The 69,827-nt window shown below is 46.6% G+C and overlaps 2 protein-coding genes across 5 annotated transcripts; one reads left to right on the top strand and one right to left on the bottom strand.

The window, feature by feature from the left end:
• The first annotated feature begins 31,479 nt into the window (after window positions 1-31,479).
• Window positions 31,480-52,346, top strand: FFAR4 (free fatty acid receptor 4). Of its 2 annotated transcripts, XM_032136601.2 has the most exons (4): window positions 31,480-32,127; window positions 40,720-40,848; window positions 43,789-43,836; window positions 51,957-52,346. In XM_032136601.2, the coding sequence occupies exons 1-4, from the start codon at window positions 31,561-31,563 to the stop codon at window positions 52,344-52,346; spliced, it is 1,134 nt and encodes a 377-aa protein (XP_031992492.1). In that variant the 5' UTR covers window positions 31,480-31,560. The 2 variants fall into 2 exon arrangements, with proteins under 2 accessions (XP_031992492.1, XP_031992499.1); XM_032136608.2 differs by lacking the exon at window positions 43,789-43,836.
• Window positions 52,347-55,179: 2,833 nt separating this feature from the next.
• RBP4 (retinol binding protein 4) lies at window positions 55,180-66,553 on the bottom strand. 3 transcript variants are annotated; one of them, XM_032136591.2, is made up of 6 exons: window positions 66,349-66,553; window positions 65,913-66,041; window positions 65,661-65,797; window positions 65,387-65,493; window positions 58,823-59,035; window positions 55,180-57,110 (listed from the first exon to the last, which is right to left on the bottom strand). In XM_032136591.2, the coding sequence occupies exons 2-6, from the start codon at window positions 66,021-66,023 to the stop codon at window positions 57,073-57,075; spliced, it is 606 nt and encodes a 201-aa protein (XP_031992482.1). In that variant the 5' UTR covers window positions 66,024-66,041; window positions 66,349-66,553; the 3' UTR covers window positions 55,180-57,072. The 3 variants fall into 3 exon arrangements, with proteins under 3 accessions (XP_031992482.1, XP_031992474.1, XP_031992464.1); XM_032136583.2 differs by lacking the exon at window positions 66,349-66,553 and adding an exon at window positions 66,158-66,260; XM_032136573.2 differs by lacking the exon at window positions 66,349-66,553 and having other exon boundaries at window positions 65,913-66,141.
• Window positions 66,554-69,827: the final 3,274 nt, after the last annotated feature.

Genomic DNA, 69,827 nt, shown 5'->3' with positions numbered 1-69,827 from the left:
TGAAAACCACAGTACAAGAACTTTGTGAAGCATACACAAGCTTCAATAGCTGATTCAATCAAGCAGAAGAAAGGACATCAGTGATTGAAGATCAAATTAATGAGATAAAGCGAAAAGACAAGATCAGAGAAAATAGAGTGAAAAGAAACGAACAAAGCCTCCAAGAAACATGGGACTATGTGAAAAGACCAAATCTACGTTTGATTGGTGTACCTGAAAATGACGGGGAGAATGGAACCAATTTAGAAAACACTCCTCAGGATATTATCCAGGAGAACTTCCCCAATCTAGCAAGGCAGGCCAACAGTCAAATTCAGGAAATATGGAGAACACACAAAGATACTCCTTGAGAAGAGCAACCCCAAGACAAATAATTGTCAGATTCACCAAGGTTGAAATGAAGGAAAAAATGTTAAGGGCAGCCAGAGAGAAAGGTCGCGTTACCCACAAAGGGAAGCCCATCAGACTAACAGCAGATCTCTCCACAGAAACTCTAAAAGCCAGAAGAGAGTGGGGGCCAATATTCAACATTCTTAAAAGAATTTTCAACCCAGAATTTCATATCCAGCCAAACTAAGCTTCATAAGTGAAGGAGAAATAAAATCCTTTACAGACAAGCAAATGCTGAGAGATTTTGTCACCACCAGGCCTGCCTTACAAGAGCTCCCGAAGGAAGCACCAAACATGGAAAGGAACAACCGGTACCAGCCACTGCAAAAACATGCCAAATTGTAAAGACCATAGATGCTATGAAGAAACTGCATCAATTAATGGGTGAAATAACCAGCTAGCATCATAATGACAGGATCAAATTCAAACGTAACAATATTAACCTTAAATGTAGTTGAGCTAAATGCCCCTATGAAAAGGATAAACAACCAAGACCCAGCTGGGCGTGGTGGCTCATGCCTGTAATCCCAGCACTTTGGGAGGCCGAGGCGGGTGGATCACGAGGTCAGGAGATCGAGACCATCCTGGCCAACACGGAGAAACCCCATCTCAATAAAAAATTAGCCCAGTGTGGTGGTGGGTGCCTGTAGTCCCAGCTACTCAGGAGTCTGAGGCAGGAGAATGGCATGAACCCAACAGGTGGAGCTCACAGTGAGCCTAGATCATGCCACTGAACTCCAGCCTGGGTGACAGACAGAGTGAGACTCTGTCTCAAAAAAAAAAAGAGTCAAGACCCATCTGTGTGCTGTATTCAGGAGACCCATCTCACATGCAGAAACACACATAGGCTCAAAATAAAGGGATGGAGGAAGATCTACAAAACAAATGGAAGCAAAACAAAGTAGGGGCTGCAATCCTGGTCTCTGATAACACAGACTTTAAACCAACAAAGATCAAAAGAGACAAACAAGGTCATTACACAATGCTAAAGGGATCAATTCAACAAGAAGAGCTAACTATCCTAAATATATATGCACCCAATACAGGAGCACCCAGATTCATAAAGCAAGTTCTTAGAGACCTACAAAGAGACTTAGACTCCCACACGATAATAATGGGAGACTTTAACACTCCACTGTCAATATTAGACAGATCAATGAGACAGAAAGTTAACAAGGATACCCAGGAATTGAACTCAGCTCTGCACCAAGCGAACCTAATAGACATCTACAGAACTCTCCACCCCAAATCAACAGAAGATACATTCTTCTCAGCACCACACCACACTTATTCCAAAATCGACCACATAGTTGGAAGTAAAACACTCCTCAGCAAATGTAAAAGAACAGAAATTATAGCAAACTGTCTGTCAGACCACCGTGCAATCAAACTAGAACTCAGGATTAAGAAACTCACTCAAAACCGCTCAACTACATGGAAATTGAACAACCTGCTCCTGAATGACTACTGGGTACATAACGAAATGAAGGCAGAAATAAAGATGTTCTTTGAAACCAATAAGAACAAAGACACAACATACCAGAAGCTGTGGGACACATTCAAAGCAGTGTGTAGAGAGAAATTTATAGCACTAAATGCCCACAAGAGAAAGCAGAAAAGATCTAAAATTGACACCCTAACATCACAATTAAAATAACTCGAGAAACAAGAGCAAAAAAATTCAAAAGCTAGCAGAAGACAAGAAATAACTAAGATCAGAGCAGAACAGAAGGAGATAGAGACACAAAAAACCCTTCAAAAAATCAATGAATCCAGGAGCTTGTTTTTTGAAAAGATCAACAAAATTGATAGACCACTAGCAAGACTAGTAAAGAAGAAAAGAGAGAAGAATCAAATAGACACAATAATAAATGATAAAGAGGATATCACCACCGATCCCATGGAAATACAAACTACTATCAGAGAATACTAGAAACACCTCTACACAAATAAACTAGAAAATCCAGAAGAAATGGATATATTCCTGGACACATACACCCTCCCAAGACTAAACCAGGAAGAAGTTGAATCTCTGAATAGACCAATAACAGGTTCTGAAATTGAGGCAGTAATTAATAGCCTACCAACCAAAAAAAGTCCAGGACCAGATGGATTCACAGCCAAATTCTACCAGAGGTACAAAGAGGAGCTGGCACCATTCCTTCTGAAACTATTCCAATCAATAGAAAAAGAGGAAATCCTCCCTAACTCATTTTATGAGGCCAGCATCATCCTGATACCAAAGCCTGGCAGAGACACAACAAAAAAAAAAGAGAATTTTAGACCAATATCCCTGATGAACATTGATGCGAAAATCCTCAATAAAATATTGGCAAACCGAATCCAGCAGCACATCAAAAAGCTTATCCACTACGATCAAGTGGGCTTCATCCCTGGGATGCAAAGCTGGTTCAACATATGCAAATCAATAAATGTAATCCATCACATAAACAGAACCAATGACAAAAACTACATGATTATCTCAATAGATGCAGAAAAGGCCTTCAACAAAATTCAACAGCCTTTCACGTTAAAAACTCTCAATAAACTAGGTATTGATGGAATCTATCTCAAGCTAATAAGAGCTATTTATGACAAACCCACAGCCAATATCATACTGAATGGGCAAAAACTGGAAGCATTCCCTTAGAAAACCAGCACAAGACAAGGATGCCCTCTCTCACCACTCCTATTCAACATAGTATTGGCAGTTCTGGCCAGGACAATAAGGCAAGAGAAAGCAATAAAGGGTATTCAATTAGGAAAAGAGGAAGTCAAATTGTCTCTGTTTCCAGATGACATGATTGTATATTTAGAAAACCCCATCATCTCAGCCTAAAGTCTCCTTAAGCTGATAAGCAACTTCAGCAAAGTCTCAGGATACAAAATCAATGTGCAAAAATCACAAGCATTCCTATACCCCAAGAACAGACAAACAGAGAGCCAAATCACGAGTGAAGTCCCATTCACAATTGCCACTAAGAAAATAAAATACCTAGGAATACAACTTACAAGGGATGTGAAGGAACTCTTCAAAGAGAACTACAAACTTCTGCTCAAGGAAATAAGAGAGGACAAAAACAAATGGAAAAACATTCCGTGCTAATGGGTAGGAAGAATCAATATCGTGAAAATGGCCATACTGACCAAAATAATTTTTAGATTCAATGCTATCCCCATCAAGCTACCACTGACTTTCTTCACAGAATTGGAAAAAACGACTTTAAACTTCATATGGAACCAAAAAAGAGCCCGCATTGCCAAGACAATCCTGGGCAAGAAGAACAAAGCTGGAGGCATCATGCTACCTGACTTCAAACTTTACTACAAGGCTACAGTAACCAAAACAGCATGGTTCTGGTACCAAAACAGATATATAGACCAATGGAACAGAACTGAGGCCTCAGAAATAACACCACACATCTACCACCATCTGATCTTTGACAAACCTGACACACACAAGCAATGGAGGAAAAGATTCCCTATTTAATAAATAGTGTTGGGAAAACTGGCTAGCCATATGCAGAAAACTAAAACTTGACCCCTTTCTTACACCTTATACAAAAATCAACTCAAGATGGATCAAAGACTTAAACGTAAGACCTAGGACCATAAAAATCCTAGAAGAAAACGTAGGCAATACCATTCAGGACATAGGCGTGGGAAAAGACGTCATGTCTAAAATACCAAAAGCAATGGCAACAAAAGCCAAAATAGACAAATGGGATCTAATTAAACTAAAGAGCTTCTGCACAGTAAAAGAAACTATCATCAGAGTGAACAGGCAACCTACAGAATGGAAGAAAATTTTGAATCTATCCATCTGACAAAGGGCTAATATCCAGAATCTACAAAGAACTTAAACAAATTTACAAAAAAAAAGCAAACAACCCCATCAAAAAATGGGCAAAGGATATGAACAGACAATTCTCAAAAGAAGACATTTATGCAGCCAACAGACATATGAAAAAATGCTCATCATCACTTGTCATTAGAGAAATGCAAATCAAAACCACAATGAGATAGCATCTCACACCAGTTGGAATGGTGATCGTTAAAAAGTCAGGAAACAACAGATGCTGGTGAGGTTGTGCAAAAATAGGAACGCTTTTACACTGTTTGTGGGAGTGTAAATTAGTTCAACCATTGTGGAAGACAGTGTGGCGATTCCTCAAGGATCTAGAACTAGAAATACCATTTGACCCAGCAATCCCATTACTGGGCATGTACTCAAAGGATTATAAATCATTCTACGATAAAGACACATGCACACGTATGTTTACTGTGGCACTATTCACAATAGCAAAGACTTGGAACCAACCCAAATGTCCATCAATGATAGACTGGATTAAGAAAATGTGGCACATATACACCATGGAATACTATGCAGCCATTAAAAGGGATGAATTCATGTCCTTTGAAGGGACATAGATGAAGCTGGAAACCATCATTCTCAGCAAACTATCACAAGATCAGAAGGCCAAACACCGCATGTTCTCACTCATAAATGGGAGGTGAACAATGAGAACACACGGACACAGGGAGGGGAACATCACACACTGGGGCCTGTTGGGGGTGGGGTGGCTAGGGGAGGGATAGCATTAGGAGAAATACCTAATGTAGGTGACGGGTTGATGGCTGCAGCAAATCACCATGGCACGTGTATACCTATGTAACAAACCTGCACGTTCTGCACAGGTAACTCAGAACTTAAAGTACAAAAAAAAAAAAAGAAAAAGAAAAAAAAAGAAACCATCCTGTACACCATTTAGAGGACTTAAAAACACAACTGATCCTCAGAAGAAACATAACTCTAGCACTCTTGGTACTGAGACTAAAGAAATCCATTCCTCCACTGGGCCCCCACAGAGAAGCAACCATATAGTGTAGTGATTGATGTTCTCCACAGCAGTCCTGCCGTAAACACAGCAGTGAGTCCCATTCCACTGATTTTTTTTTTTTTTTCTTTTTGAGACGGAGTTTCACTCTTGTCGCCCAGGCTGGAGTGCAATGGTGTGATCTCAGCTCACTGCAACCTCCCCCTGCCGGGTTCAGGCCATTCTCCTGCCGCAGCCTCCCGAGTAGCTGGATTATAGGCACCTGCCACCACTCCCAGCTAATTTTTTGTATTTTCAGTAGAGACGGGGTTTCACTATGTTGGCCAGGCTGGTCTCTAACTCCTGACCTTGTGATCCACCCGCCTTGGCCTCCCAAAGTGCTGGAGATTACAGACGTGAGCCACCGCGCCCGACCGCACTGATTTCTTAATACGTTTCCACATAGGCAAGAAACCTCAGTACCAGAGGCTACTCCATAATTCTCAGAGGCAGGCAATGTCCAGTTACATCCAGCAGTTCTCTGCTGTTCTGGCTTATCCCAGAATAAATTTCAGGGTGAAGGGAGCCCCCTCTAACGCCCCCTCTGACGGGGGCCTGGCAGGTTAAGGACCATGAGTCAGGTGGGCCACTGACGATCGCAGAGGCTGGAAATGCATGCTTTCACCCAAAGGGGGCGCAGCTGCTCAGCGCCAGCTGATGTCCCAGGGCGCTCTGAGTCCAGTGTGACTGATCTTTTTAGATTTTCCAAGATAAATCTGGAATTTTATTTGTTTGTTGGAATTTTAAAACATGAAATCTAATAAAAGTTTTAACACTGTGGGACAAACTCATTTTTCGGTTTGTAACGTTTGTGTGGAGCATCTGAATGGGGCAAAAGAGTGATTCGCTCAGGCTGGGGTGGGAGGAAAACCAAGGAACGTTCTTGGTTCCCTCCCGGGTCTTACGCCGGAGGTCTCCCCACGTCCAGTTCAATTAAAGAGGTGCTGATGTCAATGACACCGTGAACACCGCCCTCTCTGACCCTCCCCTTCCACCTGCCATGTGGCTTCTTTCCTGGCTACACTTCTTGGACAGAGAGCTGGCTGGCTGCCAGCATTTCCTGGCTACCCTCTGCTCCCCTAACCAGACAACCGAGGGAGTGTCAGGGCTGGAAAGGAACCGTGAGATCATCTACTCCAGGGTCTTTTGTCCAGGAAATCCCTCATTCATGGAGCTTGTTGAAAACGGTGGTGCCTTGGCTTCCCCCAAATCTCGTAAATCAGAACATCTGGAAGAAGCTGCATTTTTAACAAGCTCTCCAAGGCATCTCCAAAACATCTGAGGCATTACTAAGATTGGAAACCTCTGATCTCATTTAACCCTGATGAAATGGAGTCCCAGAGAGGAAAGTGACTTTTCCAAGATCACAGAGCAGATTTGCAGGACAGCGAAAGAGGCCCAGGCTCCCGAAGGCAATGGTTGTTAGGGCCCCTACCATCTGGGCTTGTATGCCACAATTCCAGCAACTTTGTTCTTTCCAAGCCCCCCAGTGCTTCGTCTTCCTAAGGCAAACCTGGTGGTTTATTGGCTTGATTCCCTTCTTCTTTGTCCTCTGTGCTGTGCTCTCTGCTTTTGAATCTAATCATTTTTGGCTTTGATGGTTGAGTAGGAAATATTAGCAAGACATCCAAGGGTCGTCCTCTCTGCCATCCTGCCTGCCACTCTAGTGGTAACACCCAAATAAGGGTGAAAGATCAAGACCAAGCTAGGGGTTTTCATAGAGTGCCTAGACAGAATCCAGAGAGATGACAAAGAAAGGAGTAGAGAGGACTGAGACCTGGGGACTGTCCCATGGTCCAGAAGTAGATAGGTGCACTCAGAGAGAATCACGTTCATGTTGTGTCACCCAAATCAAGCAACCACAGAAAGAAGGAATGGTACGCACCGAGGAGAAAGAGCACCTCATCATGGCCTTCACCTCCTCGCCCGCCAGGTTCACTAGATTGATTTCACCCCAGGAGCAGCACATCTCCCACTAAAACGTTTTAATAGGTATTACAGGTGGCTGGGCGCAGTGGCTCACGCTTGTAATCCCAGCACTTTGGGAGGCCGAGGCGGGTGGATCACGAGGTCAGGAAATCGAGACAACGGCGAAACCCTGTCTCTACTAAAAATACAAAAAAATTAGCTGGGCGTGGTGGCGGGCGCCTGTAGTTCCAGCTACTCGGAGAGGCTGAGGCAGGAGAATGGCGTGAACTCGGGAGGTGGAGCTTGCAGTGAGCCGAGATTTGCGCCACTGCACTCCAGCCTGGGCGACAGAGCGAGACTCTGTCTCAAAAAAAAAAAAAAAAAAAAAAAAAAAATGTATCAAGCACTGATCTCGTCACCTGCTTCAACAAATATTTAACCCATTTGCAACAAGCAAGGTGCCGTGCAAGGCTCTAGAGATGGAGAGAAGAGTAAAGCAGAGATCGTCTTCAGCAGAGCCATGGCCAGGCAGATATCAATGCAGATCAATGGCAGCACAGTGAGGTAAATGCCCCATTAAAGTCACCCCAAGGATGAGAGGACAGGCTTTCCAAACAAGGCCATGACTGAGCTAGATTTAAGAAAACAAATGCTATTTCAGTACTAATAGTATTTGTTCCTGGACTTAGGTTGCAAGTGCGTCATTAGGCAGAGCTTAAAGAAAAATATGCCTTGTATTTTGTTGGTCACTTTTTGATGTCAAAGGATGAGGCTGTAGAGGAAGGGCAGTAGATCAATCCAGTTTCTGATACAGTGAAGGGCGTTCCTTCATATTCTACTAACGATGTTGAGAGTCACTTAGCTTCAAAAATACAGTAAGTAAACTATTTTGAATGCTGAACTATCAGAGGAGATAATAAACAAAGGTTTTTGTTTTTGTTTTTGTTTTTTTGTTTTTTTTGAGACATGGTCTCACTCTGCTGCCCAAACTGGAGTGCAGTGGTGCAATCTTAGCTCACTGCATCCTCAAACTCCTGGACACAAGTGATCCTCCCGCTCAGCCTCCTGAGTAGCTGGGACTACAAGCACGTGCCACTGTGTGCCCAGCTAATTTTTTTTTTGAAACGGAGTCTCGCTCTGTCACCCAGGCTGGAGTGCAATGGCGCCATCTTGGCTTCCTGAAACCTTCGCCTCCTGGGTTCAAGTGATTCTCCTGCCTCAGCCTCCTGAGTAGCTGGGATTACAGGTGCGCACCACCACGCCCAGCTAATTTTTGTATTTTTAGTAAAGATGGGGTTCACCATGTTGGTCAGGCTGGTCTCGAACTCCTGACCTCGTGATCTGCCCTCCTCAGCCTCCCAAAGTGCTGGTATTACAGGTGTGAGCCACCATGCCCGGCTGCTAATTTTATATTATTTGTAGAGACAAGGTCTGGTTTTGTTGCCCAAGCTGGTCTCAAACTCCTGGGTTCAAGCAATCCCCTGCCTCCCAAATGCTTGGATTACAGGCATGGCCTCTAAACTAAAGGTTTTAATGAAGGAGAATAAAAGTCTTGGGGGGGAAAGGCTATTATTCTGTTTGATTCACAAATTATGCATAATGGCACATGTGCTACCTTGCGTGGATTATGAAGGCATGCATTTTCACTTCACTTTTATAAGGTGGAGGTACGAGGCAGGAGAAGCTGATAATAGAGGATTAAGAAAAAACTTGTAGAGTATATTGTTATCAGCATAAACTTAATCTGTTAATTAAATTTTGATCTGTTAAATGAGTTTAACAATATGTTGCATATATGCCACAGTAGTAATTTCCTCCCTTGAAGGAGTGAACTTTATGGAAGTGATTCTGTTTATTGGCACTCAAAAGAGAAGCACCTCAAATTAAAAAAAATTTTTTCATAGAGACAAGGGCTCATTATGATGCCCAGTCTGGTCTTGAACTCGCGGGCTCATGCAATCCTCCCACCGCCTCAGCCTCCCGAAGTGTTAGGATTACAGGCATAAACCACCATGCCCAGCCCAATCAATTTAAAATTTTTCTTTTGTTTTACCTCTTTGTTTTACTACTTGTTTTATATCATGTTGCTGTGCAAAGAGCTTTGAAAAGGGAACTACCAGACCTGGAATCAAATTCTGGTTCTGACTTTGAGTCAGTCTCTTAAATTCTGTACAAATTTTAGTTTCCTCAACTCCAAAATGGGAATATTAATGCCTATCCCATAACATCCTAGGATGTTATCCAGGTTGGGCATGGTGACTTACGCCTGTAATCCCAACACTTTGGGAGGCTAAGGCAGGCGGATAACCTGAGATCAGGAGTTCAAGACCAGCCTGGCCAACATGGTGAAACCCAGTCTCTACAAAAATACAAAAATTAGCCAGGCATGGTGGCAGGTGCCTGTAATCCCAGCTACTCAGGAGGCTGAGGCAGGAGAATCATTTGAACGCAGGAGGTGGAGGTTGCAGTGAGTCAAGATTGCACCACTGTACTCCAGCCTGAGCGACAAAGTGAGATTCCATCTCAAAAAAGAAAAGTAAAGAAAATCAAAATCCAGTGTATTCCAGGAGCTCCTGTGTATTAAGTGTTTTTAGTATCCCGGGTGATATGTTAAACACTTCGTAAGTGTCATGTCATTTTATTCTCACAGTAACACTATATGGGAGTTTCTATAATGGTTCCATTATACAGATGAGAAAGCTATGTTTAGAGAGCTTGTCCAAGGTCAGACAGCAAAAAGGGTGGCAAGTCAGAATGTGAACCCAAGTGTGTCTGCCTCTAGACGCTGAGGTATCAACCCCTATGTTATGTGGCCACTCTTCTATCACCCTAAAGCCAGAAAATGTATGTGAAAGCACATTGCAGATGGCAAATACTGTCCCGGATTATTTTCATTTTTCAGCAATGACTCTAGTGTGGACGGAGCTGGAGAGAACGTGAGAGAAGAAAGTGACATGACCTGCCCCCAGAACTGCTGTTCGTTTTACTTGTCCATTATCACCATCTCTCATCCTCACTCCAAACTAGTATCGATGCAGATGCTTTCAAATGCCAATAACAGAAAAGACTCACACCATCAGGACATTTATTGTCTTTTTAAAAAGAAGTGTGGAATCAGATGCTCGCAGTTTAGATCAGCAATTTCACAAGGTTAGGGCTCTGGACTCTCATCTCTATCACTCCGCTCAAGTTCACATCTCTACTGCTGCAGTTCCAAGCCTCACATTCTAATGAGATTTTTCTTCAAAACCAAGAAGACAGCTTGCCAGGGTCATGAATGAGCACTCCTTATATGCTTCTTTTGTTTTATTGGAAAGTCCATTCTTTGGAAATGGAAATATTTATAAGGAAACTCCACAGCACATGTCCCTTACATGTCATTAACTAGAAATGGATATATAATGTATTAGGATGGGCCAGGCTAGGCTTCAGTAAGAAGTAAACCCTGAAATCTCAGTGGCTGAACACAACGGAGGTTTATTTCTTGCTTGCCTGACAATCTTTGTGTGCTGGTGGCCCCCTTTCATCTTATGTTGTACCGTCTGGAACATGTAGCCTCCACCATCACTGCAGCAGGGGAAGAGAGGGATGGAAATGGTGCACTGGTTTTTAGTGTTTTTTTTTTTTTTTTTTAGACGGAGTTTCGCTCTTACTGCCTAGGCTGGAGTGCAATGGCGCAATATCGGCTCACTGCAACCTCCACCTCCCAGGTTCAAACAATTCTCCTGTCTCAGCCTCCTGAGTAGCTGGGATTATAGGCACATGCCACCATGCCCAGCTAATTTTTTTTTTTTGTATTTTTAGTAGAGATGGGAGTTCATCATATTGGTCAGGCTGGTCTCGAACTCCTGATCTTAGGTGATCCACCTGCCTCTGCCTCCCAGAGTGCTGGGATTACGGACGTGAGCCACCACGCCCGGCCTTTGTGCACCGGTTTTTAACTGCCCCAGATGGGAAGTGCTGCATCTCTGCTCACATTCCTGTTAGTCAGGACTTGGCCCCATGGCCTCACCTACTGCAGAGGTGGCTGGGAAGGGCAATTGACCCAGGAAAGGAAACAGCAAGATGAACACATTGTACTGTGTGCCGCACTCAGCCACCCCCACCTGTCAGGGAAGGAGGGTCTTGGGAATGGCTGCTGGGTGGGTGACTGCCACTCCACCTCACTTCCACTTACTCCCCAACCAGGCCAGCAAGTCTGGTCACAGATGTGGCAGGGAAGGCTCTCCTTCTGTGGGTTTCCATGGTCTTGAAGGAAATAAAAACACTTCTCCCTAAAATATTGAGGATTGTTAAATTAAAGACCCTTAAAACACAGGGGAACACTCTGCCTCACCCTCTACTTGTCTGACGGCAGGACATAAATCCTTCCATGCTGGATGTGTGGGTGAATAGGCAGCTGGATGGATGAGTGGGTAGGTAGATAAGTGTGTGGATGGATGGGTGGGTGGATAATTGGGTGGATAGATGGGTGGGTAGGTGGATAGATGGGTGGAGGGTTCAATAGGTGGATGAATGGATGGGTTGGTGGGTGAATGTGTGGGTTGGTGAGTGGATGGATTGGTGGATGGATGGACGGATGGATGGGTAGATGGGCAGATGGATGGGCTGGTGGATGGACGGGTGGGTGGGTTAATGAAAGGGTTTGTGGGTGGATGGATGAATGAATCTTTCATACTACTTATGCACCCAGAGAAGGCACCAGCAGGTACCAGAGGAATCTGGAAGCAGATTTTACTATCTTTCCACATTTTCCCTATCTTTTAAAAAGGGAACTGCTCTCTCCCTTGTCTTGTCACTATGTAGGATTTATGGCTCTTTCTTAAAATACTATTTAAGAAGGCCACTGCCTTGAGAGAGAAATACTTCTTTTTTTTTTTTTTTTTTTTTTTTTTTTTTTTTTTTTTTTTTGAGACAGGGTCTCACTCTGTTGCCCAGGCTGGAGTGCAGTGACACAATCAAGGCTCACTGCAGCCTCAAGCTCCTGGACTCAAGTGATCCTCCCACCTCAGCCTCTCGAGTAGCTGGGACTACAGGTGTACACCACCACGCCTGGCTAATTTTTGTATTTTTTGTAGAGACAGGGTTTCGCCATGTTGCCTAGGCTGGTTTCAAACTCCCAGGCTCAAGGAATCCTACCTCCTCGGCTTCTCGAAGTGCTAGGATTACAGGCATGAGCGACTGTGCCTGGTGGAAAGGAATACTTTCAAAACTGAGGCTTCTTTCACATAATGGGTACATCACACATTAATAAATTTCTTCTTGTTTTTCTTTTGTTATTCTGACTTTGGTTTTCAGGAGAGTGACTCAACTAAGAAGCCAAAAAGAGAAATTTCCCTCTGCAGCCTCTTGTGCCTCCGTCTTCCCCAACCCTTCTCTCTCAGTATTAGTCTTTCACTGGCCTGCCACCCTCTCCCCAACCCTGACTCTAACACACTGTAGACTTCTTAAGGTCACAGGTTGTCTTCCCTTCCCATCTCTCACGCCTACCCTAGGATCTGGCCCATTGTAGGTGCTCAGCAGATGTTTTTAGAGCAAGTGAGAGGGTCTTTTTGAAACAATGGTTTTAATCATTTGTGTCTGAGAGCTGCCTGGCTTTTTATCTTTTGAATTTCTGGTAGAATCATTGAGGAACGAGAAGTATGATTCAACCCTTAAACAAACATGGATACACAAGATGCCATAATGCAGACCTCAAAAATGTGGCCATAAATAAAGTAAATATTTGGTCAGTGACATCAACCTATGTAAAACATTTCTTTAAGGAAACTGACTTAGAATCCCACTTAAAATACCTTAAAAGACCTGGCTTTACTCAAAACTACATCTCTCAGATTGAAAATGTTGAGCCAGGCACAGTGCCTCACGCCTGTAATCCCAGTACTTTGGGAGGGCGAGGCGGGCAGATCACCTGAGGTCGGGAGTTCGAGACCAGTCTGACCAACATAGAGAAACCTCATTTCTACTAAAAATACAAAAAATTAGCCAGACATGGTGGCACATGCCTGTAATCCCAGCTACTTGGGAGGCTGAGGCAGGAGAATCACTTGACCGGGAGGTGGAGGTTGCGGTGAGCTGAGCTCGCTCCACTGCACTCCAGCCTGGGCAATAAGAGCAAAACTCTGTCTCAAAAAAAAAAAAGTGTTGAGTGCCTTGCATGCCCAGGGAAGGTACCACAGGGATGGTGGCTGAGGCAATGGGTAAAAAATACAGGGTAGTTAGATATATACTCTTTAAGAAATTTAATTAAGGAAGCCAAATAAGAGAGATGCTTTATCAGCAGGGATTATCATCACTATTATAGTTGTTTGTTTGTTTGAGATGGAGTCTCACTCTGTCACCCAGGCTGGAGTGCAGTGGTGCCAGTACTTCGACAAAACCGTAATTACTTTTGTACCAACCTATAGCAGGTGTCTTGCTTATCCATCACTGTGTAACAACACACCCCAAAGCCTAGTGGCTTAAAGCAAAAATGTATGACTACCTCTCATGGTTCTGTGGATTGATGGGGCTCAGTTGGGTGGCTCCCTCTCAGAGTCTCTCAGCAATTTCATCAGATAGTCTTAAGGCCTAGTTTTAGAAGTCACACAGCACCACTTTGACTGCATTCTTTTATTTATTTATTTATTTATTTATTTATTTATTTATTTATTTATTTTTGAGATGGAGTCTCACTGTTGTTGCCCAGGCTGGAGTGCAATGGCACAGTCTCTGCTCACTGCAACCTCTGACTTCCGGGTTCAAGCGATTCTCCTGCCTTAGCCTCCTGAGTAGCTGGGATTACAGGCGCCCACCACCATGCCCGGCTAATTTTTTTTTTTTTTTTGTATTTTTAGTACAGACGGGGTTTCTCCATGTTGGTCAGGCTGGTCTTGAACTCCTGACTTTAGGTGATCCACGTGCCTCAGCCTCCCAAAGTGCTGGGATTACTGGTGTAAGCCACCATGCCCAGCCTTTATTTATTTATTTTTGAGACGGAGTTTCACTTTTGTTTCCCAGACTGGAGTGCAATGGCGCCATCTCGGCTCAGTGCAACCTCCGCCTCCCGGGTTATAGTGATTCTCCTGCTTCAGCCTCCCAAGTAGCTGGGATTACAGGTGCGCGCCATCATGCCTGGCTAAGTTTTGTATTTTTTGTAGAGACGGGGTTTCACCATATTGGCCAGGCTTATCTTGAACTACTGACCTCAGGTGATCCTCCCCCCCTCAGCCTCCCAAAGTGCTGGCCCAGGCACTGCATTCTGTTATTTAAAAACAGGGCACAGGACCAGCCTTGCTTGAAGTGGAGAGGACAACACACAAGGGCACGAATACCAGGAAACATCCTTCACTGGGAGCCATTGTGGAGACTGACTACCACAGTGCAGCAAGCTGAATGAACAAACACAAGGCATCCCTCGTGTGTGCTGAGGACCATGCCTCTTGAAAGGGCTTTCACATCCATTTTCATTTGATCACAGGTTTGTGAGCTAGGCAAGCCCGTGTCAGGACTAGATTTCCTTGTATTTTTTTTCAATTCTCAGAACATTCTGGATATAGATCTCTATTTTATACATACAGACGCTGTAGCTCAGCAAAATTGAGTGAATTACCAAAAGTCACACGGCTTCTAAATGTGGGTGTGGAATGTGAACTTTGGTCTTCTGATTTAGCCCTGCAAACTACAGAATTTTCCAAGCCGCCAACGCTCAGAACTTTTTGACACCTTGAACAAACCAGGAAGGAGACAAGAGTCTCCACCTGCAAAAAGTAATCAAGGGGAAGCAACCACAGATCTAAATTTGAAAAGAAAAAGGTTATCACAATTGTTAGAGTTTTACAACATGGTCATACCTACTATAATTGGTGATGGGGAATGGACACGTGGCCACTGCTCATGGGAGTGTGATTTGGTGCAAACTTTCCAGAAGTGCAATAGATATCAAAGCCTTAGTTTTGCAAAATTTGTAAACTAAGAGAAAGTTAGCCAGGCCTTAGAGCCTCCTTCCTGCATGGGTTTTAGAAAGACAGGACATGGGGCTTGTACTCAGAAGCTGCTCAGCTAAGGCTGGTTATTTGTCTAGGGAGTCAGGAATCTGATGAGGCCAGGCCAGGGGTCTCTGAGGCTGAACAAAACATTAGCACAGGAGGAGCAAAAGTTAGACACACACACACACACACACTGATGCACACACACACATATGCACATGAACCCAATCCAAAATTTCATATCTAGAAAATTTTCTAGATTGGGTAGACTTTTGCTAACAGGGAAAAATTACAAATAGTTAAATATCTAACAAGAAGTATTTTGTCAAACAATAAGAAACTATTCTGCCATTAAATTGAAGTTGTAGAAAACTATTTAGTGCCACATGAAAGATTGCAATATTATTGATGGGTAAAAAGCAGATTTTGAAAGAGCATTGTAATATTATCATTTTTTTTTCAAAAATATACATGTGGGCATATACACAGAAGAGATAAGAAAGAAAGAATACAAAAATGCTAATAACAGTTATTTAAGGATGGTGAGACTATGGGTGATTTTTTTCTTTTTCTTTATCTTTTTTTCGTTTTTTGAGACAGAGTCTTGCACTGTCGCCTGGGCTGGAGTGCAATGGCGCGATCTCGGCTCACTGCAATGTCTGCCTCCCAGGTTCAAGCGATTCTCCTGCCTCAGCCTCCCGAGTAGCTGGGATTACAGTAGCATGGGTGGCGCCCGCCACCATGCCTGGCTAATTTTTTGTATTTTTAGTAGAGACAGGATTTCACTATGTTGGCCAGCTGGTCTCGAACTCCTGACCTCGTGATCCACCCACCTCAGCCTCCCAAAGTGCTAGGATTACAGGCGTGAGCCACTGTGCCCGGCTTTTTCCTTTGCTTTCATTTCACTTTTTTTTCTTTTTCTTCTTTACATTTTCAAATTGCTTATAGGATGTGTTGCTTTCGTAATGAGTTTTTGAAAAAGAAGGCCGGGCACGGTGGCTCACGCTTGTAATCCCAGCACTTTGGGAGGCCGAGGCGGGCGGATCACGAGGTCAGGAGATCGAGACCACGGTGAAACCCCGTCTCTACTAAAAATACAAAAAATTAGCCGGGCGTGGTGGCGGGCTCCTGTAGTCCCAGCTACTCGGAGAGGCTGAGGCAGGAGAATGGCGTGAACCCAGGAGGCAGAGCTTGCAGTGAGCCGAGATAGCGCCACTGCACTCCAGCCTGGGCGACAGAGTGAGACTCTGCCTCAAAAAAAAAAAAAAAAAAGAAAAGAAAAAGAAAATAAGAACGGGAATTAGAAAAATATAGAGGATTTTAAGCTGACTTCAACCAACCAATGGAAAATATACAAATCAATAATATAGTACTGTGTATCTGACTTTTCAAAGTGCTTTCGAATTCAAGGTCTAATTTGATTTCTATAATAACTCAGTGACAGAGACTGGACAGGTATTATTATTTCTATTTTGCAAATGGGACAAGTGAGCCTCTAACTAGCCAATTAGTGACAAAACCAGGACGAGATCCAGATCTCCGGGGCCATTCATGGACCTCAGATGAAGTCACACCTGGCTTTGAATTTGGACAGCTTACTTTCTATGCAACTTAATCTGTTGGGGACCCCCTGTTTTGGCCCACCCAGAATCCCTTGCCCCATCTTTCGGTCTCAGCACCCTGACTTTTCTTATGAACCTGCCCTTCCTCAATCAGTCCACATTCCTGATGGGCACGAGACCCCCCACCCTGCCTACAAGAGCCACCTTTGGGAAGTCTGAGGACAGTGCTGGAAGAGTCTGCTGAGCTGGTAGGAAGTGGGCAAGAGCCTCTGTGGCCTCTTTGCCTCCACTAGGGGATGGATGGGCTTCCTGAAGCAAACCCAATTCAGAGAAAAGAGTCAGAGGTGACGACAGGTGCCCAAATAAGTTGTTTGCATCCCTGGATCCAGATGTGCCTAAAGCTAGAGTCACTGCCTGAACTTTTTGCTTACCCGGGCCGATGCATTTCTTTTTTTCTTTCTTTCTTTTTCTTTTCCTCCTCCTCTCCTTTATCCTCCTTCTCCCCTTTCTTCTCCTCCATTTCTGTTTGTTTCATTTGAGTGGGATTCCTGTTAGTTATAACCCAAAGTCTCCCGATCATTATATTCTTCTGCCTTAGTCTTCTCACCTATAAAATGGGAATAATAATAACAATGTTCATCTTCTGCACAGGATTGTTGTGAGACTTGGCTGAGTCACCACAAGTAAGGTGCTTGTTACATAGTGAGAGGTAGTAAATGTTACCTATTAAGGAGTTAGAAAAAGCTGAATTCAGAGAATTTTATCTCCCTGCTGGGGGCAGTGGCTCACACCTGTAATCTCAGCAATTTGGGAGACTGAGGCAGGTGGATCACCTGAGGTCAGGAGTTCGAGACCAGCCTGGTCAACATGGTGAAACCCCGTCTCTACTAAAAATACAAAAAATTAGCCAGGCATGGTGGCACGCGCCTGTAATCCCAGCTACTCGGGAGGCTGAGGCAGGAGAATCGCTTGAACCTAAGAGGCGGAGGTTGCAGTGAGCCAAGATTGCGCCATTGCATTCCAGCCTGGGCCACAGAGCAAGACTCTGTCTCAAAAAAAAAAAAAAAAAGAAGGAAAGAAAAAAGAAAGTTTTATTTCCCCCTTCCCCCCAAAAAAGAAAGAAAGAGATTTCTCCATGCATCAAAATATGAGGAATAGATTCCTATAATGCAAATTATGAGAAAAGAGAAAGCACTGTGTCAGTCAGTTCACCAGGGAGTCGTTATTCCAGAATTTATGGCCTAGGAGTCACTGACCTCACCTCACGCCTCTGTCTTTCTTTCTTTCTTTCTCTCACTCTCTTGCTCATGTGTGTGTGTGTGCGTGCGTGTGTGTGTGTGTGTTTCACAGGAATTGCGAGAGAGGAGGAGAAAGGGGAGATGAAGTGGTTGGCTGGACAGAAATGGCTGGTTTTGCAATGCAGTTTGGGGAGAGGAAAAGTAAACTGGGAGAAAGTTATCCAGGCCTTAGAGCCTCCTTCCTGCATGGGCTGTAGAAAGAGAGGACATGGGGCTTGCCATTTGGAAGCTGCTCAGCCAAGTCTGGTTATTTGTCTGGGGAGTCAGGAGTCTAATGAAGCCAGGCCAGAGGCCTCTGAGGCTGAACAAAACATTAGCAAAGGAGGAGCAAAAGTTACACACACACACACACACACACACACACACACACACACGCACATGAGCCCATTCTGGCTGGATTAAACAGAAAAAGGTATAATGTAATTCACAGGCTCTCTGATGGGAGGGCCAGAGAATTGACCGTGAAGACTTCCCAGCCTGGAATGATGTCACATGATGAAGGCTGCTCTAGTGGAACACTCAGTGTCACCACACTACAGCACAGACACCATGCCTGGCTTGCACCACTGGTTCTGGACATGGGATCCTAGAAGCCTCTTGACTGTGCCCTAAACTGTTGCCCATAAATGGATTCTGTGAAACCTTAGCTTGTCCTCTCCTGCGAAGCCAGGTCTCTCACGTTATGTCTGGTGGCCTAAGCTTAGGGTACATGCCTTGGTGCAAGGGAGGCTGGCATAGCCAGTATTGACCTTTCCCTTGGGGAGGCAGGACTCATACTGTGGGAAATTTCCAAGTCACCTGATAGAGTTCACAAGGGCAGCCATCAAGTCTGATATATATCCCCACAATAGCATTGCTATATTGGGTGTGTGTGTATGTGTGTGTGTGTGAAATAGACAAATGATCTATACCTCAAGGTCCACTTTCCAGGATGGTTTCATCCTTAAAAATCCAAAGAACCATCACTCAAGCTGCCACCAGGAGCAGGGAGCCCAGTTCCCTCATTGGGGTGTCACTCGACACCTCTGAGTCCAGACAACAGTTCCAAGCTCCAGGTACCATCTGGTCACCCCTTCTCCTTGTGGCTCTGCTTGTTCAGGTCAGCATTGACCCCATATGTGGGCCCAGGTCCCTTTCTCCCCTTACCCCCTGAAATGAAAAGCTGACACACTCTTCAGAGATGTACCAGGCTCATGGATGGATGGATGGGTGTATAGGTGGATGAGTGGGTGGGTGGATGGACACCGGAGGTTTGAGAGACAATGGTCACTGTAGCCAGTGACACCAGGGGGCAGTGCAGAGCAGCTTTTCAAGGCCTAACTCCTTACGCTCTTCCATCGGACCTGGCTGGCTGGGCTTGGAGAGCTCATTTTGTTCAACGTTTTCATTTGTGAGGAAGGAGTTGAGGCCCAAGACAGGAATGGCTGTGTCAGTAGCGCACAGCAGCTGTGCTGGCTCTTGATGCGGCTCCAGCACCCGCTGCATTACAGTATTTGCATAAGCCCACCTTCCCAGGCTTGGAGGGCCCCCACGCTGCCAAGCCTCCCTCAGCTCTCAGTGACTCTGGAGCCCTTCCTAGGAGGATCACCGGCTGCCGGCTGCTGAACTCAATCAGCATGGAGGAAACAGACAGAGTTCAGGGCATTGGCCAGGCTGAGTCATTGTCTTCAGCCCCTCCGAAAGGCTGTGTGTTAGGGCCCTCATTGGACACCCCTTCCCCAGTCATGTCTTTTCTCTCCTTTTGGAATCCAGATCAACTGGAGGTCATATTTCCCAGGAAAGGAAGGACCCCATGCTGAGAACACGTCTTACCATAGATGATCCCTCTCTTCTCAGAATTTACTTCTGTGTTACATCACCTCTAGCCCTGCTTTTTAATTTCCACTGCCTGTTTCTTCGGGGGCAGTGGGGGTGGAGTGGGGGAGTACCAGTGTGGTGATGGCCCCTCCCACCCCCACCCCCATCCTAATCCATCTTTACAGCAGGCTCCTGAGGACCACAACTTAGATAGCAGAGACATCGAGAGCCTCACTAAACCTCAAATTTCCGTTTTCATTCATTCATCTATTTAATTATTCAACTATTGAAAATATTTTAAGCCCCTACTCTGTGTCAGATGCTAAAAAAAATCACAGACTTACACTTATTAAGCCCTTACTACACTAAAGGTGTGATATTTAGTATATTATCTTACACAAGCCAATGAAGGAAGTATTTTATTTATTTATTTATTTATTTATTTATTTATTTATTTATTTTTATTTTTTTGAGACAGAGTCTTGCTCTGTCACCCAGGCTGAAGTGCAGTGGCGTGATCTCGGCTCACTGCAACCTCCACCTCCTGGGTTCAAACGATTCTCCTGCCTCAGCCTCCTGAGTAGCTGGGATTACAGGCACCTGCCACCCATATCATTCAATTCGGAAGTATTTTAATGACTGTGTAATATTCTACTGAAGACATACAACTTATTTACCTCCACCCCCACTGTTGACCTTATATCTATTTTAGGAGTGGTTCAGTGTTTCAGTGTTTAATATTTTCTCTCTTTCTTTTCTTTTCTTTTCTTTTCTTTTCTTTCTTTCTTTCTTTCTTTCTTTGTGCAGTGGCGCCATCTCAGCTCACTGCAACCTCCGCCTCCTGGGTTCAAGCTATTCTCCCTGCCTCAGCCTCCCAAGTAGCTGGGATTACAGGCGCCCACCACCACACCTGGATAATTTTTGTATTTTTAGTAGAGACGGGGTTTTGCCATGTTGGCCAGGCTGGTCTCGAATTCCTGACCTCGAGTGATCCACCTGCCTCAGCCTCCCAAAGTGCTGGGATTACAGGCGTGAGCCACCTTGCCCAGCCTTGAAGGATGCATTGTTATTTTCATTTTACAAATGAAGAAACAGAGATCTAGAGAAGTGATGTCACTTGCCCAAGGGTGCACAGCCAGTGAGCTACAGAACAGGAATCAAACCCAGGAGGCCACACCCAAGTATCAGACATTTCCTGCAAGTGTTCAATTGTGAGGCTTGTGGCTCAGGGCTCTCCCCCTTCAGCTGCACCCCACAGGCAGCACCAGAGTGCTGAAGCACGCAGCCCCAAGCAAGGGCCAACGGGTGAGCAGGAGTGGCAGAGATCCCAAGGCCTAGGTTCTGGCCACTGAAGTGTGTTGTAGCTTTGGGACTTTCGGAGTGGAATTCCAGAATGTTCCATCAGGTTCCATTCTTCAGTGATGCCTGGTTGCAAAGCTGTAGCTCAGGGAAGAGCCCCTCCAAAGTCACTGGGTTGAGAATCGAGAACCTGAGTCTCCTCCATTGGGGCTAATAAGCCATGTAAGCGGGACCATCTCCCTTTGCTGCACAGGGACCACCTGCTGCCTCCTCTGTGAAACGGGAGAGCATACCACCTGCCCTGGAGAGCTGTCCTCAAGATGAGATAAGAGCATGGACATAAAAGGGTCTGGAAATTCAGAGGTCTTTGCTTGTATGAATATGTGTCCTTATTATCGCCATGTGATGGGCTGGTGAGTCTTGACTGAGTTTCTCTGGGGATTGAAGCATTAGTCAAGTTTTTAACATAGGATTTTTTTTTGGTTGTGTTTGTTTTTGATGACTGCCACACATACTGTGTCCTAAAAGAAAGAGAAGTTTAACAACAACAGCAAAATATGCAGGACATAATCTTGCAAGTAAAAATGGATGTGGTTAGCCTTGGGGAAAACTACACAGTCGACACTTCGCATTTCACTTTAAACCAGCGGAGACTAAAGCAGAGCTTGGCCTCTGAGAGCCATTGCTGGAGCGTGAGTGTGGTGCATAGCTGTGTCCTTTCACCTTGCAGCCAAGCTGGGGGCTAAATATGGCACGGGACAGTTGTGTGCGTTGAGGAAACTGAGGGATAGAATAGAAAAATAATGTGACTGGACAAAAATTTTTTTTTTCTTTGAGACAGAGTCTCACTCTGTCGCCCAGGCTGGAGCGCAGTGGTGGGATCTCAGCCCACTGCAACCTTCACCTTCCGGGTTCAAGCGATTCTCCTGCCTCAGTCTCCTGAGTAGCTGGGACTACAGGCACGTGCCACCACGCGCAGCCAATTTTTGTATTTATAGTAGAGACAGAGTTTCACCATGGTGGCCAGACTGTTCTTGAATTCCTGACCTCAGGTGATCCACCCACCTCAGTCTCCCAAAGTGCTGGGATTACAGGTGTGAGCCACTGCGCCGGGTCCTGAAAACGATTTTTAAATGCATATTACAAAATAGTGTGTGCAACATAACTCCCATTTTATAAAATACATGTAGGTATACAGACAGCCCCGGATGTACAGAAAACACACTGGAAAGTTACACAGCACAATCTCACAGGGTTATTGCTGTGTGGAAGTATGATGGACAAACATATTTTTCTTGCATTTCATAATAGAAACATAGAACTAATAAAGAAGCCAAAAAAAAAAAAAAAAGAGAGAGATGCAAGAGGAATCATGCAACATTGCAATATCTTGGCCAATGGTCTCCTTGGGATGTGTGGAATTTCGGTGAAGCCACATCTTGTACTGCAGAAAGCTCTTCACGTCCCTCACCTGCTGTCTGGCCATTTCTAGGACTGGGCGTGATGCTGGCCATGCAGTACATGCTCCATCAGTGTGTGCTGAATGGACAGCCTGCCTTCCTCGGCTGGCCACTGTGGCTACTGGCCGAGAGAGGGCCACAGAGAAACACTACCACTTAAGTAGAAACAGACCATATCAAAATTTCTCTTCTCTCTGAGTTGAAAATTTTGTCTTTAGGGGCTTTAATTACATCTTTCCTTGGAAGAATGGGAAAAAGGTGATTACCAAGATCCCACTTATCCAGTTTGAGCTCCCGTATTGGGCAATCTGGCCTCATTAAAATAAAGACCATCTTTAAAACAAGGGGGGAGGGGAGGCATCAGATGTTGGATCTTCTATTGATTAGACTCATTGGTGACAAGCAACAGGAGTTAATAAATTCTGGCCAATTTAAGCTGGAAAGAAATGCACTGGGAAAGATCCTGGTAGCTACCAGTGTGGACAGGAAGGCTGCAGAGCCCAGGTGATAAAACGGGCAGGGCTGAGAGCGCTGAGTTGCAGGGACCACTGCTCGAGCCCCTGAGCTTTAGCTCCCAAACAGAACTCACTTGTCTTACTAATATTTATTTATTTATTTATCTGAGACAGAGTCTTGCTCTGTCGCCCAGGCTGGAGTGCAGTGGCACGATCTTGGCCCATTGCCACCTCCACCTCCCAGGTTCAAGCAATTCTCCTGCCTCAGCCTCCATCTCAAAAAAAAAAAACAAAAAAACAATAATAGTAGTAATAACAATGCTATTAATAGCACTCAAATACCTGTGTGATAATTACTATATTCCAGGTTACTTTAAACACTTACTTGCATTAACTCATTTATACTTCATTAAAATCCTGTGAGGTAGTGCGGTGGTTGTAAAATATGGCTGCAAATATTTTGATAATTCTTCCTTCAAAAGGTGGAGTCAGAGGCTGGCTGCGGTGGCTCAGGCCTGTAATCCCAGCACTTTGGGAGGCCGAGGCAGGTGGATCACTTGAGGTCAGGAGTTTCAAACCAGCCTGGCCAACATGGTGAAACCCCGTCTCTACTAAAAATACAAAAATTTTGAGGCAGTAGAGATACCCCAGTGTCTGAGGAGGCCTCTGTCACCAGGCTGGAGTGCAGTGACATGATCTCGACTCACTGCAACCTCCGCCTCCTGGATTCAAGTGATTCTCCTGCCTCAGCCTCCCGAGTAGCTGGGACTACAGGCGCGTGCCACCATGCCCATCTAATTTTTATATTTTTAGTAGAGATGGGGTTTCATCATGTTGGCCAGGATGGTCTCGATCTCTTGGCCTTGTGATCCACCTACTTTGGCCTCCCAAGTGCTGAGATTACAGGCGTGAGCCACAGTGCCTGGCCACTACTACTAATTTTTTTTTTTTTTTTTTTTTTTTGAGATACAGTCTCACTCTGTCACCCAGGCCAGAGTGCAGTGGTGCGATCTCAGCTCACTGCAACCTCTGCCCCCTGGGTTCAAGCGATTCTCCTGCCTTAGTGTCCCAAGTAGCTGGGACTACAGGCTTGTGCCACCACACCCAGGTAATTTTTGTACTTTTAGTAGAGATGGGGTTTCACTATGTTGGCCAGGCTGGTCTCGAACTCCTGACTTCGTGATCTGCCCACCTCAGCCTCCCAAAGTGCCGGGATTACAGGCATGAGCCACCGCACCTGGCCACTCCTACTATTATTGTTATTGTTCTTTCTATCCCCCTTGCCAATCCCCCTACTCCTCAGTGTTCCTTCTTCCCCAGTTACCTCAGCAGTGGGGGGCTGATCCTTCTGGACTATTGACTCCTAATGCCTCCTCAGGGCACTGGGGCTTCTTGAGGCATGGCTTCACCTCTTTTGTCTGCCTGGGAGGAACAGAGTTTAGTCACCCCAGGACTCCAGCTACAGTGGTCAGGCCTGGCCGTCCAATGTGAGGACATCCCCGCCCTCACAGTTGCTAAAGGGCTGGCCCTTGCTCTCCTTTCTTCATCTGCTCAGGCAAGATTGCAGAAATGAGCTTGAGGAAACTCCCAGGCAGGCAAAGTCGGCTCAGTGGGACTCACAGACGGGCCCTGCCCCATCGATGCCCCTGCTGTGATAGGGTGTGATAGGGTAAGTAACTGTCCAATGGGTTCACCTTGCCCGCTGCCTAAACAGAGCTGATTTATCAAGACAGGGGAATTGCAACAGAGAAAGAGTAATTCACTCAGAGCCAGCTGTGCAGGAGACTGCAGTTTTTTTATTGCTCAAATCAATCTCCGAGAGCATTTGTGGATTAGAACTTTTAAAGATAATTTGGCGGGTAGAGGCTTGGGAAATGGGGAGGGCTGATTGGTCAGGTTGGAGATAGAATCACAGAGGGTCGAAGTGAGTTTTTCTTGCTGTTTTCTATTCCTGGGTGTGATGGCAGAGCTGGTTGAACCAGACTACCGGTCTGGGTGGTGGTGGCTGATCCATCGAGTGCAGGGTCTGCAAAATATCTCAAGCACTGATCTTAGGTTTTGCAATAGTGATGTTACCCCAGGAGCAATTTGGGGAGGTTCAGACTCTTGGAGCCAGCATGACGTCTAAACTGTAATTTCTAATCTTGTAGCTAATTTGTTAGTCCTGCAAAGGCAGACTAGTCCCCAGGCAAGAAGAGGGTCTTTTCGGGAAACAGGATGCTATCAATTTTGTTTCAGAGTCAAACCATGAACTGAATTCCTTCCCAAAGTTAGTTCGGCCTATGCCCAGGAATGAACAAGGACAGCTTGCTTAAAGTTTAGAAGCAAGATGGAGTCACTTAGGTCTGATTTCATTCACTGTCGTAATTTCCTCAGTTCTAATCTTACAAAGGTGGTTTCAGGTATGGGGTGGGCTTTGAGGGCTTGAGCACAAACCGCAATCAAGTGGGCAGGAAGAGCCAGTGAGAAGGGCCATTGCTGCCCACAAGCCCACAAACCATGAGGCACAGCCACCTCTAACCACAGTGCAGGTTTTGGCCTGCCAAGGACTCCCACCTGAGGGGCGTGCACAGGGGCTTAGTCCCAGCCAGGCCCTGTTGGCCATGCCCGGAGCCTTGGCTGCATGCCCTGGGGAAGGAGCGCCTTCCAACTCATCTGTTCAGGGAAGTCCCTTTTTTTCTAACTTACGTAAAGCTTTGAGTGTGCTAGCTGTGGCCGGCCTCTATATCTTGTTTAAAGTAGACACGGTGTGATCCCTGCCCTGGGGCCCTAGTGTGTGAACAACTTATAAAGAGGCAGCTGATCACTTGAGTCTTGCTCTTATTTTCCAGCTTCTACTTGGGTTGCTTTCTTTTGGTGGATAGGTGTGCTATGGACAGTGGAGAAGATCACAGTGCTGGGCACGCCAGAGCACTTGCCTCTTGCCAGGCATGTGATGCTCTCTCGGGCCTTCCTACCTTTGCATTGCTGTTCCCTTGGTCTAACAGGCATTGCTGTGCCCTGTCTACCTGGGAACTCTTGGGCCTCCTTGAAGAAGGTGTCTTGCACCACCATCAGGGTGCAAGGTGGTCTTCCCCGTCACCCCACTCTGGCCTGGCTGAGGCGGTTACCCAGCTATGAATGCTCAGGGCAGTTGGGTCTGGGGATCTGGGAGGGGTCTCACCTTGACAGGATGGGAGGAACAGAGGCAGGAGAGAGACTTTAAATCTTTGCACGAGGGTCAGCAACCTTTGCATTCTGCTCTATAATATATCCTAATTTTGCAAGGAGATACCCTGAACCTGCAAAGGCATATGTCTCAGAACTGATAGGTATAGACAGACAGACAGATACATACATACATACACAGACAGATGGACAGACTCTCACAGAGAGATTTGGAGGTGGAGCAATGAACCAGTAAGCATTTTCACACTAATTTTATAACATTTTTCCAGAGGAAAAATAAGAAAACCGGCTCACACCTGTAATCCCAGCACTTTGGGAGGCTAAGGCAAGTGGATCACTTGAGGTCAGGAGTTCGAGACCAGCCTGGCCAACAGGGCAAAACCCCGTCCCTACTAAAAAGATGGGTCTCGAACCCAGCTACTCAGGAAGCTGAGGCAGGAGAACCACTTCAACCTGGGAGGCGGAGTTTGCAGTGAGCCAAGGTCACGTCACTGCATTCCAACCTGGGCAACAGAGAGAGACTCTGTCTCAAAAAAAAGCTAAAGGGGGGGGGAGAGAGAGACAGAAAGGGAGAGAGAGAGAAAAAAAGAAAGAAAGAAAGAGAAAGAAAGAAAGAAAAAGAAGAAAGAAAGAAGAAAGAAAGAAAGAAAGAAAGAAAGAAAGAAAGAAAGAAAGAAAGAGGGAGGGAGGAAGGGAGAGAGGGAGAGAGAGACAAGAAAAGAAAAGAAAAGCATACACAGAGAAAGTCCCCTGTGCACTTCTCCTCCCCTGTTTGGTTGGAAATGTAAAGAGGTACAGAAGCCGCCTGCAATGTTGGCTTTCTCTTTAGCTTAGAAACGAGACTGTCCAGATTTACGTTTGGTGGATCCTTGTCTCGGTTTCTATGGTTTTATCTGAGAGTGGAAGAGGTAAAGAACTAATACCATGGGCAATAAATATGACTTTCACAGTGATGGATCAGCCTATGGGTATCTGCTGTCCAGTCTCCAAGGAATATGTGAAGTCTGTCTACCCTGAGGATGCCACACCCAGCCCTGTGTATGAAAGGGATTTCATAGCTGTGCACATCTGGGGCCCAAACACGAAGCAGAGCCCAGTGGGTTGGTTAAAGGGGTCACAGAGGTTGTGGTGAAACCTCTATGAGAAAAAATGGTAACATTTGTGGCTTTTGCCACTAGATGTGACCCCATGACAGGGTTACAAATAAGAGATAAAGTCTTGTGAGGTCTCAAGAGCACAGGGTTTCTCAGCCTCAGCGCTATCAACATTTTGGGCTGGACAATTCTTTGTTGTGGGGAATGTCTTGTGCATTGTAGAATGTTAGCAGCAGCGTCCCTGGCCTCTACACACTGGATATCAGTAGCAATCTCCTAGTTGTGACAACTAAAAATGGCTCTAGACATGACAAAATGTCCAAGGGTGGGGGTTGCAGCAAAATCTCCCCCAGTTAAGATGCATCGCTCTAATGGATCAGAGCAAAGACTCTGGAGTCCAACTGTCTCAGTTCAAATCCCGATGTTTGCAACTTGTGGGGGAATTGAATGAGTTAACAAACGCAAAGGAAGGATGGCCATATACTTTATCCTCCAAACCAGGGCAATTTGAGAATGAAAAAGGTTCTACTAATAATTTCATAAACTGGGGCTGGCCATGGTGGCTCATGCCTATAATCACAGCACTTTGGGAGGTCAAGGTGGCAGGATTGCTTGAGACCAAGAGTTCAAGACCTGTCTGAGCAACATAGCGAGACCTCACCTCACAAAAAAATTATCTGGGCATGATGATGCGCACCTGTAGTCCCAACTACTCATGAGGCTGAGGCAGGAGGATCACTTGGGCCCAGGAGTTCAAGGCTGCAGTGAGCTATGCCCATGACACTGTACCCAACTTGGGTGACAGAGTGGGACCTTGTCTCCAATAATAATAATAATAATAATGATAATATCATAAACTGGGACTGTCAGCAAGCAGAGTTGTGTCCATAATCCATATAGTGTTGACCACAGAGCCTGACCCACAGTGTCCACTCAATGACCACTGTGCTAAATGCTTTACATAAAAGAACTTCATTTAATCCTCCCCAAACCCTACGAGGTCAGTACTATCACTATCCCCTTTCATATATGGGAAGACTGAAACTCTAAGAAGCTACAGTAACTTGCCTAAGGTCACACAGTGAGTTGTCCAGCCAGGGCTCTGGTCCCCAAAGGCTAGTGCCCACATGGGCTTGGATACTGCAGGGAAATGGCACTACTCGACACCCATCCGGCTCTGCATGAACTGCTAGCTCTACTAGGTAATTCACAGTTCCAGCATTAGACTCATGACATTGTACCTTTACAAAGCTGAGTGTTTAGGAGTTGCTGTGATAAAAAGCAGGGACTGCATGAAAATCAACATGGAGCAGCGCTCAATATGATTTTGTTTTGAAAAACTGTGCAGAGTGCAACAAGTGCACCCAGCCCATCAGGAAGCTATTGTTGTTGGTTTTTTAAAAAAAAAATTTGAGACAGGGTCTTGCTCTGTTGCCCACATTGGAGTACAATGACCATAGTTCACTGTAGCCTTGACCTCTCAGGCTCAAGCCATCCTCCCACTTCAGCCTTCCAGGAAGCTGGGACTATACAGGTACAAGCCCCCATGCCCAGCTATTTTTTTTGGCAGAGATGGGATCTGGTTATGTTGCCCAGGCTAGTTTTGAACTCCTGGGCTCAAGTGATCCTCCAGCCTCAGCCTCCCAAAGTGCTGGGATTACAGGGGTGAGCCATTTCACCTGGCCTCACTGTGGTTATTTAAGAATGAAACAACAGGCCAGGTGCGTGTAATCCCAGCATTTTGGGAGGCTGAGGTGGGTGGATCATTTGAGGTCAGGAGTTTGAGACCAGCCTGACCAACATGGTGAAACCCCATCTGTACTAAAATACAAAAATTAGCCGGGCGTGGTGGTGGGTGCCTGTAATCTCAGCTACTCGGGAGGCTGAGGCAGGAGAATCGCCTGAACCCAGGAGGCAGAGGTTGTAGTGAGCTGAGATGGCGCCACTGCACTCTAGCATGGGCGACAGAGCGAGATTCCCTCTCAAAAATAAAAATAAATGAAATAACAAAATTTTTACCCCAATTTATATGTATTATTATTTTCCAAGGTAGTTACTAAGTTGTTAGGACATAAAGTCTTATTAAGTTGTTTGGACCCAGCTACTTAATAAATGAAACTGTTTCTGTTTGGTTTTTCTTTTAGCCTAGGGGTGCCATGAAGGTGCTGTGAATGGAGAAAGTTTATGAGCCTCTGCACTCAACATTTTGCCATTGGTAGAACCCAGGAGGTTAATGTTGGAGAAGGCCTTTTAGTGCACAGAGCCCACCCTGGTTGTACATTCTGGTGAAACCTCTTTGTGTCTTTATCATCACATCAGCCTGTGATGTAATCATTCTCTCTCTGTCTTTCTCTGTGTTTTTCCCTCTTACTCTCTCTCTCTCTCTCTCTCTCTCTCACACACACACACACACACATATACATAGTTTCCTTTCCCTTACACAAACACTAATATCCCCTGACCCTAATCAGACAGTTGCCAAAACCCCATTTGTCTGAGTTCCCTTTATTTCAATTTTTTGCCCTTTTCCAACTCTTTCAGGAGGCAAACCAGTTCTGTTTTTCAACTTGAACCTAGCCAATGTTCAGTTGAGCATCTACTTCTCAGGTTAGAAGTCACATCATCAGCTCAGACCTGTTTAATACCATGAAAAGCAGACACACAAATGGACCCCCTCCCCAGGCAGTACTTCAGACTCTGGTGCAACCAGCCTGAAGTACTTAGGTTTCTTTCTTTCTTTCTTTTTGGTTTTTTTTGAGATGGTGTCTCGCTCTGTCGCCCAGGCTGGAGTGCAGCGGCGCCATCTCGGCTCACCGCAACCTCCACCTCCTGGTTTCAAGCAATTCTCCTGCCTCAGCCTTCCAAGTAGCTGGGATTACAGGTACACGCTACCACGCCCAACTAATTTTTGTATTTTTAGTAGAGACAGGGTTTCACCATGTTGGCCATGGCTGGTCTGGAGCTCCCAACCTCAAGTGATCCACCCGCCTTGGCCTCCCAAAGTGCTGAGATTACAGGCATGAGCCACTGCGCCCTGTCAGTACTTAGATTTCTTAAGACCCAACCTTAAGAAAGACAATTAGAAGACAGAATGGGCAACTGGGAGAGGCCTGGTAATATGGCAAAGGGGAGAGGAGGTGAAGGTGTGGGTGGCAGGAGGTGGCTGGTTGGGGAAGTGGCCACCGGATCTTAGGCCACAGGCATAGTTTTCCATCTACAGCTTCCTCATTTACAGAATACGACGAGACTGCAGTGGTGTGATGGAAATGTGTGGGACGGGGACAGGTGACTGGCTTTCATTACTAACCAGAGGACAGCTTAGACAAGTCACTCTGGCTGGGCCTCAGTTTCCTTATCTCTAACAGGACTGGATTGCCCAGTGCTCCTCAAACTGTGGCACCTGGGGCACATTCATAGCTTGTGTGTGAATCTGCCAGCCTTGAAATATCTGTCTTCCTGGGATGGCAAGTTTATTAAAAAATTTGGAAGGACTCACCCTTTTTATAAGAAAGCATTTTATGTCATTGTTCAGAATGCAAAATGTATATGCATTTTAGTTACAATAACTAACATTTGATAGCATTTAATGAGTAATTATTATGTGCCAAGTGTGCAAAACTCTAGGTGAGCCTCACAATAACCTAATGGGGTATTATTATTCCCATTTTATAAATTAAAAATCTGGGGTAGAGGGAGTAGATAATCCACCTAAAGACCTGTTATTAAGTAGTGATAAAAGATCTCCACTCCCTCTCTCCCCTACAAAAAATACAGACTCATTACAGGTTGCTTTAGGATCTACTTCCAGACCCATGGAGTTTCTTTTTAGTAAAGCCTGAACGACACAGGCCAAAATAATCTCCAAAGGCCAGCTCTGACCCTTTTAAATCAATTTTAGCTAAATCCGTTCACAAAAGGCTTCGCACGTCCAGTGTCCCTGAAGGATGAAGGAGGTTGGGCAGGCCCTGCGGGGGCTCCAGGAATTCGCTAAGTGAGTTTTCTGGCTTCTGGATACACTTTCAAATGGCCAGAGGGCGCGAGACTTCCGCCTTGGCCGCCACCTCGCCGTCCAGCTGTGGTGTTCGCGGCCAGTGTTGCCGGGCACTTCCTCGTTCCCGCGCGCCCCGGGCGCAGCTCCCTGCACCCAGTGCTGGCGCTCCTCAGAAGGGAGGGGGCCAGAGTCGAGATGTCGCAACCGCCTCCCTCCCTCTTTCCCCGCCTTGGCACTCAGTCGCCTCCCAGATGAGCACTCTCTCAGACTGCTGCTGGCCGCCAGGCGCCGGGAATGTCCCCTGAATGCGCGCGGGCAGCGGGCGACGCGCCCTTGGGCAGCCTGGAGCAAGCCAACCGCACCCGCTTTCCCTTCTTCTCCGACGTCAAGGGCGACCATCGGCTGGTGCTGGCCGCAGTGGAGACAACCGTGCTGGCGCTCATCTTTGCAGTGTCACTGCTGGGCAACGTGTGCGCCCTGGTGCTGGTGGCGCGCCGACGACGCCGCGGCGCGAGTGCCTGCCTGGTACTCAACCTCTTCTGCGCCGACCTGCTCTTCATCAGCGCGATCCCGCTGGTGCTGGCCGTGCGCTGGACTGAGGCCTGGCTGCTGGGCCCCGTTGCCTGCCACCTGCTCTTCTACGTGATGACCCTGAGCGGCAGCGTCACCATCCTCACGCTGGCCGCGGTCAGCCTGGAGCGCATGGTGTGCATCGTGCACCTGCAGCGCGGCGTGCGGGGTCCTGGGCGGCGGGCGCGGGCAGTGCTGCTGGCGCTCATCTGGTGCTACTCGGCGGTCGCTGCTCTGCCTCTCTGCGTCTTCTTCCGAGTCGTCCCGCAACGGCTCCCCGGCGCCGACCAGGTGAGCGCCCCTCTGTGCGTGCCGGGCAGGTGTCCTGCGCAGGCTGGGAAGCGGGGCCCCGATGGAAGCTGGGATGAGGATGATCAACAACAACAATAGCCATTTATTGCACTTAATCGTTGTGCCAAACCTTGTGCCCATCGCTGTGAAGTTTAATCTCTTAAATCTCACTACAACGCTGTGCACACGCCCTCCTAAATGATGTAAGTGGAGTCCCCCAAATTCTTGCAAAATGCAATGACTGTTGCGAGGTTAATCAACGAGTAGTTTAGGAGCGAGACGGAACTTTGGGGGTGCAGGGTGGCCAATCACTTTGTATTGTATCATGATTCCTCGCCAGGTGCTACAATACTGTTATTATCACACCCATTTCACAGATGAGAAGCAGAGGCACACCGAAGTGTATAATAACTTGCCCAGAGTATTTTATCCATAATTCGAGGAGGAGTGGGGCTCCTTCCAGAAGTTTACCCGTAATTCAAGGAGGAGTTGGGCTCTTGTCCACAGGCTGGGCCGACGAGCTCTGTTTTGCATAGCGGGTCAATAGTTGTCATTATTAGCTCATAGGGGTGGGAGTGACCATGATCTGAATAAGGTTCTGCGGATAGTGCAGGACAGTTGGCTCCGGTCCCCTCGAGTCCCGCGGTCCGGAATCCCGAGCTCGGGTCTTTTTCTCTTGCCGCTTTGCCCAGTGGTTGCAGGGTTCGTGCGCCGGGATCCACCTGGGAGAGCGGACCTAGACGCGGAGTCACGGAGGACAGTGGCCGCCGTCTGGCTGTCTTCCCAGTGTGTTTGGTTCTCCGTGCCTCGCGGAGAGAGATAGAGAAAGGACTTAGGTCTGTGCGCTGGGGGCTCAGCCTCTAGGAGCATCTGCCCGTGGCTGAGTTCTTGGCCTCCCCTTCCCTACCGGGGTCACTGGTTTTCCGGCACGGAACCCCCTACCCTTAAGCTCCCTCTCCACCTAGGGGTGAGTATGGGGTGCCCTGAGTAATCGTGGCACAAACAGGAATCACAGTCCCAAAGAGGGACCTTCTAAGTGGTCAGAGAGGGGAGTAGGGAGGGAGAAATGACATGTCGCCATGGGAAGGCTTGGTTATGGAGATGCACACAGTCCACCAGGGACACCCCCTGGCTGTGTGACCCTCCAGAGCCTGGGACGGAGAGGTGGAACTTCTCTGGGGGTTTTCCCAGACCAGTCTCTCACACAGCCCTTGTACTGGGGTTAGGATGGATGGAGTCTGCCTCCTGTATCCAGTGCCAGTTTTTGTTTTTTTTTTTAAAACATAAATCAAACTTAAACACTTGTTTCTAATGCTTGTGTGGAACACATTGTGGGGTGTTTGTTTGTTTATGGCCTTGAATGACTAATAAGCAGGAGCCCCATCAAGCCTGTGGCACTTGATCAAATAACATGCAAGTTTGTGGCCATGTCCACTCAAGTGGGGCCCAGAGAAGCCAGGATTAGCTGAGCTGGTGGGTGCCATTTACAGGCAGACCGAGGGCTCTGGCTTAGTGGGCAGGCTTGTTCTTAGCCCCCACACACCTGAGAATCCAGGTGGGCCACGCAGATGCCTCTAAAAGCATGGATCAGGTGGGGGCTGGGCTTCTGCCATCGTTTCTTTGATTTTTTAAAAAGTTATTCTCTCAATGAGTTACAGTACTTCTATATTCCTCACAGAACTTGAGGTATTTCACCTCATTTTCTTTCTTACAGGAGAAAATGATGTTTAGGGAATGAAAGACCAGGTAGAATGTATCTTGAATGTATCTTAAGTTTTCAGATGTGTATTTTGTGCCTCTCCCTTTTTTCAGTGATTTCAAGTATAACCCTAATTAATTGGCAAATGACATTAAAAAATAAGACTCTTGTCACTTCCCAGCCAAAGCCCAGACTACAATTCTGTGCTGACAGGGACACAGGTGACTGTTTGGGTGAGAAGGCCTTGGCATAGGCAGGGGCCTTCCATGTCTTGGCCACTTAGTACCATACCCCTGTTAGGGAATCTGGGTGTGGTTAGAGCCCTCTGTGGTGCTTCCAGAGTGGCCACAGTTGTGCTGTAAGGTACTTCTGTGGAGGTCTGTGTTGTGATGGCTGGGCACACAGACCTCCCATGTTTTAATGTTGAAACACTTCCTTGGTTTTAAGAGCCTTTGGAGAGGGATTTGGGCAAAGCCACTGGGAGAGAATGAGCCTGCAGTGTGCACTGGGGGCCAGGTGAGTTAGTTACCCACAGGAGCCCTACTCACTGAAATTAGTAGAGGTGAGGTGGGAAAGCTTGAAATTACAAAAAAAAAAAAAAAATCCCTGGGCACGGTGGCTCACACCTGTAATCCCAGCACTTTGGGAGGCTGAGGTGGGCAGATCACTTGAGGTCAGGAATTGGAGACAAGCCTAGCCAACGTGGTGAAACCCCATCTCTACTACAAATACAAAAATCAGCTGGGTGTGGCGGCATGCACCTGTAGTCCCAGCTAAAAGGGAGGCTGAGGCAGGAGAATTGCTTGAACCCAGGAGGTGGAGGTTGCAGTGAGCTGAGATGGTAGCACTGCACTCCAGCTTGGCCAGCAAAGCAAGACTCAATCTCAAAAAAAAAAATTAAAAAAATTAAAAAAAAAAATGGGACAATCCTTTCTGGCTCTCCATCTTCTTTGTCTTCTTTCCTACCAGTCTGCCACATCCACCTCATCTCTCTCTCTCTCTCTCTCTCACACACACACACACACTTTCACACCTACCTGCCCAGGAACCCAACAAACAGAAAAATCCCAATTTCTTAAGGGTTGTTGCCTGAACACATAGAAAACATCCAATATTATAGGTTCAGCAGTTGAAGAAATAAGTTGAAAAGAATGAGAGACAGAAAAAAACAAAGGGGGAGTGTAGTCATTAAAAAAAAAAAAGCAACAGGAGGATCTGGTCTAGACTGACTGAGTCTCGCATTTAAAATTAGCAAAGGCTTGTTTTCTCAATCCCCATATTCCCAGCTTTCTGCTTGTGGATTCTGTCTGCCCCATCCCACTTAGAGACTAAATATGGAGGTTTGGGATGGGGGATATTTTCCTAACCCAAACCACACACTGAGAGAATCAACCAAGCCTAAGCAGATGCTGGCTCCTTCCCCTCAAGGAGCGCTGGCCAAGGAAACTGCCCCTTAGAGCTTCTGCCTATCCGAGAGCCCTCCTGAAACAGAAATTCAATCTCTTGTCCATGTGGGCTGTGGTTGCCCAGTAGTTCATGGTAATCAGACTCTAAAACTTCACTGAAGAGAAGATGAGGTGATAAACATCCTAGAAATGCGAGACAACTTGGTATTTGGAGTGGGCTTTGAGTCAAACATTCTGTTTAAATCCCATCTCTGCCATTCGGGAGCTTCATGACAGAATCCAAGCTGTCTAACTTCTCAATACCTCACTTTCCTCTTCTGCAAAATGGGCATGATTACAGTATCAACCAACCTTACCGGATCGTCATGGGCACTCATGTTCAGTAAATGGGCCAACACCTGGCACATACACAGTTAAGCGCATAAGAATAGCTAGCTATTATTAGTTTCCTTATCTTTGAGCATAAACATTTTAAACATTCTTCAAACAGTATAATTCTTCTGATTGCTGTAAAATAACAGACTGCCATTTTAAGAGGGTGAACACATCCTAGCAACGTTGACATCTCAGCCAGGTCAGCTCACCCTGCTTCAACAGGATTCCAGCCTGTGTGTGCTGTGGCCCTGGCTGGGCGGTGACCCACATCGGCAGGTGGAGAAGACTGTCTATCCTGGCCAGAATGTGCTGCCCATTCATTCTGCAAACATTTACTAAGCACCCTTCCCCTCTTGCCCCTGCCACAAATCATGTAAATCCACCTCGGTCTCTTCAAGGAGAAGCACACAGATGGTCCTAGATTCTGGCCTAATTTGGTCCTCACAGTCTCCCCACCCCATATTCTTTTGTTTATTCTAAAAGAGGAAATCCCTAAAGTCACAGAATGGCAAAAGATGGAACCAGAATTTAGCCCCACTCTTTTGGGTCCCTCTGGATGCCGTCACCCTTGGGTTTATACTTCCCTGGGGCACTTGATCCCACTGCCCCACCCTACCCTAATTTAATACCAGGCTAGTCATGTGAACGTTCATGTGTCTCTGCTGAGTGTGGATCGTCTGAGGAAACAAACACAGTTTGCTTGCCTTTGTTATGATGAGAGAATACTTTTAAAACATAAGAAAGGAAGCATCTCTTGCATTAGTATTTTCTCTCTTTTTTGCTGGGAAGCTGATAGAAGACGAAATCTCCAACTAGGACTCCTAGGTTCTTAAAATGATCTTGAAGTCTTCCATGTTGATGGCAGAGGTGAGACACAGGAACAAGGATTTACCAAGGGTCTCCAGAGGTACTGCAGGAAGAATCATTAGAGAGACTGATAGGCAAACAGCTGGAACAAACAGCTAGAACTTATTTGCAAACAGGCAGTGTTTGCAAATAAGTCAGCCAGTGTGGGGAGGGTCAGCATTTCCGCAGTGCCTGTGGACAGACGTCCCCATTCTCAAGGGGAGTCTCCTTAGAAAATCTCGTTTGGCAATTTTGTCCTGAGCACCTAATGTGTATTAGGCAGAATTCTAGGTGCTGGGATGCTGGCTGGAAAAAGGCAGGCTTGGTCCCTAGCCTTAGTAACACACTTCAGTGGGGGCTCCAGACAGGGAAGGGGATGATTGCATAAGCTGTGGAGAGCCGTGGAAGGGTCTCTGCTGGGTGTGGGGAGTCCAGGAAGCTACTGGGAGATGGCAGTGTCCCCACTGAGTGTGAAGATGAGAGGAAGTAAGCCAGGCAAGGGGATGGAGATGAGGAGGGCACTGTAGGCAGAGGAGAGTCCACATGGAGGTCAAAGAAGCAGTGAGTGCTGTTCTGAAACTTGCAAGGGGTTCTCCACCATACATGTGTAGAGTGTGAGGTTCAGTGGGGTCAAAGGACGGTGCTGGAAGGGTTGGCAGAGGAGAGGGAGAAGGGCCAGAGTCATCCTGGTAGGAAGTTTAGACTTAATGGTGATGGCCTGGTTGGGGGCAGGCCAGTGAAAATGCAATAGGTTGATAAGTCAATAGCTATGAAGGAGGAACTTAGAGATCCCTTCTGAGTGGGGAGGAGGAGGTGGGCAGAAGGCCAGTGCTCGGGTTTCTGGCAGCTTGGAGAATGGTGGCCCTGTGCCCTGATTCAGGGAGTGCAGGAATCAGGTGGAACCATTTGGGGATGGGACCTTCAAAGCTTAATGTGCCTATGAGGCCTCCTGCTGAGATGTCCTCAGGGCTATTGGGCAAGTCTGGGGTTCAGGGAAACATGGAGCTGAAAAGAGTAGATTGGAGATTTACCTGCAAAAGGAGCCATGGAAATGAGTGCGATGGCCAGGGAGAAGTGGAGACTGGGATGAGGCAGAACACATTTGGGGGATCCAAGTCACACTTATCCCTTCACTGTGAGTGGCCTCCCAATTTCATCCCAGAATTCTGGTCTGACACCTGAGCTCCGGCCTCCCTATGCCCCTGGCCGCGGTCCTTCTGGGCATAGCAGAAACAACCCCCCCTGGGTGGCTCTACCCTCTCTGGTCCTCTGAAGCTCTCTGGGCACTTCCAGCTGCTTGTCCTGTCCTAAAGTGTCCTAGCGCTTCTCTGCCTGCCTCCCTCCTGGAGGATAGGGTCAGCGCCTTGCTCTTCCTCCCTGTGGCTTCGCTGTGGTCAGCCACCACGTCTGGAGTCGGGTGGTTGAGCAAATGAATTAAAGACTATTGTTGACTCTGCCAATTCCGCTCTGTAACTCAGTAAAAAGGCAGGCCTGCCACTTTTGTTTTCCAAGTTCCCTTTTTAAAATCAGGGGACATTTCACATGTGCAGAAAAAGTACAGAGAATATGATAGGACTCACATCCCCACCTTCCAGACTTGACATGCTGCCTCACTCCTCTACATGTCATGGCCTGCGGGAGAATACCTAGAATCAAAATGACTTAAGCCAAATGGATTTTCCCACAGAAACCAAGTTATGACAGCAACTTGGATCTCTGTGGGCATGGCACCTGTTATTTTATTTTTTAATGGACCAGACAGTGCATTTAGTCAACAATACCATATAAAACCTTCTAAAGAGCGTGTCAATCCATCATTCAGGCCCCCAAGCCAATTGCACTGCCTCTCAGTTCATGTGTGGGGGTGCTGGGCAGAGTTCTTATCTTTCTTCCTTATCACACTTCCTGCCCTGAGCAAGAGCCACAAATCAAAAGGAGAACAAGTGTCTTTATTAAAGTCACGGAATTTGGGAGCTTCCTGGGACAGGTTCATTGTCTCTGTTGAAAAATAGCTGGTAAAGTTGGCAGAACTATCATGATGGTCTGTGTTTCATGTTTGATCATCATTTCACTTATAAATGAACTTTTTTCTTTTATAAAAGTAATATAGGCACATCATGGAAAATTAGGAAATTCAGATAAGCCACAAGAATAAAAACAATTTGAGAGTCCCGCCTAGAAATAGACACTTCACTTTCTGCATTGTATCCTTCCATGTTTTTTTCTGTGCATGCGAGCATGTGAGTATATGTGAGAGAGAGACTGTGTGTGTGTGTGTGTGTGTTGGATGGCCATATACTCATTCACACATATACGTGCTCTTCAACACACTGGGATCATAGAAGCACATGGTTTAGGGGCCTGCTTTTTTTCTTTCACTCCTACTGTAGAGAGAACACCTTGCTCTATCATTATACCCGCTACAAAAGTCTTGCTAACCCTGGAGAGATTTTGGCAGACATTCTGGAAAAGGCTTTTGGAAAGAGTTGGGGGTCTTAAGAAAAGCTTCTGTGTGTCCTCTGTTTTTCTACTGTCCCTTAAAATTTTTCCATCACAAGAATAGGAATTAGAGACCAAGTCACATTCAGGGCTGGAATCTGTTTCTTCCGATTGGTGCTTCAGCATATCTGGTCATATGTATTGCTACTGCTGTCTTGGAATGAGGGGTCCATAGTGGGCAGAGGCCTGAGTACAAAAGGGGGTGGTGTGGGTTTTCTAGAGAGCAGTAGTAGCCTCACTGCCAGTAATCAGAAGATCCTTGAAAGAAACAGGTTTCTGGCCGGGCATGGTGGCTCACGCCTGTAATTGCATCACTTTGTGAGGCCAAGGTGGGTGGATCACAAGGTCAGGAGATCGAGACCATTCCGGCTAACATGGTGAAACCCCGTCTCTACTAAAAATACAAAAAAAAAAATTAGCTGGTCATGGTGGCGTGCTCCTGTGGTCCCAGCTACTCGGGAGGCTGAGGTGAGGCAGGAGAATCGCTTGAACCTGGGAGGCGGAGGTTGCAGTGAGCCGAGATCACGCCACTGCACTCCAGACTGGCAATAAAGTGAGACTCCGTCTCAAAGAAAAAACAAACAAACAAACAAAAAACAGGTTTCTTTCCAATCACCAAAATGTAGAAGGATTTAATAAACTTCCCCCCACCATGTGTTCACACCAGCCCAGTCTTGATTCACTGCTAAAAATTCTCTGCTTTTGCCTAGTAGAGCATTCAATGAATATTGGTCAAGTGAATGAATGAATGAATGGTACTTCGGATGATCATGCTGCTCCTAGACATTGGTTAAGATGCCTTGGCCCTTCAAAATCAATAATGTGGTCTTTTTACACAGCATGTGCTCTTAAAAATCTATTCTATATGCATGTGTTAGGGCCACTTGTTTTCTAAACAGTTTTGTTTCTGTAGTCAAGTGGGCATAGGAAGTTTATATGTGGGAAGTTAGCATATGCACACACACAGATATATATGTCTGTTTTCATTGGCCTGTTTATTCATTGGATGAAATTGTTGCAGAAGCTATTTGTAACTATTCAGTAAGGTCTCCATATGTTGCAGTTCTTGCAGTTAGTGTTAAACATTTGAATCAATACAACATAGTGATAGCAGCAAGATCACAAACCTTCACACTCTTCTACCATATTCCATTGGTTTTACATCTTGAACTGTCTGTGAGTGGAGGCTGATCTTTGCCTTTGGGGCTCTATATGGCCAGGTTGATGCAGCTCGACATGCTTTAGACACCTGAGCACCCCCAGCATGAACACTTAATGCTTTAGCAAAGACCCTGTGGCCTTCAGCTTACACAGTGTGACTACAGGGAAACCTCGTTCCTGTTTCAATATGTTTGTTTTGTAGCATGTCCTTTCTGATCTCTGTAACCTTTCAAGGGTCAGTTTTCTCCTTTGTAAAATGGCAGGCTTGGAAGAGAAGGCTCAAAAGCCCTTTGCATGTCAGCCCAGGCAAGTGGAAAGACCACACCTAGGAACCGACTCTAGCTCTTACCACCCTGTAAGCCTGAGGCTCAGTTGCTGTCCCTGGAGAACAGGAAACATAATCATGGCTATTCTGAGGGTCAGGGGCAAGTGCTTTGTAAGTGGGATTGTGGTGGGCAGTGGGAGGGATTCTGGGGTTCACTGTCATGCTAGCTGTGTAACTGGGAAATGCAACCATGTAAGTGTCAGGAAAACCTCAATAAGACTGAGCCAGAGGCCAATAAGAAGCCAGCATTTACATGATGTTCTTTTCCTTTGTGTAACTAGGAAATTTCGATTTGCACACTGATTTGGCCCACCATTGCTGGAGAGATCTCGTGGGATGTGTCTTTTGTTACTTTGAACTTCTTGGTGCCAGGACTGGTCATTGTGATCAGTTACTCCAAAATTTTACAGGTATGTTTGCTTCAAGTGCTGCCACTGAACTTCCCTCAGGCTTGAGGTTATTTCTGCTAGAATCTTAGAATTTGGGGTCGGAGAACACCTAAGAGTTCAGGCCAGCTCAATCTTGATTCACTCCCCAGGTCTACAACACTGAGGAAGGAGAGGGTTTGTTGTTGTTTTTTTTAAGTTATATCTTTGTGATTATGTTTTTGCTCATCACTAAAGTAATACCAGGTCATTACAAAAAATTAAATTAAAATGAAAGCAGACACATAAATGTAAATAACACAGATACTGAAAACTTACTCCACCTTCTTAACGACTCAAGATGTATTTTTTCAGGCTATTTTTCTTATAAGCTTATGTATATGTCATGTATACTGTGTGTGTATTTGATGAACCATATGAAATTGCAGGTTAAAATGGTCAAATGGTTATCTGACACTGTTCAATGTTCTTTGCAGATATGAGATAATACTCTGCTCTGTAACTCCTTTTTTCACTGAACATTATATCTTAACATCTTTCTACATCATTCCTATATCTCTAGCTCATTACTTTTAGTGGCTACAGATGTGACTTCATTTATTTTACGGTCTTTTGGGCTGCGTCCATTGTTTCCCCATCGCAAACACTGCAGTACTGGAGAATGTATACTTTTTAAAACATTTTATTGAAGTATTATCTACATATATAAAAAGCACACTGAGCATAGGTGTAGGCTCAAACTGAGTGCATTCATGAAAGCAGTTCCCAGGTCAAGAAATGGAATATTACCAGAAGTCTCTCCTATTATCTTCCAGTCGCTACTCCACCCACCCCCAGGGAATGTCCATTTCAAATGTGCACTGAAACAGGAAATGATCTCTACCTTCAAAACAAATATGTACAGGGACATAAAAAGGACGAGTCAGCCTGTTTTATATCTGGTAAGGTAGTCCATTTGTGAGTAAGTTGCCTGCCCAGGCAAACAGCATGGGTGCATCCATGTTTATGCCCATTTTAGAAGGTTTAATGCAAAGCCCTTGAATCCTCGTGGAGGTTTATAGTTGTTGAATCTTGGTTTTATAGCATCTCATGTGTGGGTCATATGGCAAGTAGGCACTTGAAGTGGTGCCCTGTAGGGCCTGCTCACCCTCTGGTCACTTTTATGGCCCTTTCTTTGCAGCTAAGGGTCTGTAACCTTCTTAGATGCACAGAACCCATAGCCAGGCCAACCTCCATCCAGGTCGGCTAATCCCTGGGTCCTGTGGGAGATGGCTCCTCCATGTCACTCATTAGACTCTTGCCCACCCAATGACCACTAAAGTGACACCCAGCCTGGGGCTTGTTCAATTGCAGGAGACAGATTCAGACCTGGAGTTAAGGTCTGGACAGTGCTTGCGACGGGACCAGGCATATGATAGTGCTGTATAAGTGTTAGCTATTATCATTAAGTTAAAAGGAAAGAGGTGAGAGAAAAAGGAAGATTAATGTGGAACTTATTTAACAAATATTTATGTAGTATTGACCATATGCCAGGAACTAACTCTTTAATTCTGATAAGAATTACAGATGAAGAAACCTAGGCACAGGGAGGTTAAGTAACTTACCCAAGGTAACACAGCTTGTAAGTGGCAATCAGGATTTAAATTCAGGCAGTCTGACCCTAGAGTCCCAATGCATTAATTCCTCAGACACGTGTTAAGGGCCTGCTCTGTGCAAAGTGCTTGGGGGAAAGGAGGTGGGCTAAAACCAAGCAAGACACATTCTCTATCCAGAAGGAGCTTTGACATAAAAGGGGAAGAGGGAGGAGACAGACAAGGGTGCTGATATCAAAAGGAGAGAAACTGAACACAAGGTGGAATGATACTGAGACTTTGCAAACACTTTGCAAACTGTTAAATGCTACACAAACGCAAGGGATGAATAAGGGGTATAAGAAAGAAGAGCAGGCCAGGTTTGGTAGCTCACGCCTGTAATCCCAGCACTTTGGGAGGGCGAGGCTGGTGGATCACCTGAGGTCAGGAATTCAAGGCCAGCCTCGCCAGCATGGTGAAAGCCCGTCTCCACTAATAATACAAAAATCAGCCGGGAGTAGTGGTGGGCGCCTGTAATCCCAGCTACTGTGGAGGCTGAGCCAGGAGAATCGCTTGAACCCAGGAGGAGGAGGTTGCAGTGAGCCAAGATCGCGCCACTGCACTCCAGCCTGGGCAACAAAGTGAGACTCCCTCTCAAAAAAAAAAAAAAAAAAAAAAAAATGCAAAAGGCCATGAAGACAGACACAGAGACTTGACAGTGTTATTTTAAAAATCTGGGTTTGAGTCTTGAATCTGCCACTTACTTGCTGTGTGGCCTTGGCCAGCTTAGTTACCATCTCTGGGCCTCGGTTTCCTCATCTGCAAAATAGCAAACATAATGCCAGCAGTGTAGAGTTGTTGTGAGGCGTGTAGGAGATGCTATTGATGGGACAGAGAGAGCCATGCCTGCCTGTAGCAGGTGATGAATAAATTACGACGGTCGTGATTTGTTAGGCAAGGCTGCTCTTCTGAACCTTGTCTCAGAGCATGCTGGGAAAAGGTGCTGCTAAGATTTGCAAGAAAATAAACAACAGCCCAGATTTGGAGCACATCAAGAACAAGGAATTGACGCTAGAGCAGGGCTGGCTGGAAGGGGCGGCAGCATTTGACCTCCTTCCTGGAGGTCTCACTCCTGAGTTCCTTAGGCTCCAAGAGGGCTCTGGTCTGCCCCTTTTCACTCATACCTCATGCTTCTCAGCTGCCTGCTGAGGGAGGAATGATTTTCCATCCACCCCCATCTTTTTCTCAAGGCCAGGGTCCACCTGGAAAAATTCTATGAGACCTGAGGAGTTGGGGCAGTTATCCTTTTAGCCACCCACCTCTAAACAGCAGTTTACTCTCGAAGCACCTTGTGTCTAAACCCACAGCCAGACTTCACTTCTCCCCATCACAGACCTCAGAACACCTCCTGGATGCAAGAGCTGTCATGACTCACAGTGAGGTAAAAGGGCACTCTGAGTAACAGAGTAATAGATCAAATATGTAATTTACATTCCATCACCACCCTCACCTTAAGGCCCTGTGTGGTCTGGCCCTGCTGCCTTTCTCACCTTCATATTTCACCCTCCCTTGTGTCCACATTGGCCTTGAGGCTGTACTGCACACTGGCCACCACACTTCTGCCCCAGGGCCTTTGCACCTGCCACTTGTTCCCCTGTATCTCTCTTCTCCAGATTTCTGCATGGGCCACTTCCCCACTTCATTTCGTCTTTACTCAAAAAGCTCTTCACTAAAAAGTCTTCCCATCAATCTCCAATTCCTTATCCTGATTTATTTGTCTTCAAACACTTACTACACCTGTCATATTCAATTTATGACAGTCATCTGTCTTGCCCACTACAATGCAAGCTCCATGGGAGCAGAGGTTTTGGTTTGTTCACTGCTATATTCCTATGTCTAGATCAGAGCCTGGCTCATTCATTGTAGGTGCTCAATAAATATTTGTTGAATGACTGAGGCATGAGCCTTGGATCACATTGAAAGGGTCTACAGGGTCATCTCTTCTTGGACAGTGGGAAAATCACTGGACAAAGAGTCCTAAGACAGGAGTTCTAATCCAGGCTTTATCACTGTGTGACCTTGGGCAAGTCACTTAAGTAATGTGAACCTCAGTTTCTGCAGGAGCCAAATATGCCTCAGTGGATTAACACAATAAAATGAAAGAGCAGATATGATAATGTTTTAAAAATCACAATTTTAATCCAAATATCACTTAAAAATTACTTTCCACCTTATTAGCAAAATTCACTGTTGCCCATTTCCCAGGAGGACTATGACATTTGTCCTTACTTGGTACCATGAGTTTGCCAGGCTGATAATTTGGAAGCAGGCAAGCTATACCAGGTGGATGGAGTGTGTGAGCAGGGCCTCAGTTTGTGTCTCCTCCCCTGTGAAGATATACGTAACTCAGAGATACTGAGTCAGCTTTTCTGTCCAAGCTTTTTCTGTGAAGCTTGGTTTTACATAACTCTGTAAAATCAATTGAACATCAATGTTAATTAGGCATAATAACAGACAATTCACAAATTGTTTGAAGCCATGGCATACATAACTACAGCACTACCAGTCCCACTTCTCACCTGTCACTAGTTCCTGTAACCCAGGTCTCAGCTCCAGGCTTGAGAAGTATCTCTTTTTCACATCACCCTGGTCTTCTATTGCTCTAAAGCAGTATGTCTCCTAGAATGTTCTGTAGAGTGCCATGGCAATGTTAGGTGTTAGAAAGGGTTTGGGAAGTGCTGGGATAGGCTAGATTGGATTCTTTGCTGCAGGACTTCTCAGGACTTTTATTATGCCAATATACTTTGACGATCTCCCACACAGTAACAGAATAGGTATCATTGCTAAATGTGACTACAGAACCCCCTTTTCTCCACAGAGCATCTCTCTGCACTCGTGCTCCAAGAAATGCCTTTTTGGAAACCCTGCTCTAAAGTCTCCACCCTCCTTCCTGGTTCTGACCTGGGCAAGAATTCAGAGCAGGCTTCGCCCTGGCTCTCCCTACCGCCCACCCTTCAGGGGCTGCTTCATGTGCTTGGAGCAGTGGCCTTATTCACCCTTCTGCCCTCCCTGCTTCCTCTTTCCTTGTGACTCAAACATGCCATACATCTTCAGTATTTTTTCCAATCAACAGTTTTCCCAGGGAATAACCTCCCAGCGACTTCTAAGTGCCTTTGGATCAGGCTGTCACCACTGTTTGGGGCTTGCTTGACGTCATCGCCCAGCAACTGTTGCCGTGGCAACTGAGATGCCTCTACCCTTTTGTAACAGTGGATGTTTATTGATCCCCCTCTCATTGCCCACATATGCGCCAGAATGGAAGAGCAGCGTGGGTGGAGCTGCCTTGCTTATTGCTGTGTGTCCAGCACCTATGAGTGCTTAGCACATAGCAGGGGCTTATAAATATTTGTCGAATAAGTGAGTCTATGGCTTGCAGATGGAAAACCCTCAGCCTGTCTCAGGGCTAAACTGAGAAACAAAATCTGTTTCCACTGGACATGAGGGTGTTAGACAGTGAACACAAAGCCCTTTCTCCACGCCTGACCTGCATTCCCCAGCTTTGGGGGCCTGCATGCTGGTCGTGGAAAGGGAGGTGGAATCTCTGGAAAGATGGAATCTTCTGTCCAGTGATTCTAGATGGGAGGGTGTTGATTGACCAAGCAGCCCCCAGAGGAAACTCAACCTTCAGGGTTGAGTCCCAACTTTGTCAGTGGGAACATCCTCTACCCATCCCCCCATGTTGGCAGCAGCAGTCTGCTGGCATGGAGTGGCAGAGGGGTGTGAGGTAGGGTGGAGGCTCCCCCACGGTCTTCAGAAGCTCATGTGGGTGTGGAGGCAATGAGCCTCAAAAAGGTCTGTCTTCAAAGGACTGAGGGAAATTCCAGACTGAGCCTATTGTCCTGGATGAGCAGCTGCGACACTTTAGTGGGCAAGAATCACCCGGGGAGTTTAGGAAACTTGCAGATTTCTGGGCCTCACCCAGCCCCACACAATCTGAATGTCTGAAGGGGCCCCCCAGCATTTGCATGTCATCATGTACCCGGTGGCCGTGGACCACATTCCCCAGATGCTGTCCACCTCTGCTGAGGTGCTGTGCCTCAGCAGAGAAGAGCACTGGCACCTGGCATGGGGTACACTCCCCTACTCGACTGTGAGCCTCAAGCAAATCACTTCTCTTCTCAGGGCCTCTTAGTTCCAAAACTGCGGCAACCACAGAACCTACCCCAGAGGCTTGTTCTGAGGATTAGGATTAATCCTCAAAAGTTAATTGAGCATTTAGTTTAATCTAAAAGCACATCAAGCATTCTGCCCAGTGCAGAAGACATTTGAAATCCTGGATCAATGTTAACTATCCTTGACATCTAGCATGAGGAGAGGAGGAGGAGAGGAGCCACATTTGATTATAAAGCACCATTTTCTTCCTCACACCCTACCAGTGGTGGGAACTGTGGAGAAAAGGAGATAGTAGCACCTCTCAGTGCTAAAAAAGATCCAGGCGGGGTGCGGTGGCTCATGCCTGTAATTCCAGTACTTTGGGAGGCCGAGGGAAGCGGATCACCTGAGGTCGGGAGGTCAAGACCAGCCTGGCCAACATGGAGAAACCCTGTCTCTACTAAAAATACACAATTAGCCGGGTGTGGTGGTGCATGCCTGTAATCCCAGCTACTCAGGAGGCTGAGGCAGGAGAATTGCTTAAACCTGGGAGGTGGAGGTTGCAGTGAGCCAATATCGCACTGTTGCACTCCAGCCTGGGCAATAAGAGCGAAACTCCATCTCAAAAAAAAAAAAAAAAAAGTCCATCCACTTATGCACTTGGCCCATGAGTGAGCCCACTTTGTCTGTCACCCACAGCCATTGTCAGGTACTTGCTAGGGCTCTGGGCCACAGAAGACACAGCATGCCTTGCTTCAGCCCCCATCCCCCAAGGAACCCATAGTCTGGTGGGGGTCTGTGTTAGTCTGTTCTCACACTGCTTTAAAGAACTGCCTGAGACTGGGTAATTTATACAGAAAAGAGCTTTAGTTGACTCAGTTCCACATGGCTGGGGAGGCCTCAGGAAACTTGCAATCATGGCAGAAGGAGAAGCAAGGACCTTTTTTCATGGTGGCAGGAGAGAGAAGCGAGTGAGCAGGAGCAGGGAAAACTGTCTTATAAAACCATCAGATCTCATGAGAACTCATTCACTATCACAAGAACAGCGTGGGGGAAACTGCCCCCATGATCCAAACACCTCCCACCTGGTTCTTCCCTCCACACGTGGGGATTACGGGAATTACAATTCGAGATGAGATTTGGGTGGGGATACAGATCCAAACCATATCCGGGTCAGAGGTAAGAAGGACGCCTGGGCTGGGCGCGGTGGCTCAAGCCTGTAATCCTAGCACTTTGGGAGCCCGAGGTGGGCGGATCACAAGGTCAGGAGTTCGAGAACATCCTGGCTAACACGGTGAAACCCCGTCTCTACTTAAAATACAAAAAAAAAAAAAAAATTAGCCGGGCGTGGTGGCGGGCGCCTGTAGTCCCAGCTACTCAGGAGGCTGAGGCAGGAGAATGGGGTGAACCTGGAAGGCAGAACTTGCAGTGAGCTGAGATGGCGCGCCACTGCACTCCAGCCTGGGTGACAGAGAGAGATTCCGTCTCAAAAAAAAAAAAGAAGGACGCCTGGACATCTACCACACAATGTATGTGGCAACTGTCACATGAGTGCCTGAAACAATGCTGCAGGATGCCAAGCGGGAGATGAACTAGGAATCCTTCTCAGAGTTGCTGGCATTAGAGTTTGGAGTTAAAGGCTGGGCAGAAGGATTCCCATGGGCAGAGATAGTAGAGAGTGGGAAAGAACTAGTTTATGATAAAGACAATGGGCTGGCGTCAGGCTGCCAAGTTGCCAGTCCACCTCGGCAACTTCTTAGCTGAGTACTGGTGGGCAAGTTTTTTAAGCTCTTTGAGCCTCAGCTTCCTCATCTGTAAAATGGGGATCATCACAGTACATATGTCACAGAATTGTTGGGAGAATTTAAAAAGGTAAACTAAGTGATAGGTAAGGGCCTGGCACATAGTAGGTGCTCCATAAATGTGAGCCTTCATCAACATCACTCATCAAAAAGTATTTTTACAACACTACACCAGGGACCCTGGGTACATCGTCGCCCTTCTTAGGATGGTGTGGGCAGCAAGAGGGATGAAGCTGCTGTCAGAATCAGCCCTTGTGGGTCCCCCAGCCTGTGCTTAGGCCTAGAGCGGTATCCTTACTCAGAGGCGGTGCCAATTCCTCTGCAGCCCACCCACCTGACACCCTGCCCAGCTGATATTCTCCTAGATCTAACAGCCAAGGCAGGTTCCTTAGATTAACCAGGTTTCACCTGAACACAAATTCTAATTTTGATTCTACTTAGTGACTTCCAGACTTGGATGTGCCAATATGGCGTCTGGCATTTGAGCCCAAGGTGGTGCCCTTTGTCTCCTGAGCAACCTTCACCCTGCAGAGCCATCGAGGGGAGAGGAGGGCTGAATAGTGTGGCCATCCCTTTTGAGACTTTTGTGATTTGTCTCATCTTTAATCCCACTGAGCTAGATTTTCAGAGATGGGGTCTCTGACCCTGTATTATCAGTGGAGTGACCTTCAACAAGTTTCTTAAATTTCTTGATATTCAATTTCCTCATCTGGGAAGTGGGAACAATGATAGTGCAAATCTAAAGAGTAGGTATGAAGATTAAATGTGATGATTGAGAAGTAAATGTGCGGCACAGTGCCAGCCACACGCAAGCCCTCAGTAAAGCTAGAGATCTGTATGACTGTGAGGTTGGTTGTTCACTCAGCATCTGTTGCACTGGTCTCCACCATCAACAGGTGCACCTAAACTCCTGCACAGAGCAAGCAGCCACACTGAATCATAAAACAAACAACTCTCCTTTAATTAGCTAGTTACAAGATTTTTTTTTTTTGAGACAGGGCCTCACTCTATCAATGGCTACTTGACAATGGCTGTGGGTGACAGACAAAGTGGGCTCACTCATGGGCCAAGTGCATAAGTGGATGGACTTCTTTTTTTTTTTTTGAGATGGATTTTTGCCCTTATTGCCCAGGCTGGAGTGCAACAGTGCGATATTGGCTCACTGCAACCTCCACCTCCTGGGTTCAAGCGATTCTCATGCCTCAGCCCCCTGAGTAGTTGGGATTACAGGTGCCCACCACCACACCCTGCTCATTTTTTTGTATTTTTAGTAGAGACAGGGTTTCACCATGTTGCCAGGGTTGTCTCGAACCCCTGACCTCAGGTGATCTGCCCGCCTCGGCCTCCCAAATTGCTGGGATTCCAGGCATAAGCCACCGCGCCCAGCCTAGTTACAAGTATTCTAACGGGAATATTTTCAGCCATTCTGATCTTGCAGTTAAATTTACCTGAACTGTGAATGATGTTAATTACCTTCCAATTACTCCCCCTCTTGAGATTCAGGAGTCTTGGGGGACACCTGTAGGATCTCCTGAAAGAAGAGTCCAGAATCCCCTTCTAAGCCCACATAACCAGGGCTGCCTTCATTGCCTGCCACGCCTCTGCTTCACTGCCAGCCCTGCTCATTAATACAAAATATTAGAGGTCCCAGCAGCTCCACTGGTAGGAATTTATTCTACGGATATGCTCACCTAGGTGTGCAAGGATATGCATGAGGAGGCTCTTTCCCCCAGTTGCCACCTCTCAACAGGGGACATAATTATAAAATGGTCATTTTCCACAAATATCACCAGCAGTGCTCTGACAAGCTCCTCTTTCTTGCTGGGGCAGGGGCACCTTTAATGACACCTATGTCTGATTTACAGAGCTTTCCAGTCACTTTTTGGTTATTTTACAATGTCAATCTCATAGTCAGTTCAAAGCTTCCCCTGCCCAAGGCACAGGATGTGGGTTTGTGGTGCTGGAGCTGGGAGGAGGACAGAGAAGGAGGATGGGCTGCCCTGGCAGTGGTCTGGTCTCCCACAAGGACAAGGAACTTGCATGATTGCCCATATGAGGTGGTTGCCCCCTTCTGTCGGTCATTGCCTCTGATTTCCCTGTGTCTGGTGATGGTGCTAACAGGCCCTGTTGATGAGGGGATCATTCCCATGCAGCACCCACTCTAACCCATGGGCGGGCCCTTCCCACATCCACTGCCACCAGGTATGGGCAGACCCTTCCCAGACTCAGCTTCATTTTCAAGTTGGCTTTCAACAGCAGCTGCCCCAGCAAATAAGCAGCCTCTGATCACATCATCTTTCCTTAACCCCTGACTCAGGGGCCTATAGGCAAGACTAGGATCCATTTTCTCCTGCTCCTACAAAAGGAAAGGAACCTAGGGTGGGGTCCAGTGCTCCCTTCCGCCTGGCCTGCCACACTGGTATGCCATCTCCCACTCAACAACCTGTAGGGGATTGATATGGTTTGGCTATGTCCCCACCCAAATCTCATCTTGAATTGTAGTTCCCATAATCCCCATAATCTTGAATTGTAGTTCCTATAATGTCACGAGAGGAACCCGGTGGGAGTAACTGAATCATGGGGATGGTTTCCCCCAGGCTACTCTCATAATAGTAAGTTCTCATGAAATCTGATGGTTTTATAAGGGTCTCCCCCTTCGCTTGGTTCTCATTCTTCTCCTTCCAGCCGCCATGTGGAGAAGGACACATTTGCTTCCCCTTCTGCCATGATTGTAAGTTTCCTGAGGCCTTCCCAGCCCCGCAGAACTATGAGTCAATTAAACCTCTTTTCTTTATAAATTATCCAGTCTTGGGTATGTCCTTATAGCAGCATGAGAACGGAATAATATAGGGAGAGAGGGGAAGAGTATGCACACTGCTACTTCAGCTGCTACCTCCCCAAACACGGCCAAAGAAATAAAATACTCCTCAATGGGGGCTGGATAAATTGCAACCACCATTTATAGAAGATAACAAGAACGAAGTGCCTTCTCTGTGCAGATATGGCCCGAGCACCATGATATACTGCTAGGTGAAAAAGGAGCAAGGCCCAGAGTGTGGTGTGTGGTGTGGGCCCATCTGTGTACCAGGCAAAAGAGCAGATGCCTGCAATCCCACACCAGGAATATTGTGTGTGGCAATGGTGCATTTCCAGAAAGCCATATGGGAAAAAACTCACGTTAGTCACCTCTCGGGGTGGAAATAGAGGGTACAGAAGGCCAGAGACCTGATGTTCTTCATTTGCTCCCCATCAGTATAGCATTGTTTGAGTTTGAACCCTAAGCACATTGTGCTTGCGAACAATTAAAGAGTCACCTCTTTTAAAAAAATTACAGGGAAGACATCCCTCTTGTAGACCACCCAATTTAGCCTTTTCACTTCCCCTCATAACTCTGTTTACAAGGTAGGTGATTTTCTGCTTTATCTCTCAGGAGTCCAGCCAGGGGTCCTGTTTCTCCGGCACATCCTAAGCTCGGGCATGCAAAGTCCCAGAGGCACACAGCCTCGGTGCCTTGGGGATAGCAGATTCCAACTCTCGGGCCCCTAACTCAAAACCCCCAACAACCCTCAGTCACCTGTGGCTCCAGCCCTGTTTTGGTTTTCCACAGATCACAAAGGCATCAAGGAAGAGGCTCACGGTAAGCCTGGCCTACTCGGAGAGCCACCAGATCCGCGTGTCCCAGCAGGACTTCCGGCTCTTCCGCACCCTTTTCCTGCTCATGGTCTCCTTCTTCATCATGTGGAGCCCCATCATCATCACCATCCTCCTCATCCTGATCCAGAACTTCAAGCAAGACCTGGTCATCTGGCCGTCCCTCTTCTTCTGGGTGGTGGCCTTCACATTTGCTAATTCAGCCCTAAACCCTATCCTCTACAACATGACACTGTGCAAGAATGAGTGGAAGAAAATTTTTTGCTGCTTCTGGTTCCCAGAAAAGGTAGCCATTTTAACAGACACATCTGTCAAAAGAAATGACTTGTCGATTATTTCTGGCTAATTAGTTTTTCTTTATAGGCAGAGTTTCTCGCACCTGGTGAGCTGTGGCATGCTTTTAAACAGAGTTCATTTCCAGTACCCTCCATCAGTGCACCCTGCTTTAAGAAAATGAACCTATGCAAATACACATCCACAGCACTGGCAAATTAAGGGGTGATCACCCAGTTTCATATTTTCCCTTTATAAAAGGATTTGTTGGCCAGGTGCGGTGGTTCATGCCTGTAATCCCAGCACTTTGGGAGGCCGAAGTGGGTGGATCACCTGAGGTCAGGAGTTCGAGGCCAACCTGACCAACATGGTGAGCCCCCCCGTCTCTACTAAAAGTAAAAACAGGCCAGGCACGGTGGCTTACGCTTGTAATCCCAGCACTTTGGGAGGCCGAGGCGGGCGGATCACGAGGTCAGGAGATCGAGACCATGGTGAAACCCCGTCTCTACTAAAAATACAAAAAATTAGCTGGGCGTGGTGGCGGGCGCCTGTAGTCCCAGCTACTCAGAGAGGCTGAGGCAGGAGAATGGCGTGAACCTGGGAGGCGGAGCTTGCAGTGAGCCGAGATTGCGCCACTGCACTCCAGCCTGGGCGACAGAGCGAGACTCCGTCTCAAAATAAATAAATAAATAAATAAATAAAAAAAAAATTACTGGATGGTGGTGGGACCTGTAACCACTACTTGGAGGCTGAACAGGAGAACTGGACTGGAGGCAAAGGTTGACTGAGTTCACCCACTGCACTCACCTGGCAAAAATGAAATCACTCAAAAAAAAAAAAAAAAAAAAAAAAGGATTTGTTATGGGTTCCTTTTAAATGTGAACTTTTTTAGTGTGTTTGTAAAACGATCGAATTTAATAAATATTTGTTTATGACTGTTCAGCAATCACATCTCTACATATAAAGCCACACCATAGTGGTTTCTGAAGATCTTGAACGATTCAGGATCACAGCCACCCTGTGCCCTACCTTGGACTCGCAAGGCTTTAGGATCATTCATTGATGTCAACAGCAATTGAAGAATTTCCAAGGAACAGTTAAAGGTGACTTACTTTTTTTTTTTTTCATTTATAAAAATGCCGTGGACCCTTTTAAGAGAATCAGTGTCATGAAATCAGAGAGAAAGTAGAATGACTCTGAAATCTCTGAAATGTTTGAGAGTGAGTTCAGGAGTGGTTTACTCCTGATCCATCCAGCAGAGATGCCTCTTAAGCACCAGCCATGGCAGACAGTGTTCTTTGTGCTAGGAATACAGTGGTGAACCAGACAGCCATGGCCCTCTCTCAGGGAACTTACCTTCAAGTCAGGGGCAGAAAAACTAAATAAAAGTCAATAAACTATATCTATATACAGATATATAGATATATTTAAGATGAGAGTTTTGCCCCAATGCCCAGGCTGGAGTGCAATGGCACAATCACGGCTCTCTGAAGCCTCAAATGCCTTGGCTCAAGCAATCCTCCCGCCTCAGCCTCCCAAGTAACTGGGATTACAGGCATGAGCCGCCATGCCTGGCTACAAATCAATAAATAGTATAGCATCACAGAGTGAATAAGCACTGGGAAGAAAATGGGACAGTGGCTATGGTAGTGATGGGAATTTAGATCAGATGGGGAGAGGCCTAAGAAGACCTTTCTGAGGAGTGACATTTGGATCAAAAGGTAAGCGACAAGAAAGGGCCACCTGTGTGAATAGGGGGAAGGGACACAGAAGAGATGTTAGTGCAAGGAGGCTGACATGCTTGAAGGGAGAGTGGCGTAAGCCGACTATTGATGGAGCCTCCTCTGCACTAGGCACTGCCTTTAATGCTGAGACCAGGGGTACCCGGCTGGGGCCTGTCAGTTGAGGCCAGAGAAATTGCAGGGTTAGATCACATAGGGCCTAGGAGTTTATTCTTTTCTCCAAGCCCCTGGAGGTTTGCAACTGGAGGCTGAAGTGACCTGATGAATGTGTGCAAAGATTACCCTGGCTGCTGGGCAGGGAATAGACTCTGAGGAGCATGAGTGAAAATGGAGACCAGTTGGGCAGCTGCTGAAGTGGAACAAGGGGATGGGACCTTGGAGGTGAGTGGCATTAGGGAGGGATTGTGAGAAACGACTTGTAAATATACTTTGGGAAGGTAAAACAAAGATGATTTATTGATGGAAAGGATGAAATAAAATGTGAGGGAAAGAGAGGGTTCAAGGGGAATACTCTGATTTTTTAGCCTGTCATTGGTTGGATGGTGAAGCAGACAACAAAAATGGGGGAGCCTGGGCAAAGATCAGAGGTGGGGGAGCCAAGAGTTTCATTTGGAGCTCATAAGTTTGAAATCTCAGTGAGACTGCCAAATTGAATAGGCAGTTGGATGTGTGTAGAGATGTGGAGCTTGGGCCTGGAGATGCACATTGTTTGGAGATATAAATGGTGTTTATAGGCCTATGGTTTTATAAAACATCCCTTGGAGAGATAGAGAGAAACCAGAGCCAAAGATTGAACCCAGGGACACTCCACCACTTGGAGGCTGGGCCAGTGGCTGGAATGCACAGCAGCACAGGGCCTGGCGTATAGTAGGTGTTCAACCAATCTTTGGTGCTGAGGAAATCAGCACCAGCAGTAGTGACTGCTCATGCAGTTTCTGGAGCAGCTTGCTTCTGAAGTCAGATTCATGGAAATCACAAGCTTGAGGACAAAAGAACAGAGATGTTTTGCTCACTTTAGTTAATAGATCTGATCAATTAAACCTGTTTTTGGAAGTGATGTGTGGCTATCTTATTGAAGCGGCATCGCTGTCTGGAGTAAATAACTGGGGTTCGTTAACTTGTGCCAAGAGGATTAAGGACACGGACATATGTGGGTGAGTTAAGCAGCAGAATGTTTAATAGGCAGAAGAAAGGAGAGAGGAGAGCAGCTCTCTCTCTTGTGAGACAGAGGCATCTGAAAAGGGAAAAGTGGTGGACCACAGCATATTTTATAGGCAGGCTTGAGGAGGTGGTGTCTGATTTACATAGGGCTCACAGATTGGTTTGACCAGGTGTGACATTTACATAGTGCATGAGAAAGGCTGGCTGCCCCACCCAAATCTGATTACGCAAATGGACTTTCCACTTGGCCATCTTGTCTGCTCCTTACTGCACTCATAGCTGGCAAAAAGAGAAGATGGAGCTGCCATTTTGAACATGCTTAGTCTTAGGTACTACATTCCAATGGGCACAACTGCTGGCATTCACCCATGCAAGCTTCCGACTTGCTTGTCTATGTCTGCAGCACGATTTTACAGGCTGCTCTTTGTTAGAAAAGGATTTAGGGGCTGCCTTTCATTAAAAGGAAAATCTTACCAAGGACTTCCATACCCTCACTATCTGCCTAAGTAATTTCTTTTTAACTCCTATGTCATTATGGTTCTCTGAGGTTGTCAAACTGAAGCTGCAGAGCAAGGCTCTGACAGCCTGCGGTTCCGTGAGAGAGGAAGGCAAAGCTCTCCCATGCACATCACCTGTCTCCTCTGTCTTTGGTGGAGGACACTAGCATGGGGCACCCAGGAGCCTCCCATGGTCCCTGGATATTCCAACACCCAGGTGGAGATCTATGACGCTTTCCTCACTCCCAGTGCATTTCATAGACGTCAGCCTGGCATCACCGGTTTCACAGCTCCCCAGAGCTCTAACAGACATTGCCTAATTGAATCCTCACTGCAGCCCATCAGGCAATGACCATTTTCCCTTATCTCCCAAGAAAAGAGTGAGGCTCAGAGAAGCCTTGTAATCAGCCCCAAATCCACAGCTAATATATATCTGAAGCAGATTTGCACTTAAACCAAGACCCTCTGGTACCAAAACCTTGCTGCTTTTTTCAAGATGAGAAATGGAGGCCCCTGGGAACACCTGGAAAACTGAGGCCAGTGGCCTTGCACCCATACACTAGGGTTCCCACGTGCTGCTAATGATGCAGGATGCTGGTGTTCTGTCCCAGCCCCCGCTACTTACCCCTTACCCAGCCCCTCCCCGCATTCCAGGTAGGGGGTGCTCTGATCTTTCCTATAGAACGAGATTCCAGAGCCCCATCTTCCAATTTCCCCAGAGGCCTCCCTCCTCCCTCTCAACATTTTGCCTACACCTGAAAGAGGTGAGTTGCATGCCAGAGACAATAAAGGGCTAAGGAGTGTTTCCTAGAGCTCACCTTGTCCGCTGTGGCTCAGCCTCTCAAATCCAGCGTTAGTGAGCTGCCAGCCCACCCACCTCATAGGCCTAAGGCTGACTGAGGACTTGGGCTCGCTGGACTGACGTATCTACTCACTTCCTCTTTTGGCACCAATGCTTTGGCCAGGCTGGTAGGTAAGGCCTTCCTAAGTTAAAGAGGAAACCTCCTTTTCAGGAAGTTGGGAGAAGCCAGTATTCAATAATGGAGATTAGGCACTAGAACAGGCCAAAGGTCAGAAAGAGCCACGTGCTTCTGGTATAAAGAAGCGCACCCCACCTATCCATCCGCAGCACAGACATAAACACAAATGAAAACTAAAATCACAGGACACGGGTGACTATATTTTAATGAATCAGAGTCTGGAATCTTAAGCCCCCAGAAACTTTCAGGAAAGGCAAGCAGATTCACTGACCCCCACGTGTATCTTTATATGTAGTGAAGGTTTTATGGGAACTGAGGGAAGATGGGGAGAGAAGGGCAAATTAAACTCCTAAGATAAATAGAGCTGAAGACTGAGAGCTAATCAGAAGTTCTCAGATGAAACTAGATTCTTGATGTTGCTACAAAAGGTTTCTTTCTGATCTGCCATCGCAGTAACCTGGAAAATACAAAACAAAGCCATTAACGACAGAAAGTGGACCCAGTTTTTATGTAGATAATGAACATCATGATGGCCTTGGAGCTGGCTTCATTCAAATGCTTCTTAATTCGAATGCATCACAGCAGATCGCAACCCTTAAGGTTACAGATGGCTGTAATTCATAAACACCTTCAAGGCTGTTTCTGAAACCCACTGAATTTCTCTGGACGTAATGGGGGTGGAGAGAATAAGACTTGCTGGATGAACAGGGCTTCCTTTGATTTCTCTTAAGTCTGCCTTATTGCATTGCAAAGTGTCGGGGGCCATCCTCAGCTTTCAGGAAGTGGCGGCCAAGGCAGCCTGACCTGGGACACAGTGGTGATGGTTTTATAAAGTGTTTCTATGTCTCATGTCATGTGTCACCAGATGGTGTGGCACAAGGGACTTCAGAGTCACAAAACTCTAGGTTTGCATCCAACTCAGCTACCTATTAAAGATTTAGGGCAATCTTTAATCATTCTTCATCATTGTCAGCCTCTGTTTATTCATCTGTACAATGTGCATAATCTGCTTCCTAAGGTGCCCTGCTGTGGTGGAATCCTCGCCGGCCCTACATTTAATTTTGAAGGGCGAAGCTTCAAAATCAATTTGATTTTGGTCTAAGTTCCCATCTGTTTGGTGTAGTGGGTCAGTTCATGATCAACAGAAATGCTCCATTTTGTTTAATTATTATTTTTTTTGAGGCATAATCTTGCTCTGTTGCCCAGGCTGGAGTGCAGTGGTGCGATCTCAACTTACTGCAGCCTCCGCCTCCCGGGCTCAAGTAATTCTCCTGCCTCAACCTCCTGAGTAGCTGGGATTACAGGCGCATGCCACCACACCTGGCTAATTTTTGTATTTTTAGCAGAGATGGGGTTTTGCCATGTTGGCCAGTCCGGTCTAGAACTCCTGAGCTCATGTGATCAGCCCGCCTCGGCCTCCAAAAGTGCTGGGATTTCAGGTGTGAGCCACCACGCCTGGCCCATTTTGTTTAATTTTTTCTACATTTTAGCATTACTCTATTTGGATTTTGAAACCCAGTATCCCATAGCAATGAGTGAGTGTCCATTCAAACTAAATGGAGCTCTTTCCTCCACAGTGTTCCTGGTTTTAAAATCAAGATCAGACAAGAGTAATATCTCCTAAAAGATCCTATGGTTGTTCCAGAGAATCTCAAAATCCCCAAGTGAGGAAACCCAGCTAGTCAATGTCATGGCTGTTTGGTTTCATATAGAAAAAAGAAGGTGCGTTGAAATCATTCTCTTTGGAGTTTACTACATTGATGCCCCGTGGAGTTTTTACATCAATGGTCACATGAGCTGCCCACCTCTTTACTGGGCTGCTCAATCCCAAACAATCTTAATTCAGTCAAAATGGTTTTTTGGGACAGTGTAGCCAGGGGTGACCACAGAAATGGCCCAAGGAAGAAGAATAAAAGGAAAAGAGAGCCCACTGCAGTGTTAGTGCCAGTGAACTGGACAAACGCCTTTACCCACACCTGCGTGAGCCCTGTGAGAAGGCCAGTGAAAAATCTGGCCAAGCAGGATCAGGATTTGGCCTCAGAAAGGGGCTCCCAAGACCCCCTGTTTTCTCTGGGGTGCAGACGAAATGAATTTCACTAGCATGTGGGCCCAAAGTCCAAACCCACTGCCCTGCAGGAAGAGCCAGGAGGCACCCTGCACCCCACTCACCGTTGTGGACGATCAGCCTGTACTGCCTGGCCAGGCACAGCTCCTCCTGCCGCTGCCTTACAATCTTCTGCGCTTCTGGGGGCAGGCCGTTGGGGTCCCGGGAAAACACGAAGGAGTAGCTGTCGGCACAGGTGCCGTCGAGGTTCAGGAGGCGGCAGGAGTACTGCACGGCATACGTGTCGTAGTCCGTGTCGATGATCCAGTGGTCATCATCTGCAAGCCAGAAAGCCACCATGCTGATCAATGCCTTTCCCTCATGGGCTCAGATGTCGGAGAAACTCACGACCAGGCCTGAGAACACAGTGACTTCCAGAAGCTGGTTTTATTTCCTTAGGAAGCAGGACACTTCAGAGAATTCTGACAGCTTTTATAAAATTTGGCAAATCAGAAAGGATCTTGTTCTCCTTTATTGAAAAAAATCTTGGAGTCAGGGAAACCTCATTCACTTCGATAATCATCTCTCCCTGTGATTATGTCACTATAAATGTGACAGCATCTTTCCAAAGAACCACCAAGAATGTGGGCTCATCAAAAGCACAGAATAAACCGTTCTACTGTCGCTTCACCATCTACTCTCCAATAATATCTGTGTCTTTTGTGGCTAATATCTGATGGCCACCAACTTATGTTACCCCCAATATTGGCTTATGTCTTTCTCCATCTCTATCAGCTGGTTCCTAATCAACTCACTAATGGGGCTGCCCCCTGCTGTCTCAGTCCTCTGGAGGATGCCGCGCCCATGGTCACGGCTTCTCTGGCTCCATCCTAATTCTGCTTATTAATGCTACTCACTTCTTTGTGCTGGCAAAGAGTAGGTTTTGCCTTGAGGACACAAGAGGCCCACCATCTGGCATCAGATATTCCTTCTCAGACCTTGTCCTCATCCCAACTCACGGAGGCAGAGCTGAGCCACTGAATTTAGATTATATGTATTCCTCAAGGCTGAAATGTAAGCCATGAAGAATAAGAGTAAATGAAAGTGGTAAAAATATCAACGAAGGCAGGAGAAGAAAGAACATTAATTAGAGTATATGTGTGGCCGGGCGCTGTGGCTCGTGCTTGTAATCCCAGCACTTTGGGAGGCTGAGGTGGGAGGGCAACTTGAGGCCAGGAGTTTGAGACTAGCCTGGGCAACATAGTGAGACGTGGTATTTATGAAAAATGAAAATAATTAGCCAGGTGCGGTGACGTGCGTCTGTGGTGCCCCCTACTTGGGTGCTGAGGCGGGAGGATCACTTTGAGCCCAGGAGGTCAAGGCTACAATGAGCTAGGTTTGCGCTACTGCACTCCAGCCTGAGTGAGAGTGACATTCTGTCTTAAAAAAAAAAAAAAAAAGAAAAAAGAAAAAGAAAGAAAAAAAGAATGTATGTGAGTGATTTGCCACAGAGAAAGAACAGTGTCACCCTACATTGAGATAAAAGTGCCACATCTCTACTTAATTTAACCTTCTTATTGACATAATACCATGATTGGGACTTTCTGAGCACTTAATTATGTGCCAGTCACTGTATGGACATTCCCATTTGTTTTCTCGGTTACCTCTCACATTGATCCAAAACTGCACACTGTCATCCTCTACTTTATAGGTGAGGAAACTGAGGCACAGAGAGACTTAATAATTCACCTAGGGTCACAAAGAGCAGGGCAGAACTGGGATTCAAGCAAGGGAGCGTGATCCCAGAGCCCACATGCTTCACCTCTACACCACACTGTCTCCAGACAATCAGTACACTGGCGGGAGAGGGGCAAGAAACAAAAAGGCTTTGTGTCTCCATCTCAGGCTCAGGTGTTGGGGCAAGGAGTGATGCTCCCTCTGCAGTGTTCCAGTTGGAGAAGCGCAGAGGGAACTGGATCCCCCAGCGTTAGAGGGTGTAAGGCCATCTGGAATGCTGGCCCTAAGTCGCCTCTGGGTGTGCCTCTCTGAGAACCCCTGGAGTGCCAGCCTAGGATGGGGTTCAGCCCAAACCCAGGCTCTGCAGGAGGGCTGTCCCAGGAGTGGGTGTGGAGCCCCTCTCTTCAATTCACCCTAGGCCTGCCAGGAGAATAAGCCACTCCTGTGCCTTGAGGCTGTTCCAGGGTAACAGTGTCAGAGGTGGGGCTGAGGAGATGTTCCAGAACCATGACTGCTCAGCAGGGACCATAAAGTTATTCAGCAGAAAGGCTGGGAACAGAAGCCACAGGGCTGCCTGCTGGGCCTCACCCTAACCACTGACTCCCCTCACAGGCTCCAGAGTATCTGGGTGGTCTTCCTCATCCTTGGATGAAGTCATTCCTTCCCTGGTTATGAGGATCACAGTGTCTGTCACAGGCACCCTCAGACACGAAAACACTTGCCTTTGAAATGTTACCTCGACTCATGATCCAGGCAGCTATTAGCTTGGCCGATCGGCAGCTGAACTTTTTTTTTTTTCCCTCCAAAATGGTCGCCAGCATGTAAATTTTGACAGAGGAATTAAGTAACTTTCAATACTTGGATTTAGTAAAATTGGCTACTGGTCTTGACTTTAAAAGAAGGCCTAAGTTGGTTTGGTTAATCTCCAGGCTCTTTTGGCTGAATAATTCAAAGACGAAGAATTTAAATCATAGTGACCTTGACCAGGCTCTCCCTTTTAAGAGTATTTGCAAGAGATGAACTGCCAGAGCACTGCGAGAATGAGGTTGGTTCTCTAACCTCCTCACACCCGGCAGCTGGGCACGGCTCCTCTGGAGAACCAGACACCCCCAGCCATTTCCAGACTGCAGCTAACCGCATGCAGTGGAGCTAGGGGCAGAGAGCGTTGGAGGCAGTGGCTGTGTGGCTGGGAGCCCCTGCCTCCCCTCTACCATCCTAGGAAATGGGGTCACGCTGTAGCTGCATGTACACTGTACCTACACAGACTGGTTTAGCAGTTTGGACTGCCAGTCCCAAAACCAAAGAAAATGCTTGGTAGAGGGTGCTGTCTCGGGCAACCTGGCTCCATTGGTCTGTTCTGTTGCTCACTGCTGTGGGCCTGGCATGTGTCCTTTCAGCTCCCTAAACCTGCATGCTCCAATCATCTAAAGCAGCAAGACCAGGTGGGAAGCTCCCTGTGGTTCTCAGGCCTAACAGTCCAGCTGAGCCAGCCAGGCAACAAATTTAATGCTATTTCTGATGCGTTGTCAAAATACACCAACAGGCCCCAGAAAAGTGAGTGGAGTCTGAGGCCTTGATACCTGAGTAAGCCAAGATAACTCTTCAGATTGAATTATCTAGACCAGTGGTTCTCAAACTTCATTGTGCAGAAACAGCATACCCAAGGAGCAAACTTAAAATGCAGACTCCAGGGCCCTGCCCTTAGAATGTCGGACTCAATAATTCTGGGTTTGAGTCCAGAAATGTGCATTTGTTAACAAGCACCCTAGTGTATTTAGATATAGATGGAACAGGAACCCTCACTTTGAACAACACTAATGTAAACATTCAGGCCTGCATTGTTATTCAGCCTGACAAGGGCCCCTTTACCAGCAGAGTGACAGACCTTATCTGACAGAAGGACACAAGGAGAGTCTTTGTCCATGTCTTTCTGCAAGAGCACAAAACAATGATGATCATAGCTAATATTTATTGAGCACTTACTATGCACTAGGCTAAGCATTTTCACAAATTACCTTAATTAGTCCTTCCAATGATTCTATGAAATAGAAACTATTCTTTATCCCCATTTCATAGTGAAGGAAGTCAAATCTCAGGGAGGCTAGCCTGTATTCAACCAAGACCTGCTGATGGTAGTATCCTCAACCCGAGACATCCTGCTTGCTGCTGGTGGAGCCAGAAGGGAAGACCAGTACAGAGCATGCCCAAGGCTGGAGCAGCAAGCCACATCAGTCTGTTAACACTGACATTCACGTTCAACTGTAGAGATTGATCACATTTAATTTTAAAATAATTTGACAACAAATTTCATGATCGTTTGGCCCTGAGTTACTTTCTCTCCATAAGCGCACCTCATTTTAAACACATTCATTTGGTGAGATGCATTGTGTGGAGCAGGGAAGAGGCTGAGGATGCAGCCCACTCTTGGAGTGGCCTTCAAATCCCTCTGTCCAAGTCAGTGTTTAAAGCAAGACCATGGTCAGGGAAGAAACTGGCACAAGGAATGAAAGTAGAGTTTGTTAAGATGACCCCAAAACAAGCATGCAAAACAGAATAAGGTAGGTGCATCAAGCCATGCCATTTGCGAGATACTCAGAAAACCAAGGGATCGTTTGTGCCTTTTTACAAGCCCTGGGTTAAGAGGTGTCACTAGGTGCCAAAAATTCACCGTGTGCCCCTAGGCCAGTCACTTCTCTACGGGCCTCAGTTTCTTCACTTCTAAAACAAGAGACTTGAACCCAGTGGTCTCCATGGGTCCTCCCATTCTAGACCCAGAATCTAAAGCTATGATTTCACGACCAGGGAGATAACTAAGCAGCCATCATATCAAACACTTACAAAGAACTCATGTCTCAGGCACCGTTCTGAGTGCTTTCTGCCTGTTGACTCATTGCATCTTGCAACACAACTCCATGTGGTAGGTTCTATGATCATTTCACTTTGCAGATGAGGAAATAGGCACAGAGAAGTGAAGGAACATATCTAAGGTTCCACAGGTAGTGGTGGAGTTGGGATTTGAACTTAGGAGGTCTAATTTTAACCGGGCGGGCTTAACTACAACACTGCACAACTTTTTTTTTTTGAAATGTAACCTAAGAAGGAATTTAATCGTTAAGCCTTCCATATTATAGTCATCTCACTTAATATCTATAGCAATCACTTTCAAGATTCTAATACTTTTTCCCCCTCCAAATGAAATCCTGATAAAATACCAATATACAAGAGGCAAAAGCAAATCAATCTGGTTTGATAGGGGGAGGAGGCAAGAAACAAAATGCTCCCTTCTCATTGGGTCATCTCTGACCCTGTCCCTAAAGGCATTGCCAACAGAATCCTAGTCCATTAAGGAGCACATCTCGAAATGCTATAGAGCATATGTGTTTCCTCTTTCTAAAAACTAGCAATCTTGTACCTCTGGTATTGATTTTTGTAATCCATTATCAGAAAAGAATATTTTACTCTAAATAAATCAGTTTGGGACGTTTTGCTGCACAATTTGAAATAATTTGTATTATTTCCAAGGATAATAAATAAAAATAAAGCTTCTCAGCTTTTTCTCTACCAGGTATGGTGGCTCATACTTGTAATCCCAGCACTTTGGAAGGCAGGGATGTGAGGACGGCTTGAGCCAAGGAGATCAAGACCAGCTTGGGCAAGCTGGGGAGACCCTGACTCCACAAAAAATACAAAAATTAGCCAGGCATGGTGGCCCATGCCTGTAGTTCCAGCTACTCAGGAGGCTGAGGTGGTGTGATTGCTTGAGCCCAGGAGGTTGAGGCTGCAGTGAGCCATGATGGCGCGACTGCACTCCAGCCTGGAGGACAGTGAGACCCTGTCTCCAAAAAAAAAAAAAAAAAAACAAAAATTAACATTAAAAATTAAATAAAATTTTAAAATGCAATTTCATCCAACACACAACTTTAGAGGAAGTCCAAGAGTGTGGTGTGCCATATATGGAGAGCAATGGGTTACAATAAAGGACACTTCTACCCTGGATCACCAAGCAGAGAGAGTCTCCCTGAACAACCCTTGGTCCTGTCTCACGGGAGAGCTCAAACAACACTTTGCAAAAGCTGGTCGGGATTAGGAGTCCCTGTAGTTCAGGGCCACCGAATCCTGGCCTGAGATTTGGAAGCCTGGCTTCTGACATCGGCTCTAACAAACTTCTTGCATGTCCTTGGGCAAAGTTCTCTTCGCCTCAGTTTATTCATCTACATATTGAACCCCCTCCAAAAGGTTAACTCTCCCTCTCTAAGATTCCATGATATGTGCCCCACGGCCCGCATTATTCTCTAGCTGCCAAGTAGATTCCCGATTTGAAACTTAGGATAAACGGGGAAAAAAAATGGGAAAAAGGGCATGTAGACACTGTTTTCTCATGATTAGGCCAAATTTTAGGATGTTCTTCTACAAGTCCTCAACATCGCTCCCCTCCACGTCTGATTTTCACAGCTTAGGGGAAAGGGAAGAGGCCACTGCCACAGTACACTGTGCCTGGCTCAGAATCTCAGCACCGGCAGGCCAGGCACTTGGGAGGCATCCATCCCTATGCACAGTGCTCCCTCCATCCTTGGATAGGGCTCTCTCGGCCTCTGAGGGAGCCCCAGATAGTCAAGCTGTCTCAGGGATTCAGCCCAAAGAGACGGAGGAAATGCAGAGCTAGGTGGAGTGGTGATGTGGAAGGCAGGAGAAAGCATGGAGAAGGCACACACCTTGGCACAGTGGCTGGTGAGGAAAATGACACCTGACAAACCGAAAGGTCCTTTTGAGCTTAGGCCAGGTTTCATGAACTGAGGTTTGGGGAGGGGCTAGGTAGCTGCTCCCAATCTTGTCCCCCTAACCTTTCCGCAGGCCATTCTTCCTAAGGGTAGGTACCTCTGGAGAAGAAACTCAGCAATTTGGCCCCGTAGGGGCCCCATTCCCAAGACAGTCCCACAGAGCTGACTACTCACTTCCTTTCTGGAGAAAGGAGGCTACGCCCCAGTACTTCATCTTGAACTTGGCAGGGTCCTCGGTGTCTGTGAAGGTACCCACCATGTCTGCGCACACGTCCCAGTTACTGCAAAAGCCAAGGGGATCCTCAGCCAAGCCGGGCAAAGGGCTTCCTCCCTCTCTCCACCCACTCGGTGCTCCCTTCCCTTCACAATCCCCACGTGGCAATCAGCAGGCAGGGCCCTTGGGGGACCCTGGAGCGCAAAGGGCGCAGCTGCCCCGGCGGCCACTGACTTCAAAAGACGGACTCGACCCTTGGCCGTGGCGCTCATCTGGCCGGTCTCGTCCACGGAGAACTCCGCGACGATGTTGTCCTGCAGAAAGAGGCCCTCGGGGTCCTTCTTGGCCATGGCGTACCAGGTCCCAGAGAACTGTGAGAAGGATGACAGCAGGGATTTGACGTCCGAGGGCGCACGGCGGGCCGCGGGGAGGGCAGGGATAGGGGTGGGGACCTGGGCCACCTGGGCCCCCTGGGCCGATACCTACGCGAGCCTTGTCGAAGTTCTCCTTGACTCGGAAGCTGCTCACTCGGCAGTCGCGCTCCGCCCGGCCGCTGCCCAGCGCCGCCAGCAGCAAGAGCGCCCACACCCACTTCATCTTGCCCAGGAATCCGCCCTGCGGGAGACTGGCCTCCATCAGTGCCCGGCAGCCGACCCCCGGGCCGCCGTATCCCACCCCACCCCACCCTGGCCCATCCCGCCGCCGGCCCCGAGGCCCCGGCTGCGACTCACCACCGGGAGGGGAACCGCGCGCAAGCCTGGCCGCCGCGTCCGGGCGCGCGTGGAGCGAGGGAGGCGAGCGCGCCGCGGCCGCCCGGCTGCTTTATAGCGCCGGGGGGAGGGGGTCGCGCTTTCGTAACCGCGCGGGGTGAAAGACCGAAGGGGAGGCGCCGGGGGCACTTGCATAACGCGCCCTGACTCACCGGCGCCCGGGCACGGGCAGGGTCCCCGTGGGCCGGCCTCACCTCCAGGACAGCCTCGGGCACGGTGGAACGGCCGCGCGGGGTGGCCTCGGCCAGGCCAAATGCGCCAGCGGCCCTGGCTCAGTTACCCTGCACTCGTGCCAGCGGCCGCCAGCTGCGGTCTAGGGTGGCCTCCGGGGCCAGTGGCTCTGGCAGGAGGCTCGAGTCAACCTGGCGGGAAGACCGTGGCCTCACAGAGCGAGAGCGGACCCGCGAGGCTCCCTGGTGCGTGAGTGCCCAGGCCCTGGCCATGCCAAATTGGCGCCTCCGTCTGCCTTCTGAGGTCCACTTGTGCAGGAATTTTGGAATAATTCATCCAAGTAGTTTTTCATTTCATAAAGGATGTATTTTACTCTCTTTCAGGAGCGTTGTGGTGCCCTCTGGTCAATATTTGTTCTTTAGTTTCAACATCTTTAAAAGCATTAAAACCCTCCCTGTTAAATATTCTCCAGAAACGCAACCCTGGTCAGGACAGGAAATATTTTAGCAGCCTCGGTGGTCGCCTGCTTACTCCGTGGCACTTCCCTGAAACCACTTGGAAAAACACTTACCGATTGTTTATGATGCAATTTTATTTCAAACCCATGTTGGAATTTTCATTTGTTTTCAAAACAGCTAAGGTTGGTTGTTTTGTTGGCTGGGGAGTAGACAAAGGAGAGAAGAGTAAACAACATTCTATAACGTCAGTAGCCAATTGAATCAAAACAGTGTGACTAGTTTAGGTATTTTGCCTGTGTGATGGCACAATTTACTGACCCTGTTTTTCTCTTTCTGTTCGAAGTTAAGAGTTCCACTCGTTTGATCAAAGCAGCCAGTCAAAGGATGAGAATGACGGAATGAGAATTCATGATGTGGCAAAGAAGTATCTCTTCTTGAGATTCCTTCTATACAATGTCGATTGTGTCTCCATGACCTAAATCGGAAAGATTCGAGGTCAATTTGGGCCATTTTGCTGCAGCCAGACCTGAAATAAGAGGAGATCGGGGAAGAGGAAGGTGGCTGCCAAACAGAAATAAGGAGTTGATTGGTTCTCAGACCAATCCTTTATCTATAGGGCATTAGGGCTAATTCTGAGCATCCTGAAAAGAGGACGTCTGTGGCTTCCTTCCCCGCTGCTTCTCCATCTTTTTCCCACCTTCCCCTTCACTCTTGCACCCATTTGAGTCCCAGCAGTGTCTGGGGAGCCAACGGTGATGCATTTAACTCCTAACCGCCGCAGAGCTAGGAAAGCCTGTTTCTGGACACCAAGCTAACTAGGAAATCTTCTGATTGGGCCAGTTTTATAGAAGACTGTGTAATCCCAAACAGCTCAAATAAGTTCTGCTTCAGACCCTCTCCTGCAGGACCCTATGGGGTATGGATCTATGCACCCTGGGTGGGAAAGGATTTTAGGGCACCTCTCTATCTCCTACCCAATGCTTGGATCCCCTCTTCGGCATTCCAGAGGAGAGGTCTTCCAGTTTTTGCTCCAAGTTCTTTAGTGATGGAGAGCTCCTAGCTTAGCCCAGTTGCCTTTGGACAGTTATTCCCGCCAAAAACGTTCTCCTAATACCCTCTGGCCTTGCAGCCATTTCTCCTAGAACGCATTCTGGTTGCCCTTGCACACACTGTAGATTGAATAATGAAGGGTATTTCGGTTCATTTTGGTGATGGTTTTGATGCAGCAACAAGTATTCGTTTATTTGTTGGGTGTTTAAAGGTTGTTTCAGAGTAAAAATTTGGGGTGAAAAAAGAAAGTTGGTGTAACCATTCCTCTGCTCCTCCTCTTTTAATGATAAATCAGGGACCTTAGTGCTCCAGATACCAGCAGAGAAAAACAGTTTATTTTGGCATTCTTTCTAGGATTTCTTCATGATTACAAATAAGTTAATTCAGGTCAACTGATGTTCTTCAGTACTTTGGAAAAGATCCTCATACATTAACTTTTCAAATATGTGTATATGTCAAGTCAAAAGGAAAAACGTTCACAGTGAATATCTCTGTGTGATAGGATTAGGGACACTGAAAGATTTTTTCTTTGTGCCTTTTTGTATTTTTAAAATTTTCTATGGTGAAAACATTAATCAGAAAATAAAGCAAATATTTCCTTTACAAATATTTTTCTTGCTCCTTTTTCTGTAGGTAAAATTATGTTTTAAATTACATCTTATAGATCGTATATAATGTACACAAAATTTCATTCATTTCCTTGCCATGCTTCATGGAGAAATAGACCATGTTTCTTTCATTCATCTTTGTACCTGTCCCCACTGTCCCCACTTTTCCACTGGGTATATCAAGAGACTTGTTCATAGTAGGTGCTTAATCAATAGATATAATTTCTTTTACTGAAATTAGTCACTCTATGCAAACTCCATAAAACATTTATTTTTAAAGACCTGTTCAGAGTTCACCCTTTCTAATATATAATTCCTCAGGATTTAGTACTTGTAGCAGAGGTGGCTACTTGGCCTTTCACCAAAAAATTTGCAGTCCCCTTCCATGCTGTAAAGTTGGGGACTACCAGTCTGCCAGCCTCTGCCTTCCCTGTCCCCAATTCCCGAAGCTCTATAAGGCCATGAGCCTTCTGGCCAGTGGAAGGGGCTGTGTCACTCCCAGGCAGAGCTCAGAAAAGCTGCCTGTTCAATTGTTCACATCCTCTTTTCTTCTCTTATCTGCCAGGGTCCCCACTAGTGACTGACTTTATGTGAACGAGAGATGAGCTTCCACTGGATGAAGCTACTGAGATTTGAGAGGTTACTTCTAACAGAAGTTGATGTTACCTTAACCTTAACAGCATCAAACAAGTCACTAACTTCTAAAAAAGACTGAAAAAGATTTTACCATAACTGACAGAAGAACTAATGCAAGACATTTGTGTCCTTACCCTCATGAAAATTAAGCACTTCCAACCAGCTCCATTTTATACAAAGTAACATTTATGCCCACATCTGGACGGAGGCCAAGAAAAATGAAAAACAAGGAAGTGGAGCAGCATTTATCTTCTGACTGCATTTAAAAGATGTCAAAATAATTGGTTGAAAAATGGAAAGGTTAGTCAGTCCATGTTTTCAGGTACAAAGAGATAAATTAATTTTTTCAATACGGTGTTCTCAGTGGTTGCAAAGTCATCAGACCGTCTCATCAATTTGGATAAAAATAATATGGTTTTCACCAACCAAATTGTCTCTGAGATACCTGGTTATACCCATCAATTAAGTGCAGGCACAGGGCTTTCATGAGTGCAAATGTGCAGATGGAAGGGTCCTGTGCAGTTGGCTGCCAGATGTGCCTGAAATTCCTACCTACAGGGTGTGCCTTTCCATGATGGGTAATTATAGGAACAGATAATCTGGCTAAGGTGGAACTGAAGAGTGGGTTCAGTATAATAATGTGAAGCACACTTAATTAACCCAGGATATTGTTGGTTTTTGTGTTGGTGCTTCTACCTTGTAGGCATA

The sequence above is a fragment of the Hylobates moloch genome, unplaced genomic scaffold (assembly GCF_009828535.3).
Source record: "Hylobates moloch isolate HMO894 unplaced genomic scaffold, HMol_V3 SCAFFOLD_3, whole genome shotgun sequence".
In the NCBI taxonomy this organism is placed as follows: Eukaryota; Metazoa; Chordata; class Mammalia; order Primates; family Hylobatidae; genus Hylobates; species Hylobates moloch.
The sequence above is the reverse complement of the archived record's forward strand: the minus strand, read 5'-3'. Positions and strand labels throughout refer to the sequence as shown.

Excerpts from the sequence above, each read along its gene's own strand:
- FFAR4 (XM_032136601.2), top strand. The coding sequence starts at position 31,561 with ATGTCCCCTGAATGCGCGCGGGCAGCGGGCGACGCGCCCTTGGGCAGC. Across the intron at positions 32,128-40,719 it reads GGCTCCCCGGCGCCGACCAG|GAAATTTCGATTTGCACACT; the intron begins GTGAGCGCCCCT and ends TTGTGTAACTAG. Across the intron at positions 43,837-51,956 it reads CTGTCATGACTCACAGTGAG|ATCACAAAGGCATCAAGGAA; the intron begins GTAAAAGGGCAC and ends GGTTTTCCACAG.
- RBP4 (XM_032136573.2), bottom strand. The coding sequence starts at position 66,062 with ATGGAGGCCAGTCTCCCGCAGGGCGGATTCCTGGGCAAGATGAAGTGG. Across the intron at positions 65,798-65,912 it reads AGAACTTCGACAAGGCTCGC|TTCTCTGGGACCTGGTACGC; the intron begins GTAGGTATCGGC and ends TCCTTCTCACAG. Across the intron at positions 59,036-65,386 it reads CTCCTTTCTCCAGAAAGGAA|ATGATGACCACTGGATCATC; the intron begins GTGAGTAGTCAG and ends TCTGGCTTGCAG.